This window comes from Citrus sinensis, chromosome 2 (assembly GCF_022201045.2).
Source record: "Citrus sinensis cultivar Valencia sweet orange chromosome 2, DVS_A1.0, whole genome shotgun sequence".
Taxonomy (NCBI): Eukaryota; Viridiplantae; Streptophyta; class Magnoliopsida; order Sapindales; family Rutaceae; genus Citrus; species Citrus sinensis.
The window spans coordinates 3,343,241-3,413,878 of record NC_068557.1 but is presented as its reverse complement, the minus strand read 5'-3'; the positions used below and the strand labels follow the sequence as shown (position 1 = coordinate 3,413,878).

The following is a 70,638-nucleotide window of genomic DNA, read 5'->3' as shown; positions in this document are numbered from 1 at the left end:
ATTTTTGTTTCTACAAAACGAAAAAAAGGTGATATATGAAAAAGTGCAGATTTTTCTTAATTAAAATTGGATGACGGTGGTTTCTTCCTTTTGAAATATAGATACATATATTACAATAAAAGATCTACGAAAATTACTTTAAACCCTCAGATGTATGAGTATGAGTGCCGTCAACGTTGTACAAGCCCATTGGCAAATGTGTGGGATTTCATTTAATACATTTTCTCCAAGAAGAGCAATGCACCCACTTAATAATTACTCACCTTGGCCTTTAGAGATGCATCTACAAACTTCTTCTACTTGCTCTGCCTCGTCTGATCACCCTTCTCAGCTTCCTGGATTGCTTCCTTTCGATCATTCTTACAAACCATTGTGGCCCTCTAGTCACAAATGCCATGTATCCTATGGACAAGCCGATCACCACTCCAGATGCATAACCCAACTTAGCGAGCTTCCAATCAAACCAGCTTGAAGCATCGTCTCCTTCGATAAATCCTGTTGGTGTTGTTGGTTCTGGTGCCTCATCAATGCTGCAGCTTTTTGATAATGGGAATCCACACAGACCCGAGTTACCAGAATAGGAATCATTTCCAAATGTATTAAACTGGGGTCCTCCTGGTATGGGTCCCTCGAGCTGGTTGTTCGAAAGATTCAACACCGAAAGATAATTGAGACTCGCCAGTTGTGTTGGGATACGTCCAGCAAGCTTGTTTGAAGAGAGGTCTAAAGATTCAAGCTCTGTCAGATTTCTCAGCGATGAAGGAATACAACCTGTCAGGTTGTTGTGAGAAATGTTGAGACTTTTGAGTGAATTCAACTTTCCCACTACTTCTGGAATTTTCCGTTGAAATCTATTGCTGGACAAATCAATAGTTGCAAAAGTTGTTAGAATCCTCTCCATTTGTAAGTCAATGCCTTTCATAGTCAGAAATATTGACTCATAGTAATTAGAAGAACCCGGCAACCTCATATAACCGACTTCAACACTATTGTTATTCCCATGCATCATGGCTTTAAAACTTTCCAAATACCATAATGGCAAAACACCGGTGAGTTGATTGTGAGAGCAATCCATTATTCGCAACTTGGGAAAGGGAACTCTTGTTTTGGTATCACCAATAGGACCCCAAAATCTATTAGAACGCAATATAAGAACTTGCAACTCAAGAAGAACGTCTAACCAGTAGGGAAAGGTGTCATCAATCTGATTATTCCCAACATCTAAAACTTCCAAATACTGACAATTAACCAAAGATGGAGGTAATGGTCCTTTCAACCGATTGCCATTAAGGTTAAGACTTACCAAAACACAACTTTTTGCAAATGTTTGTGGGAGGCTGCCACTAAAATTGTTCATTCTCATATCCAAGACTTGAAGTGTTGAGTTTCCAAGACATTCTGGAATTTGACCGCTCAAGTTGTTATTCCCAACATCAAGAAATTGCAATTTGACACAGTTAGTCAAAGATGGTGGTAACGGTCCCTCCAAGTGATTGCCACTCAGCCGAAGATAAGTTAACTTGCAGCCTTTTGCATTTGTCTGTGGGATGCTACCTTGGAAGTTGTTCATTCGGAGATCCAAAGTCTCAAGTGTAGAGTTTCCAAGACACTGTGGAATTTGTCCACTCAAGCTATTGTTGGATAAGTCAAGATATTGAATGGAGCTCAAATTACAAAATGATGAAGGAATCTCTCCAGTCAAACTATTGTTGGAAATTGAAAAGGATACCATGTGAGGTGGTAGATCTGGAAGTGATCCTTGAAGTGAGTTCGAATCAAGGTGGAGATATTCGAGATTTTTCCACGGAAGATGGTCTATACTTGTCAGGAAGTTTCGTGAAAGATCTAGTTCAATCAAAGTATGTACTCCTATATCCCACATCCAACTGGGAATCCTACCACCGATTTGGTTTTCAGAAAGGTCCAACAACTCTAACTGATGTTGAGTTCTCAAGTTGTCTGGAAACTCACTTATATTACAAGCCGATAAATCCAACGCCGAAAGATTAGGGAACGATGAGTTGGCTGTTAATTTGGTGCTCACTGATAAACTAATATTAGAAAGAGAAAGAACTTTAAGATTTTTGAGCTTTGCAAAATCGTAAAGCTCAACGCTGCCACTGAAATTGCTAAAGGAAAGATAGATCTCAGTCAAATTCAAAAGTTCAAAGATTGAACTTGGAATCGAGCCTATCAGTTCATTATATGCCAAGCCTAAAAAAGAAAGTTGGGTTAGGTTGGTAAACATATCCGGAATTTTACCAACAAAATTATTGTACTCAAGATTTAACCAAAGAAGCTGCTGAAGATTTGAAAAAGATGATGGAATGTGACCACTAAAACCGTTAGATGAGAGATCCAAATAAGCAAGTTGTGTAATATTGTTACCAAGTGAAGCAGGAATTTCACCAACAAAGTGATTGTCATCAAGATCTAAATAACAAAGCTGCTGAAGATTTGAAAAAGATGATGGAATGTGACCACTAAAACTGTTAGATGAGAGATCCAAATAAGCAAGTTGTGTAATATTGTTACCTAATGATGCAGGAATTTTACCAACAAAGTTGTTGGACTGAAGATCTAAATGACGAAGCTGGTGGAGATTTGAAAAAGATGATGGAATGTGACCAATAAAACTGTTAATTGATAGATCCAAATAAGCAAGCTGTGTAATATTGTTACCTAGTGAGGGAGGAATTGACCCCGTGAAATTGCAGGAACAGAGGTCAAGGAGTGTCAAACTTGGAAATTGATCAGTAAAACCAGAAGAAATCTTAGAGCCATTGAAATCATTGAAGGCTAGGTTGAGCTTTCGCAGGCGAGGAAGAAAGAAAAGGCTACTGTTGGAAGGGATGTTGCCGTGAAGCCAACTGCAACTGAGGTCGAGGCCAATCACGTGACCCGTCGCCGAATCACATGTTACTCCATCCCAGGAGCAGCAATCAGCGTCCTCTTTCCAAGACATCATCTTTGGACGAGATATTTGTTGAAATATTTCACAAGATAATGAAGAATGTTTTTGAAAGGAAAAGAGCTGCTTAAATTGGAGCAAAGCAGAACTTTGGTCGTGAGAGCAAAGTATTGCTGAACACTGAGAATAGAAGAGCAATAACTGGAGGCAAATCAAAAGTTGATAAGGCTGAGTGATATAACCCATTTTTCTTTTTCTTTTTCTTTTCTGGATGATGAAATCACAAGAAGAGAGAGAGATATAATGAATATTTATAGAAGTTGAATATGGTGTGTAATTAATTAATAATATAATATTTATTGACTTACGGCACCAAATCTTGCTTTGGAATTTAGGTGGTAAGTGGAATCCTTTCAAGAGGGGGATCTTGACGACATGCTCGACGCGGAATGATATTAGTTATGTGTTATATATGCTGATGTGGCAGGCAGCTAAACTCGTAGTTAGTTGGTCAGTCATATACATTATGCACAAAGCACAATTGATTTTCCCTCCTCTGTTTTAATTCTGTTTCAGTTTGTTAAAAAAGTTGTTCGGCCTTCCATTTACTTCTTGATCAATACTACCATGAGAAAAAAAAAGATGAGGAGGAATAATCTACATGGATGCATTGATAAGACTAAATTTAGAATTCAATGTTATACACCGTTAACATCAAATAAAAGAATCCGAATCAATATTACTTAGATATGCAGAACACAGAAATTACTCAGTTTATACTCCCTCGGGGTAGTTAAAGAATCAATGTCAAAGCACATGCTTGTTGAAAATTAAAGATGGTTCAGAATCTACCGATTTTGCCAGAAGACGAATGAGAAAAATGAACAGAAACAAATTAGTTAAAGACCGGCGTGGAATGTAGGACAGGGCGTCCGGCCCTCCATGTTTAATTTTTATGAATAATTATTGTTACCTTAATTAATTGATTTTCTTTTTCTTTTTCTTTTTCCTTCAAGGCATAAATTATGAAGTCTTCTTTTAGGTAACTTGTCATTTTCGATCCAGTTCTATAGATATTCGCGTGACGCCATAACACTTGTGGATCAGAGCCAGAGCACCCCTACATTAATATATGTAACAATATTGTTTATGCGCAGCATTGTTCATCTTGTTACCAGCTTTGAGAAAGTATATACTATACGCCCAATTCTGAAAATGTGGCCTAAATGGCACCAAACGAATGTCGCCCCAAATCATTTCCTACGTCAAAATTATTTTTAAAATAATTTTTTTTCCTGAAAATTTTGATCAAGTTAACCATCAAAATGTAATTGTGTAGTATCACGTTCTGATGCAATGGAAATGAAAGCAAAACATATTTTGGTACCTGGAGAATATTTGACTTCCACTGCTAGCTTCCAAAAGTCTAAAATTCCTGATCAAGAGAACACATCCTATCATTGATTTCTTATATATGACCCTCATTTTCTTTCTCTCTATAGACGATGGATGCTGATCATTGATTAAGCATAATCATTGATAGATTATGTTTGTTTTTTGCTCGTTTCCTTTCATGGTGTCTATAGCAGACTTTGATTATTCGAAAGCAGCATTTTCCAGTTTTTCCAATTTCCACGAACCAGTCCATATTAAAGCTTAAATGATATATAGATAAGACAAATGTCAGTTGTCTTTCGTATATGGTGATGTAGCAGCCGGCTAGACTCTAGTTATTATTATTATTATGGTTTTATAGAAAGTAGATGAATAGACGGCATCCATATGTATGTTATAACACATATCTCCCTTATGATCGAATGGCGAATTAAATAAAGTTATTTGAGAGTTAGTCGACTAAGTCCGTAGAGTCCAATTACATGTAAATGGACACACTGTTCATTTTCCCTCCTCTGTTTTGATTTTGTTTTAGTTTACTAAGCAAGTTGACTTAGAATAGACCTTCCATTTACTTTGTAGTTTACAGTAAATATGTGCAATCTATATGCTGAATTTGTAAGCTTAGATCAATTAATATGCAGAATTGAAAGTGCTACCCATGTGGCCACGCTCCTAAGGTTGCTTAATTGGTCACATACCCCCTTAATCTTATAAATAACTCTTATATCCTTTGATTACAATAACTGAAGTAAATATAAATATAGCAATAAGATAAAAATAATAAATAAATAGCATATGATATAAAAATAGTAAATAAATAGCATATGATATAAAAATAGTAAATAAATAGCATATGATACAAATAAATTATTACAAGAAGTATAATTAATAAAATTACATATATAACGAAAATTATTTTTAGTATTAAGTTATTATTAGTCTATCGCAACGGACTTTATTAATACTAAAATCTATTAATCCAAAACTTTGAGTTTAAGATTTATACTAATATAGACATAATTAAAAACGATATTGCAAATAAAATAATATAAATTTTATAAATTAGTGTGAATGTTAGGTATAATTATTTAAATATTATTAATATGTCAAATAGATTTTATTACTATTAAAAGAATATGACAAATTAATAATATTAAAATAACTTTTCTAATATTCAAAATATTTTATAAATTTTATCTTATTTATATATTATATTATTTTAAGTTTAATTTATATTGATTACATGTAGAAGTTTAATTAAAGTCAATTATTCGGTTGTTGTAATCAAGGGTATAATAGTGAATGACCTTTCCCCTATTGCTTATAATCAAACATTTTCAAGCACAGCAATCTCACGAGAATAAACGCCAACAATTTCATCTTTTGTGTTTGAGAGCAAAAGCACTTTCATTTGAATAAACTTTGTTTTTAAAGTCGATTAATGACAACTCTTTATTTTCTTTTTTTTTTTTCTTTTAACATAGGATGATTTGAATTCTAGATCTCCTTTTTAGACTGAAGAGATTTTACCAATTGAATTCGTTAGTACAACAAAACAATGTGTTAAACTGGCAAATTCGTTGGGCTTATAAATATTTCTAAAGTGAGACGAAAAGGAGAAATAAAGTTTCTGAATAATATGTTTAATTGATAAAAATTATTTAACCGCCTGAGTTTTATAACCTGTTAATTCCTAACCTATGAACATAGCAGATTCTGTCCATGACTAGAAAAATACTGGAAAATTAAAGTAAGAAAAATACAAAACACAGGAGTAAGAAATGAATTTCTTATAAACAAATAAAAATAAAATTCATAGAAGATTCCTAAAGTGCTGGCAATTAAGTAACTTGAAATCCAGAAACATTTGAAATTTGGCAATAATCTCATGGGTAACAAGGACAATGACAATGAATGTTGTTCATCTTGTGCTATTCAAATGAAGCAAAGCTCGCGCCATTTTGGTTTCTCTGTGAGGAGTGAAGGCTCTCAATTCAGCTGTTTTTTCTTATCCAAATTATCGTCAGTGGCAACCTGTTGAGTGATGACGTGGCGAGAATATTGAGGCTGGTGACTTGGATCAGTTTTCACATATTGACCTGGCAAGTACTGGGCCATTTGAACAGGGATCATGTAAGGTTAGAGATTTTGGACCTAAGTTATTTCAATTATTCAATCCATTTTCTTTTTACACCCAATCAATTATCTTATTATGAGTTTCAGAACAGTAATTTTACACATTCAAATTCAACTTACAGAACCGAAGTTGCACACCCAAATTAAGCCCACATCGTCTTCACATCATTATTGCTGCAATTAATTGAGTCAGGATTATTTGATACTTCCCATTGTTGCATATAGAGAAGGACGTGATTTTAAGGACTACGTGCTTAAAATTTCTAGTCCAATCCAGTTTGTTTGTGTGCACACCATGCCACATACCCTACTAAAACATCCTTGCACATACCACCCAACCTGTGGGCCATCTCTATGTCCAATAATAGCTTCGGTGGACAAATTCCCCAGTGTCTTGGAAACACTGGGGTGTTTAGATGTTAGAATGAACAATCTTCATGGTAGAATCCCACAAACGTATGCAAAAGGCTGTAATTTGTATGCTTAGGCTGAATGACAAGGACCATTGTCAACATAGTTAGTTAATTGTATCGGTTTGATGTTTATTAATTTAGGAAATAACAACTTTAGCAGCCCAATTCTATAATGTCTTGGAAACTCAACATTTGTTAAGATCTTGAATATGATAATGAATAAATTCAGTTGGAAGTATCATTGCCTCCGTCTTTAGTTAACTGTCAACGATTGGAAGTTTTTGATATTGGGAATAATAATAATTATGTTAATGATACTTTTCCTTATTGATTAGAAATTCTTTTGGAACTGCAAGTACTTATATTACGATCTAACGATTTTGGGGTACTAAAACGAGAGTCCCTTTCCTCTTGTTTTGCTATCACCAATTAGATCCGAAATCGGTTAGATCGTAATATAAACACTTGCAATTCATGAAGAATTTCTAGCAAATGAGGAAATGTATCATTAACATGATTATTCCCATTATCAAAAACTTTCAAATCTGACTCTCAGTAAAAGATGGAGGGCAATATCCTTCTAATTGGTTGCCTGTTAAGACTTCTCAAATCACAACTCTTTGCAAACATTTGCAAACATTTGAGGGATGCTGCCTCAAATCCACTCATTCTCATATCCAAGACCCTAGTAAGTGTTGAGTTTCTAAGAAGTTGTGGAATTGGGCTGCTCAAGTTGTTATTCCGAGCATCCATAAACATTAAACCGGTACGATTAATCAAAGATGGTTGCAATGGTCCATTCTAGTGATTGTCTTTTAGCCTAAGCAGACAAATTACAGTTTTTTGCATACGCTTCTAGGATCCTACCATGAAGATTGTTCATTCTAAGATCCAAATGCCCAAGTGTAAAGTTTCCAAGACACTGTAGAATTGGTGCACCCAATTAGCTATCGTTGGACAAGTCAGGATGAATTGGTAAAATTACAAAATGATCCTTGAAGTATGCTATGAATAAAATTTATTATCATTATAATTCAACAATTGTTAAGAAACTTTTAAAATAAAATAAAATTAAAAGATTGGTGGATATGTTTATAGATTTAGATATTAAGATAGATTCAGACCTGCTCCAAATCCGTCTTAGATCAACACATCGATATCCAAATCCGATCTAAATTCATTTTAAATCGACCCAAATCCGATCCGATTGGATTTGGATCACGTGGATCTTGGGTCAGATCCAATCTATTGTCATCCCTAACAAAAAGAATACATGCTTCAATCATCACATATATAAAACATAGGAAACTGGACTTGGAAAAGAGATAATCAAACACAACATTTACCTTTCCTCACCTTGGTTTCTATGGCAGCTTCCAATACAGTGCATTTCAGTGCCTGTTGATAAGGCCCTGCTGCCACGAACAAGATCCACATCTGCAGAAGCAAAGTTACAGCATTTCAACTATAGACTAAAACATCATCAAAATATTGTCAATAACGAAATATCTGCTCCTGAAAAAAATTCCTTTACTTTGACCCTAGAAGAAAAAGAATTATTGATGTGGTACATCTAGTATGAGAGGAATGATCTCACCTCTTAAAGCCATTAATAATGAGCCTTCATTGCCAATGTTAACTTCAGCAAATTCAGAGTTCTTCCCCAGTGTAGAGACCATTGCAGCATCTTTTTCCCTGCCGGTACGCAAATTCATTAATATGACAATTTCTTAATGAAAAGTCATAGATATCCTTAAAAAGTATATTTATTCTCCATTTTTTTAGTTTTTACCTTACCATACCCCCCGTTTTTTACCTGACCATTACCCACCCATCGACTATAATTATTAAATACTCGACCTTTGTGTAAAAATTACGCGACCTTTTATCTCACTCTTATGACACTTGCATTTATACTCGATTATACTCTTGATTTGTGCCTAGACCATTTCCATTAGTCGATGATCACCTAACTTGTGCGTGACTATGACAGAATAATTTCTCAAAAACTCGACTATTACTTTATTTGTACATGACTGTGGTAGAGTAAATTTTCAGCTACACAACCCTTACCCCGCCATACTTGAACAATAATTTTTACACGAACTACGAAAATTAAAAAGATAATTTTAAGACCCATGGAATTAATTTTTTAAGAAACCAAAATAAATATTGGGATAGTCTAAATCAATATAATTGCCTTCACTTTATTACACAAGCAAACAATGAGACCTTAACTGAAACGACCCGACCCGCACTCCCAGGGCGAGTCTATCTAAACTCGTATAATCGAATCGATATTATTTATGATATCTAAGAATTCTATTAAAAATTCGGCAGAATCTCCCTTATAAATAAAACATCCCCAAACCGACAATTTACAAAACAATACTCCCAAAATAATTCAATATCCATCCATCCTTTATAACCAACTTCTCAAGTCAACATATCAAATATCACCCAAATCATTCTAATATAAAAATGCAATGGTTATCCTTAATTACAAAATATAACAAATAAATACAATTCGCAATATCCCAAAAAAATCAAAATTATTAAATCTACGACTCCTAGCACCATCACGTGGCCACAATTTCAAAACTAACATTCGTTGCTGGGTCGACTGATGTACCTGCAAATCTCCTGCCGGGGGGGGGGGGAATATAATAAAAACGGGGTGAGTATAAAACTCAGTGAGCTTAGTGAGTGGATAGTAGTTTTTGAAAAATAAATTTATTTAAAATGATTTAATCTTTCTCAAATCAATTTCATCAAAATATCATAAGAACTTACATAAACTTATTTAATTCAAATCAGTCACTGAAATACTATATTACATAAATCTGCATAAAATCGATGGAATCATAATACTTATCATATTAAATACTTAATACCAAAAACTATCATCAAACAAGTACCCAGGGGAATGATCTCATCATATCCGGACCTCGACGGACGGGCAATCAGGGAACCATCATGCCCCGGAGCTACAACATGTTCTGTGATAGCAAAAATTTGATTTACCATCAAAACATATATGTTCTGTGATAGCAAGTTCTCATGAGCTATACAAATAAATCAAAGCAAAAATAAGTTTCGGCACCAAGGGACCAAAATTCCTATAGTTGAGGTAAATTTTCCTCCATCATGAAATGATTTTCCTTACATTTGATTATCATTTTCCTTTTTCTTATAGATGTTGATTATAAGGGACCCAAAAGCAGCATATTAGCCGATGACCGATGTGGTAAGAGTTTCACTAGTCAAACAATACACAATTTAGCCCAATTCAGCCACGAAGCTAAATACTTTTTTTTTTTGGCTGGTCTGAATTTTTTTTTAATTGAATATGAGAGAATTTTTTAAAAAGAAACTAAAAATACAACTAATGAGAGGAGACATAATGAGCCTTGTTCCTCAAAATATTTGTTTAATACATCATTTGAAATTATTTAAATAACACATTTACCATTTAAATGACGAACTCAAATAAGAATTTGATAATAGTTGAAGACGTGATATAACTAATTTACCACTTAAAAATTGTTTTATAGGTTTCAATAAAAGTAGAAGAAAAATGATGTGCAAGTATGAAGTGAATTTAAGGGAGGCACCAAGTCTTTGTAATACTTTTACACTTTGAGCACCAAGTCTTATTGCTTAGCCTTATAATCTATTGGACAGAGGTTTTTTTGAACAATTTATAATATTCGAGGGGTGCCTACTCCACTCACATTTCATAAGGGAAAGACTGTCTCCACTCAATTATGTTGATAATTGAGAGCGTACTGAAATTAACCCCCATAAAATTCTTATGGAGGCTCGAACTCTTGCACTCAATATTGTAAGTACAAAACTTTTCCCATTGGACCAAAGGCCCATTGCTGCTATTGGTATGTTGTTTTCAGACAGTGTAAAATATCAAAGCAGTACTCTTACTTTTTCAACAGCCATGAAACAGATGGGAAAGGTCAAAAAGCGAAAAGTTAGAATTCCAATACTAAATCAAAAACATATTCTAGTTTTTCCACGAACCTGTCCAAAAAGCAGATGCGTTTATACTAAAAGAACCCGAACTCTCAGATATTTTAAGTTATCATATATGTATGTAACTGGTCAACTGTATGAATTTAAGCTGAAAACTTATGCCAAGTTGCCTGCTCTAAATAGAAAGACATCTTTCCTTCAATCCCTTCCCCCTATAAGGCTCTAAAGTGATCTTTTCTCCTGGTCAACTGTATGAATTGCGGAGCAGTAATCTTAATTTTTTTTTTTTTTGCGAATTTTGTAAAACTCCAAACTTCTTTTCCACGGCTATGATAGTGAAACTCATGGGAACATTGGGAAGGATCAGAGAAGTTGAAAGTTACTGATGTAAGATATGTCCAAATTAAGAGGTATGTATAGAACACCTGAACAAGTCTTTCTTTCTCAAAGTCATTAATTAGCATTACAGTCAAGTCCACCTTATAAGTTAAGATAACTTTTTCTAGTCATTAATGAGCATTTCAGTCAAGCCCACTGAAAATATAAGAGCAATAACTGGAGGCAAATCAAAAGTTGAAAAGGCTGAGTTAAATAATCCATATTATCTTTCTTTCTTATTGAAGTCACAAGAACAGATATGCCATGCCGGTGAATAAGGGAGTTACCAAGTCTTTATATTACTTTTAGGCTTTGAGCACCAAGTCTTGTTGCTTAGCCTAATAATCTATTGGACAGAGGTTTTTTGAACAATTTATAAAATTTCAAACTAGTACTTCTACATTTTCCGCAGCCATGAAACTCATAGGATCAGCAAGTGAGGCATTGAATTAGGCTGATCTTTTCTCCTTAACACTTCCTGTCACTTTCACCAAAACTTAAATAAGAGAAAAATGCCAATCACAGTGGGTGATTACTTGAAATCATTTCAGCAAAGCGACTGATCCAGGACTTCACCATATTAAACTTAGTGGACATTCTATTTGGTTACCTTAGTCTCTCTATCTCTCCTTAATTTGCTTTCACTTCTACCAATATGAACAAGCTCTGCTGCCATCACTGCCATGGAAATCAGAATAAGGGATCCAGAAGCAGCATATTAGCAGACATGATAAGAGTTTCACTAGTCAGACAATACATAATTTAGCCCCTTTCAATGGTGACGCTAACAACATTTTTTTTTTTTTTTGGGTGAGCTGAATTTCTCCTTTTCTTTTTTAGTTCAATGCGAGAGAATTTTATGAATAAGAAATTAAAGATATAACTAATAAAAAGGAGCCAAAATGAGTATTGTTCCTCAAAATATTTGTTTAGTACATTATTTGAGATTATTTAGATAACATACTTATTCTTTAAATAATGAACTCAAATAAGAATTTGATGATAGTTGAAGAAGTAATATAATTAATTAGTATAAATATTCTTATATGGGTTTCAATAAGGATAATTTTGTAATTAAATAAAAAAAAAACTGTCCCATTTTCTGGATAGCTGTGAACTCAATTATATATTAAGTATAAAAGAATAATGCCTACCAATGAGTCTTCTATTGTCAATGTTAACTTCAGAAAATTCAGAAAACTTCAACAATATAGACACAATTGCAGCACCTTTTGCCCTGCTAGGATGCAAAATTTTCTCAGGACGCTAGCTCTAGATTAGAAATAACATTCCGGCCATGAGCTAACTTGTCAAGGCACATACTTTATTATTTGATCCAAAAACTTGCAAGTCGAACAACAGTTTAGCAGGAGCTTAATGCTTCTCTGCTTGTGCTCTAAATTTAATTTATTAAATAATCTCTCATTCTTTACCTTTTCTCCCCCCGAACATTAGGAAAAAAATCAAATAAAAAATAAAAATTTGAACGTTATCAATGAAGAACTCAAAATTAAACAAGAATGTGCAATTTATTGCCTCAATTATCGTAATAAGAATAAATAAATATTTAACGACTAATTTAATAATAACTAATCATATTAGTCATTTTTTCTTTTCTATTTTTTTTTTCTGTTATTGCTTCAGACTCAAGCAGATAACCAACAGTGGAGATAACTTGGCAAAAAACTTAACTGGTATATAGATAGGACCTGTGTCTAGCCCCCATACATTTTATTTCTTTTTGTTGATCCACAATTAACCTTTGAATTGGTACAAGCATTCAAGACTTTATTGGATTATGATGAATCATGAAACAATGAAATTTGGATGTACAAGGATTCGGGATTTATTAATAGAATCTGAAGTAGCATTTGAATTTCTTATGAAAAATAAACATTGCAAAAATCGCATATATGGATCATAGCTGTCGGAAGGCGGTGAATGATTCTTGCATCGTTGCAAGCTTCGAATATTTCCAAATCCAACATACTGGGCCAAGACAAACAAATAAAAGTTGCCCACACCATTTCCTACATCAACATTATTATTTCTTCAAATCATTTTTTTCCTCGAGAGTTTTGATCAAGTTTATGGATTGGAAAACAAAGCAAAGAAAATTGTTATACCTGCAGGATCATATGACTTCCACTACTTCGATTCCGTGAGTGTATTAAAATTCCTGAACAAAAAACACATCAAATTAATATACTGTTTAAATACTAGTTCAGATAGTGAAAAATACCATCATGCGGTCTACTTAAAGACAGACTAATATCCTGGAACAGATAGTGAAGACCTACTGATTTCATCTTCTTGCTCTGCCTCGTCTGCTCACCCTTCTCACCTTCGTGGCTTGCTTCTCTTCGATCATTTTTACAAACCACCACGGCCTTCCAGTCGCAAATACCATGTATGCAATGGACAAGCCAATTACCAATCCAGATGCATAACCCATCTTAGCAAACTTCCAATCAAACCAACTTGGAGAATCATCTCCTTCATGGAAACTTGTTGGTGATGATGGATCCGGTGCCTCATCCATGTCGCAGCTTTCTGACAATGGGAATCCACACAAGCCCGGGTTGCCAGCATAGGAATCGTTTTGAAATGTATTGAATTGGGTTCCTCGAGGTACAGGTCCCTCAAGCTGGTTGTGTGAAAGATTTAGCACCGAAAGAGATTTTAGACTCGCCATTTGCATTGGAATCTGCCCAACAAGCTTGTTTGAAGATAGGTCTAAAGATTCAAGCTCTGTCAGATTTGCTAATGATGATGGAATGCCACCTGTCAAGTTGTTGTGAGAAATGTTAAGACCTTTGAGCGAATTAAGCTTTCCCACGATTGCTGGAATTCCTCCTTGAAATCGATTACTCGACAAATCAATCGTCGTGAAAATGGTTAGAACCCTCTCCAGTTGTAGGTCAATTCCTTTCATAGTCAAAATTATTGATTCATAGCAGGCATAGTAGGAGGAATTTAGCAAACTCAAATATTTCACTTCAACAGTAACACTATTATTCTCCCCATGAATCATGGCTCTAAAATTATTAAGATACCGAGTTGGCAATACACCAGTGAGTTGATTGTGAGAGAGATCAAGTATTCGCAACTTAGAGAAGGGAGCTCTTGTTTTCGTATTACCAATGGGACCCCAAAATCGGTTAGATCGCAATATAAGCACTCGCAATTCAGGAAGAATTTCTAACCAATAAGGAAATGTGTCGTTAATATGGTTATTCCCAATATCAAGAACTTCCAAATACCGACAGTTAATCAAAGATGGAGACAATGGGCCTTCCAATTGATTACCATTAAGATTAAGACTTCTCAAATCACAACTCTTTGCAAACATTTGAGGGATGCTACCGTTGAATCTGTTCATTCTCATATCAAAGACCTTAAGTGCTGAGTTTCCAAAACATTGTGGAATTTCTCCACTCAAGTTGTTATTCCCAACATCAATAACATGCAAACTGAAACAATTAATCAAAGATGGTGGCAATGGCCCCTCCAGTTTATTGCCATTCAGCTTAAGAAAAGTCAAATTGCAGTCTTTTGCATATGTTTGTGGGATGATACCTTGGAAGTTGTTCATTCGAAGATCCAAAAACTTCACGGTAGAGTTGACAAGACACTGCGGAATTTGTCCACTGAAGCTATTGTTGGACATTTCAAGATATTGAATAGAACTCAAATTACAAAATGATGAAGGAATCTCTCCAGTTAAATAATTATTGGAAATCGAAAAGATTGTCATGAGAGGTGGTAGATCCAGCAGTCTTCCTCGAAGTAAGTTCGAATCAAGGTAAAGATTTTTTAGATTTTTCCATGGAAGACGTTTTATGCTTCTCAGGAAGTTTTGTGAAAGATCTAGGTAACTTAGAGTATGTATTCCTACGTCCCACATCCAACCAGGAACCCTACCATGGATTTGGTTTTCAGAAAGGTCCAACCACTCTAATTGAAGTTGAGTTTTCAAGATGACTGGAAACTTACTTATCTTACAAGCGGATAAACCCAATCTAGAAAGATTAAGGAAAGAAGAGCTGACAGTTAATTTGGTAGTCAGTGATAAACTATTATTAGAGAGAACAAGCCATTTAAGATTTTTGAGCTTTGCAAAATCGTAAAGTTCAACTGTACCACTTAACTTATTTGAAGAAAGATCAAGACGAGTCAAATTCACAAGTTCGTATACTGAACTTGGAACCGAGCCAGATAGTTGGTTATGCCTGAAATCAACTTGCTTCAGTGATGTCAGAGAAAAGATTCGAGATGGAATTGTCCCCTTAAGAGAGTTAAAATACAAATAGACTGTAGCTAAATTTGCAAGCTCACCCACTGAGGAAGGAATTTGGCCAGTCAGTTGATTCCCCCCAAAGTTTAAATAAGAAAGTTTGGATTGGTTGGTAAACATATTCGGAATTTCACCAATAAAACTGTTATTTGAAAGATCCAAATAAACAAGTTGGGTAAGGTTACCTAGCGATGGAGGAATTGACCCCGTGAAGTTGCTGGAAGAGAGGTTAAGGAGTGTCAAGCTCCGGAGTTGACTAAAGCCAGAAGAAATCTTAGAGTAATTGAAATCATTGGAACCCAGGTTGAGCTTTTGCAGGCGAGGAAGAAAGAAAAGGCTACTGTTGGAAGAGATGCTGCCGTGAAGCCAACTGCAACTGAGGTCCAGGCCAATCACCTGACCCGTCACCATATCACATGTCACTCCATCCCAGCTGGAGCAGCAATCAGCATCCTCTTTCCAGTACTTCATCTTTGGATAAGATTGTTGGTATCCATCACATTGCGAAGAAGATGTTTTTGCAAAGGAAAAGAGTTGCTTAAATTGGAGTAATGCTGAACTTTGTTCTTGAGAGCAAAGCTTTGCAGAACACTGAAAAAACAAGAGCGATAACTGGAGGCAGATGACAAGTTGATAAGGCTGAGTTAAATAACCCATTTTTTTCTTTGTTCTTTTCTTGGCTCTTGATGAAATCACAATAACTGAGATATGCATGATTATATATAGAAGAGAAATGGTGTGCAAGTATGAAATGAAATTAAGGGAGGGAGTCTAACTATCCATTATTATACTTTTAGACTCGGTGCACCAAGTAAAATTGAGTGCATTAGTCGTGGCCAATTTTACAAAATTTCAAACTATTCCAACTCGTTTTCCACAGCTATGAATTAATTAAACTCATTGGAAGGATCAAAAAGTTGAATGTTACAGATGTAAGGATGTTGCTCAAACTCCAAACAGGGATAGAACAATTCTTTCTTCCTGAAAATCATTAATTAATGAGCACTTACATGGTGCAAAAGCTTTTTCTATCAATTCTACTGGCACTGTTGTAATCGAGCGGTCAATATCGTTTATCTTTTTGATCATTCCCTTTCTCGGCGTCTTTTACCCGTAAAGAATGTGAATGACTAAAAAGATAATCAATATAATATTGAGCATTTTCCACAAAACCAGTCCATAAGGCATCAGCAGCATGCAGAAGCTGTGTTCAACAATTCCGTGTTTAATTATTAAGCATGCTATCTAGAAGAAGTTGTGTCCACATTGGAAATTTTAATACTATTACTGTATGTTTTATTACTAAATGTAATTAATCTGCATGTTCTAAAATAATCTGGCCACTAGAATTTAAACTCAGTAAACAATAATGCAGTTCCATAACGAACACTGTCTATCAAATTAACACAAAAAGAAGTCACATAATTAATTACTTGAAACCTTTTCTTGCATTTTCTCGGAAACGTAGAATAAAGAAAAGGGTATTAATGTTTTCACCTATTTCGAGAGGCCAACTATAATTTTGCAGGAGAGGGCAGAGTTCGTAGAGAGAGCTGAGCAGTGGCGGCACTAAAACGCTGGCGTTTTGCTTCTTTGTTTGAAATTGAGCGCTGTTGCATTTCTCTGAAGACTCGAAATTCAATCATTCAGTGGCTTTAATTTCTTATCCGAATATTTTCTGTTTATAATTGAGTGATAGCGTGGCGCGAGTGTTAGTCCGGTGAAATGGACAAGTTTTTATCAACGACGAGTATATTACTGGCGCATTGCTCGTAGCTAAGAGCCGGATTGCTAATGCTATAATTTTAAATAATTGATGGTGGTTGTACTATAAAAATAATTAGTTATAATAAATTAAATATTTAGTAAATTTTATTTTTAAAAATAATGTAAGTTTTAAAAACGGTCATAAGAAAAATCGTTCAGAAAATATAGGTTTAAATTCGAGATACTCATGCTGTCTAGAATTATCATGTGTGCTTAATACGTCTAGGATTGATTACTAAACTCATAATAAATCAAAACCCTAAACAAAGTCTAAACACATTCTAAATCATGCATTATAATCTATAACAATCTAAAATCATGCCAATATAAACCCTAGATAGAGTGATTGAAAATCTTGTGGGGAATAAGGAGAATAAACTTATCAATCGCTTTGATTCTCTCCTAAGCAAAAGCTTGAATTCTAGGGTTTGGGTAAGAGCGTAATGAGCAGCAGAGAAGAAGAAGAAACGTCATGGGTTCAGGGTTATGGAAGGGGAAAAATATGAATTTATAGTGAGTCTTAAGAAACCCTATTGAATTTGAAAAAATAACCCTTTACTAAAAATTATCCCATGGATAACCCTTTTTATAAGGGCAAAAACGCTATTTATAAATTCCATAAAAAATAAAATAATACAAATTTGGGCATTACATAGTCCTTCAGGGACATATAAAATATACACGTCCTTCAGGGACATATAAAATATACACTTATATAGTCAATCCTTCATAAACAAGATAGTGACGAATGACATCATAATTTTGTAATAGTTCTTCAGGAACCTATTTTGAAAGAAAATCTTCATTATATGCAATGCAATCCCCCGAGGATGCATTCTTAATTTTCTTTCATTGTATATTATAGTATTCACACTTTAGGATGAACTTTTTGAATTTCAATAATGGAAAATATATAATAGCAATTGAATATTAGAATAAGAAATGTCAAACAATAACAATATAAGTAATGCTGATATTAAAGCATGAATTCATTGATGCATTATTCTAGATTATCAAAATACATATGCGAATGTAAATATCATCTTAGGAAAAATCAAGATTGTTACTTCATACTTTTATGAGTAAGATTAAAGAAGAGATATTACCATATTTTAAAGAGGATGAAAATTGATCTCTTGTGGCTAGAGACTCGTGCTAATAATGTGTTATAAAATCTATTAATTAAAAGCACAACCATATAGCAAGAGACAGAAAGAAAGCAAATAAGAGACATAATGTGTGTAGAGAGAAATTTTATTCAATCTCTTATGTGTTATTCACACTTCCAAGTGTATACAAACAAGGAGTAAAAATCTCCTTTTATAGTGATACAACCATAAAGTAGTAAGTAATACATCATAATTATGAGAGACAACAATCCTTAAATTAAGGAGATAATGGGAATTATAAGAGATGAAAAGTTGCTTGTGAGGAGATAAAAGAATGCTTCGATGAACATTCACATAAATTATAATTATTTCATAACATAAAGGGATTATTATTAACAACATATTGGGATAACATTACTAATGTAGAAAAAAAAATTGGGATAACATTACTAATGTAGACAAAAAAATTGGGATAACAAAAGCAATACATTTAATAAAATAAAATATTTATTTTAGTTATCAATTATTATATATACACATAAAATATTATTTTATACACATATTTATAAATGCATGTGTAAATAAATTTGATAGATTTATATCTATTTAAGTCATTTACATTCTCATACTATTTTAAAAGTAAGATTTACTAAACATCAAGTTTTTGAGGAGAAAAATGATTTGAAATAATTTTGTATTGCTGAAGGAAATGGTGTGAGGATAACTTTGATTTGGTGTATCTTGGACGTCGTTTGTATTTTAGATTTGGGCGTAGATCAAAATAATATTTCAAAGCTTGTCACGAGAAGAACTACATTCATTGCCTTCCACCCTCATATCCATAAGACTTTATCATCATCATCTGTCTCTACTCGTCACCTTCTATAATAATATGGATTCCAGTACCTTACATGATTTAAGAAGGGAACACAACTACATGAAGTTTTCTATAATGAAGTTTGCAGTTAGATGAAAATTGGAAAGTCATCTCAGTTCAATTTTGTACTTCTTAATTGGTGACTTTCATATAATTAATTTTGAACTGTTAAAATATAGGGAATATTACTGAGGTTTGAAACTAGAAAAATATTTACCAAAATAGATCAAATGGAGAGAGGTAAATATTGAATCCTGAATCAAAAAAAGACCTGCATCATGTTGGTCTCCCACGATCATCATCATCACTGCTTTCAAGAAGCAGATGGTCAATACCTTTCTTCTATAAAGGATCCAATAATAATAATAAACATTTGCTATGATTTTAGTGTCAATCTCAAAATATACCTCTTACTTGAAAGGATGAGAATAATTGCAATAAAGATAAGAACAACTGAAGTTATGAGAGCTGTCCCAAAAAGAGCCCGATTATATACTTAGCAAGCCTGCAAAGGAAAGGATGCATCCCCTTTTGGTTCATGTACAAATTATATAGTATAAACTGTTTTTCCAAGAACAAAATTTTGGCACAGAACAATATTGCAGTTGATTCCTTTGCCTCGCCAATCACATGTTCTACTTTTAACTTGAATGATTTAGTAGCAAGCATTGCACGATAATCATTTGAAAAAAAAAATACAGGACATCAACTTCATCCGAGACCTGTTAAAACCATCTTGAAAACAATTGCATTCATAAATCAAGAACATCAAAGCACTTCGAAACAAATCTAACAAGCACCTAAACAAGTTCGGTTTCAAAAGCTATTGCATCAAAAGACTTCCTCACACATGAAACAAAATAATTCAGAAATTAATAAATAATTTCAATTCAATATACAAGAAACTAATATACGGCTATCATTTCAGCCAATGTGCTTCTGTATTCTTTTCCATTTGTGAGCTGATTTACACTCAAATCTTTTACACACATTCCCTAATTCAAGTTAAGTATCAAACATAATATCTCAAATCTTTTTTCATTTGAAGCAACTATCACATTTAGTTAGCAATCCATATAATCACATAGTGTTATACATTGTTGTTACTTTGGTTAGTTTCCTAGCAAACAAACAGGGTAGGCGAAAATTACCTAATCGGAGAAGTTTCCAAAAACTCGCCGGAAGAGAAAGAAATATTGCGAGATTAGCACTTGAAGAGACAGAATGTTATGTAAAATTATTAACTCCCAAGCACCAGCGAGCACTCGCGTATCTTCGCCGCCACCGGAAAGTAGCAAGAAACGGCCACACGAAGCTGCGGTTTCTCCCGCAAAGCGTGACCATGATCGGCAAGATCCACCGGATTTTCGACCACCACCACCTGAGTTTATCTCCTCACAACAACACCTTCAAAATCCGATCCCCACCACTGCCCAGAAGTCGTTGGAGTTGCCGCGGCCAGCCAACAAATTTGCACGAGGCGTGGATCTTGATTATTGTTCTCTTTTTTTTTTTCAGTGTTGTAATGTTAGTCACACAAAACAAAAGAAGAGTCAAATACAAATAATGTGCCTCTGAAAAAAACAAAATGGGTCATGAAATATAACACAAGATAAATTTTTAAACTAATATTTTTTAGTTATGTCACAATAGGTAATTATTTGCGATAAAAAATTAGGGTTCTAAAATTAGTCAACAACATATTAGTTTTGGAGTTTTTTTTTTTTTTTTGCTACAAATGGTTTGATTAATTTTACATCCCTCATTTAGTTATGAAATAATTATGTCACCTATGATTATATTTCGCTACCATATTTTTTTGTCATTAAAGATGATATTTTGTTGTGCTAAAAAAAGCATGTACTTTTGCGACTCATTTTATGTTTGTCGCAAAATATTTGATTAGGTGACCAATTAATGGGTCCCAAATAAATATTATTTGTTACAAAATATAAGATGAGCTAGGATGAGATCATTGGCTACGATTTTAAAAAATCGTCACAATAAGTATTATTTTTTGACAAAATCTACAAATGTCATAATAAAAATCGTCTTAAAAAGTCAAATTTCTTGTAGTTTTTTGACAATAGGAATCCACACAACTTGGGGTTACCAACATAGGAATCATTTTGAAACGTATCGAATTGGGGTCTTTGAGGTATAGGGTCCCTCAATGTGGTTGTACGAAAGATTTAGCATTGTAAGAGATTTTTTTAGTTTAGCTCGGGGGAAACAAAAAACTTTTCCTAAGGATTCTTTCAAATAGAAATAGAGAACGAAGTAACTAGAAAGATTGGTATTGTTATAATCCCACTCTTCTAGAGGGATCATCTAGAAAGCGGATTGTTTTGAATTCATTCAGACAAAAAAAGCTGACATAGATGTTATGGGTCGACTTTTGTTATTTTGCTCCCGGCTTCTCTCTGGGAATATAGCAAACTTCCATAAAGGAGCGAACCCAGATTCCAAATGAACAAATTGAAACATGAAAATGATATTTTTTATTCTCGAAGAATGAGGGGCAAGGTGATTGATCGAGAAAGATATATTGTTCTTATTTGAAGATAGGTCTAGAGATTTAAGCTGTGTTAGTTTTCCTAATAATGATAGAATACCACCCATGAGGTTGTTGTGAGAAATGTCCAGACATTAGTAAATTAAACTTTCCCGCCACTTATGGAGTTCCTCTTTGAAATATGTTGCTCGACAAATCAATAACAACAAAAGCGGTTAGAATCCTTTTCTCTTTTACGCCATTGCCTTTGATTGTCATTTTTTTTGGGAAATTATTATTGCACCACTTTTTTTTTGTTTTATTTTCATCCAACCATCACAAAATTCTAACATGTTCTTTGCGCCACCTTTCTTTTGAAATTTGTATCAATTAGCCACTTTTGCATTAACACCGTTAAATAATTTAAACGAAATAATAATTTTACCCCTAAATAAATTAAAAGATGATTTTATTTTATATAAAAACACTCCTACATTTAATAAAGAAATAAATCTAAAAATTAGAATTTTTATTTTTAATAAAAATATAAGTATAAAAATAATTACAAAATTTTTGGATTTAATAAAAATCTCCTAAATTATTAAAATTTTGGGATTTATTTTTTATAAATAAATTCAGTTATTTTATTAAAATTTTAAAATGATCCAAAATATTGGCAAAACACCGATGAGTTCATTGTGAGAGAGATCAAACATTCTCAACTTAGGGAAGGGAACTCTTGCTTTGGTATCACCTATGGGATCCTAAAATCTATTTAAACATAATATAAGAACTTGCAATTTAGGAAAAACTTCTAGCCAATAGGGAAAGGTACCTTCAAACTAATTATTCCCAACATCTATGTTGAACTAGAGTGCATCAAATCAAAAGATTGACGAAACGACAAGAAAACAATAAGTTTTGGTAACTGAAGCTTAAGCAAAATGACATTCTGATATGTGTTTGATGGTGTCTTAACACTACTTGTTTAAATGACTTGGAACTTAAAGAAAAATCAGCATTTTATGTGAAATTTTTTAATGACGTGTAAAGGTTGTTAAAGTTGTTAAAAGCACTTGCTTTTCACGCGCGATAGTAGGCAGGTACCTGGGTTTGTTATAAACCTGAAATTGCAGTTGATTTTGGTGTAACAATGCAGCATGTAAAGTCATTGAGATGGGAGACATAAGCCTTAAACTAATGATTGGGACTGCAAGGGAAATTAGGCAAGTCATGCATGTAGTAGACCTAAAGAGAAATCTAATTTCTTTTAGAGGCGCTTGATCAGGTAAGATGTAGTTTCAAGGTTGAATATAGTGAACTGAGGATCTTAAATGGTACAACACTAATTATGATTGAGACTTTAAAAAAATGGTGTTTCTGTCTTAGATCGTGAAATAGTGACTAGTGAATCTAGTGTGTCAACTAAGACTAATATAAATAATATCATATTGTGGCATTTAAGATTGGATAAATGAGCTTGAAAGATCTTAAAAAATTAGAAAAACAGGGTGTTTTGGGAACTGATAAGTTTAGAGAGCTAGATTTCTATGAGGATTGTATTCTAGGGACATTTACAAGGGTTAGTTTAAAGAAATCTATTCACAAAACCAAAAGCATCCTGGACTATGTGCATTCAGATCTGTGGAGACCTTCAAACGTTCCATCTTTGGGTGGAAATAGACTTTTCATGTCTATCATTAATGATTTCTCAAGGAAGGTTTGGTTGTATATTCTCATAACTAAAGACCAAGTGTTTGGGAAGTTTTAAAGAGTAGAAAGCTCTTGTTGAAAACCAAACAGCAAAGAAACTGAAGAAGCTGAAAACAAACAATAGACTTAAGTATTGCAATCAGATAGTTAATTAATTCTGTTCAAGTGAAGGCATTATTAGATATAGAATGCATTAACTAAAAGGATGAATAGAACTCTAATGGACAAAGCCAAATGTATGATGATTCAATTAGAGTTACCTAAAGGGTTATAGGCAGAAACCTTGTTGGTAGCTTATTTACTAGTAAATCTTAGTCTTTATTCAACTATAGATTTCAAAACACCTCATGAAAAGTGGTCTGGTAAACCTGTAGACTACAGCAAAATAAAAGTGTTTGGATGTACTACTTATGCACATATAAATCAAGGCAATTTGGCACCAAGAGCTCTGAAAGAGCTATTTATAGGTTATCCAGAAAGAGCTCTGATATGGTGTACAAATTTGTCTATACCTAAATGTATAATCAATAGAGATGTGGTGTTTAATAAGGAAGTGGTATTGAATAAGAATCAATCTACCGGAGATACTGGACTTAACGATAAAACTGATGATAATGTTCAATTTGAAGTGGAGTAGCCAATATAAAAACCTTCAAATGTAGCTATCGATTCAGATGAAGGTGGTGTTGATGATAGTGACAAAACCAGAGGACGTCATAAGCCTCAGTTAGAAGATTTATCATTTGGCTAAAAACAGAGAAAGAAGAACGATTGGACTCCTAAAGAGATTTGGCTATGCAGATGTCATTGTATATGCACTTGCTACATCACATAAAATTGATAGAGAAGAACCAAGCAGTTGTAAAGAAGCAATGCAAAGCATATTCAAGACTTAATGGCAGCAGGCTATAGATGAAGAAATGTCATCACTTTACAAGAACAACACTTGAGAGCTGGTAAGGAAACCTAACAATAAGAGATTAATTTGCTGTAATAGATCTATAGGGTTAAAGAAGGCCTAACAACTATAGAACCCAGGAGCTTTAAGGCCAGGTCAGTAGCCAAGGGGTATACCCAAAGAGAGGGAGTTGACTTCAAGGAAGTTTTTTCACCTGTAGTCAAACATGCTTCAATAAGAATGTTATTAACTTTAACAGCAGTTCATGACATGGACCTTGATCAATTTGATGTCAAAACTGCTTTCTTGCATTGATGACTACAAGAAGAGATTCTGATGACTCAATCAGAGAGGTATATGAAACCAAAGAGGGCTGATTATGTGTTTTTATTGAAAAAATCACTAGATGGCTTGAAGTAGTCCCCAAGACAGTGGTATAGCAGGTTTATGAGTTCATTACCTCAAATATTTTCAATAGATGCAGCTTTGATTGTTGGGTATATTACAAGCTACTTAAGACACATCTCAACATATACTTGTTGATGTATATAGATGATATGTTAATAGCTTGTAAATAAAGAGATGAGATTGAAACCTTAAAGCTGCTGCTGAGTTTAGAGTTTGAGACGAAGGATTTAGGACATGCCAAGAAGGTCTTAGGTATGGAAATAAAAAAAAAAAACAGAAAAGAAAAAACTATATTTCTCTCACAAGAGAAATACGTAAAAAAGGTGCTTAACACCTTTGGTATGACAAACTGTAAGCCTGTCTTGACGCCATTGACATCTCATTTCAAACTCTTAAATGTGCAGTGTGCTAAAACAGATAAAGAAAAGTCTGAAATGGCAAAAGTTCCATATGCCAATGCTGTGGAGATTGTAATGAATGCTATGGTCTTAACAAGACCTAATATTTCTGACGCTTTAAGCATTGTAAGCAGATATATAGTAGCACATGGGAAAGAGCACTAGCAAGCAATCAAGTCAACATTGAGGTATCTCAATGGTACTCAGAAATATAGATTGTTATATGCCATAAGTAGTGGCTCGTGGCGTTATGTGGACTCAGCTTTTGCTGAGGACTATGATAGAAGAAAGTCTTTAACAGGGTATATGTTTATGCTAGATGGCTGCATTATCAACTAAAAAGCAAGTCTCTAACATGTTGTTGCTTTGTCAACATCAGAGGCTAAATATACAACAGGTATAGAGGCAGTCAAAGAAGCTTTGTGGCTCAAAGGGAGACTGCAGAATTAGGGATAGCTCAAGAAACTGTCGAAATTCACTGTGATAGCTCTAGTGCAATATACTTGAGTGAAAATCCAGCTCATCATGAGAGAACCAAGCATCCTGATGTCAAATTACACTATATCAGAAATGAAGTGTCAAAAGGTGTGATCAAAATGTTGAAGGTTCATACAAACAATAATTCTACAGACATGCTTACAAAAGTGGTTCCAACAGCTAAGTTCAAGGTTTACTTGAACATGGTTAGTTTATGTAGTCTCTAAATTGCAGAGGGATGAGGCGAAACGCTAGTCAGGTTTGATTTGTTTCAAGGTGGAGATTTTGTTGAAGCAAAGTGAATCAAATCAAAAGATCGATGAAACAACAAGAAAGCAATGCATTTTGGTGACTGAAGCTAAGCAAAACAACATTCTGATCTGTGTTTAATGGTGTCTTAATATTACTTGTTTAAACGACTTAGAACTTTGCTGGAACTTAAAGAACCATGAGCAGTGCACGTGAAGTTTTGAATGATGTGTAAAGGTTGTTAAAGATGTTAAAAGCATTTGCTTCTCACGTGCAATATTGGGCAAGTAACTGGGTTCGTTATAAACCTAGAAATGCAACTGGTTCTGGTTTAACAAACACAGAGATCCAGAGGTTTTGAGAGAGAGAGAGAGAGAAAAAAAAAAGCTTAAGTGAAGAAGGTCTTCTTGTTCCTTGAACATAGCTCTGTATCCACTATGTAAAGAAAACTTGATTCAATCAATAAACTGATCGATTTGTTCCTCTCGTGGATGTAAGTCAATGCAAATTGACTGAACCACATTATTTGCTGTGTCTTGTGTTCTTTCTTGTGGTTTTGTGTTTCTATTGATTGTTTATGGTCAATTCATCATTCTGATCATCGGTTCATTCATCATTATTAGCTAATCAGATCATCTTTTTTGCATCTTGGAAATCTGAATCAGTGATCTTGGGAGTGATTGATATGGTTCAATTTGTATAACTTTACAATCTCTTCAATCTAAAACTTCCAAATACTGATAGTTCAACAAAGACAGAGGCAATGATCCTTCGTAAAGACAGAGGCAATGATCCTTCGAACCGATTGCCATTAAGGTTAAGACTTGACAAAACACTAGTTTTTGCAAACGTATGAGAGAGATTGCCACTGAATTTGTTCATTCAGTGGAGCAGCAATCGGCATGCCCTTTCCAAGACATCATCTTTGGACGAGATTATTGATATTCTACAACTTTTTCCCAAAGAAAAGAGTTGCTTAAGTTGGAGCAATGCTGAACTTTGGTCATGAGAGCAGAGTTTAGCAGAACACCGAAAACACAAAACGTAGCTGGAGGCAGATCAAAAGTTGATACTACTGAGTGAAATAGCCCTTTTTTTCTTTTTTGGTTCCCGATGAAATCACAAGAGAGATATATGAGTTTATATAGAAGAGAAATGCATGGCTATTCATCAAGTATTAATTATATAATATAATACTTGTTGACTTAGTGCACCAAGCCTTGTTTTGGAATCTACGTAGATGGGGAGTGGAATCCTTGTTGTGGAGATAATGGCCATGACCAACAATACTTTTCTTAGTGGCAATTTGTGGAGATAATGGTGGTATTAATTGAAATTTCTCAGCTGTGAATCTTTGCATATCGAAAATCAAAAGCCCCCAACTCCTCTAGATTCAGATTATACATTCTCACACTTTACTTGCTGTCTGATCACGACCAAGTCTTAATTTTACGTAAGATAAATTAATACAGCTTAATCAAATATCACAGCGGTACTGAAACAAGTCTATGAGTGTATGCATGATCAGTTGTGTGATGATCGTGATTAATTTGAATGGAAATAACATAATGATTGCATTGACGATGGCTTACAATAAATTATATATGGTTAGACTCACTTTTCTAGATGTGGCTCACATATATGGATCGAGATTTAATTAGAGCTCACATATATGTAGCCAGTTAGTTTTAATTAAAAGATAATTATAAATGCTCGCATGTTTCTAAAGGATTGGATAATGATATAACGAGTATTCACGAATTCCTGAAGGATTAAGATAAAGAAGAATTTTTTTAATTTTCTTAGTAGAAGAAAATGATCAAGTCCATTGCAAATTCTATGGGGCCCCTAGCTAGCCTGGCCCCAACAACTTATTAAGGCTATCAAGAAGGAATAGGCTAGAAGATCCGTAATATGTTTGAGTGTTTTCTATACTCGAACAACACTAAATGAAGGTATGCAAATTTACTTGTAGTTTATTATTTTGATATAACTTTTTATATCATAAAGTTTTTCTTTCATATATTACTTATTAGATTAAAAAAATTATAATTAGTGGAAATGGCGTCATATAAAAAGGAAGAAAAATTAAAGGTAGGAAACAAAAACACCTTATGAAGGCCCCATCCCATTACACGTGTCCTCAGTAGACTCTCCTCTGACTAGATGTGATTTTTTTTTTTTGGCTCTCAATTGAAGGGCTTGTTATTTCTAGCCAGCTTGCCAAGAATATACATATTCTCTTAAATTAATTAATCAACAGCAACAAAACTAAAAAATATAATTAATTAGTAATCATGTCTGGTTCTGGTGCCATTCCTCAAATGAAAGCTAATTGTGGGTTGTGTTCAATGACGCAATGCCATGAGCTTAGGGGTTCTAATAGACTAATACCATGATCATTTTGGTGATAGAGTCATGAAGCATTGCTAAATAAGTGATAAAGAGGACAAAGTGCATGCACTGTTTTTTACAACATTTTATCCAAAAGCATACGTGTGTTTATCGTGCATGCTATCTAAAAGAAGGATTAACAATCTCTTATGATCTGAATTTTTCTTGAGTAAAAATTCATGTGTTGATCGGCAGTTAATAAATTTAAAAAATAGATAAATTTATTCCTATGCATACATTATTATTACATGATATATGACAAAAGATTGTTAAAAACTTAAGAAAATTCAAATAAAGAGAGAATTCTAATCTCTAGAACAAGCTGTTGGCAGTTAGTATTTTGATATTGTTATTGATTTGATGATTCAGATTAGCTGTTATATTGTTCATGACAATATTATGCAAACTAGCGAAATATATAGTATAGGTATAATTGAAATGAGTTAAAACAATCTAATTAATTATATTGATGCCAAAATCTCAATATACAGGGGAAACAAAAGATCTTTGAACAGTGAAAACAAAATCCAAGTATACGATGAATTTCCACAGCCTTTTTTTATAAGATTATAATCTTGAGTGCTGACGTGGACGATCTTTTGATGTTGACGTGGCACGGCCTGGGCCGTTTTTAAAAGGACCATTAGGCCGGAACTGTGATAGTCCGGTCCAATTAATCTACAGAATTCTGAGCTATAGCCTATACAGTAGGGGTGATCATGTTCAACCGCTATTTTATTTTATATTTCATTTAAAAATCAAGTTTCCAGATTAGCCCATTTTAGTACTGTTTGATGAAACTGTGAATACCAGACATCTCTATATTCGTTTGTCGTTGAATATATTTTATAAATTTAAGTGGCTCCTTTGTTCATGCATTTTATGCACAACTAACCATTCAATTAGTACAAGGATTCAAGAGCAATTTTATTGGATTATGAGTCACGAAAACAATGTAATTAATTTGGAGGGATTTGGGAATTTATTGATAAAAAATTGAAGTAGCACATGAATTTCTATTAGAAATAAGAAAATAAAAATATTAGAAGTTGTATAAGTCGTGGAAAAGGGAGTATCCACTCATGAAAGCTCAAACAATGAAATTCGGCAAAAATCGCATGCATCGTAGCTAAAGGCTGTGAATATTTTTCTGCTCGTCGCAAGCTTCAGCTTCTTCAAAACGCCCAAATCACAACATGCCTACCGAAGGCAAGATACACCAAATCAAGCTGCCCCAACCCCATTTCCTACATCAACATTATTTGTTCAAATGATTTTTTCCCTCAGAATTTTGATCAAGCTTACCAACAAAAGAATTAAGTCGTAGTATATTATTAGGAATTGGAAATTAATTTCTGTACCTGGAGGGTGATTATTTGACTTCGACAGCTTAATTCCATTCCATAAGTGTAAAATTCCTGAAGAAAAAACACATCAGATTATTAATATATGGTTAAAATATTAGTTGAGATGATGGAAAATATCAGCATGCAACCTACTTAAACTAATATGAGAAAGTGATGCACTTACTAATTTTTTCTTGCGATACCAAGACAGCTCACTCTTATCCTGACCTTGTTAGATTAATTCTTTTCAATCATCCTTACAAGCCATCGTGGCTTTCCAGTCCCAAATACTATGTATCCGATGGACAAGCCAATCACCAATCCAGATCCATAACCCATCTTAGCAAACTTCCAATCAAACCAACTTGAAGCATTTTCTTCTTCACCGAATCTTGTTGACCCTACTGGTTCTGGCGCCTCATCAATGTTGCAGCTTTCTAACAATGGGAATCCACACAACCCTGAGTTACCAACATAGGAATCGTTTCGAAATGTATTGAATTGGGATCCTTGAGGTATAGGTCCCTCAAACTGGTTGTACGAAAGATTTAGCACTGAAAGATATTTCAGACTCGTCAATTGCGTTGGAATATGCCCAACAAGCATGTTTGAAGACAAGTCTAGAGATTCGACCTCGGTCAAATTTCTCAACAATGATGGAATATCACCTGTAAGGTTGTTGTGAGAAATGTTGTTGAGACCTTTAAGTAAATTGAGCTTTCCCACCACTTCTGGAATTCCTCCTTGAAATTTATTACTCGACAAATCAATTGTCATAAAAATGGTTAGAATTCTCTCTATTTGGATGTCAATGCCTTTGATAGTCAAAATTATTGATTCATAGTAATTAGAAGAATTCAAAGGTGTCATATAATCCACTTCAACACTATTATTATTCCCATGCATCATGGCTTTAAAATTATCAAGATATCCTGTTGGTAAAACTCCGGTGAATTCATTGTGAGACAAATCAATTATTCTGAACCTAGGGAATGGAACTATTGTTGTGTTGTCACCAATGGGACCCCAAAATCTATTGGAACGCAAGATAAGAACTTGTAATTCTGGAAGAATTTCTAACCAATTGGGGAAGTTATCATTAATTTGATTATTCCCAACATCTAAAACTTCCAAGTGATGACAATTCACCAAAGATAGTGGCAGTGGTCCTTCCAGCCGATTTCCATTAAGGTTAAGATTTGTCAAATTACAACTGTTTACAAACTTTTGAGAGATTTTTCCATTGAAGTTGTTCATTCTCATATCCAAGACCTTGTGTGTTAGGTTCGAATCAAAGTTAAGTTGGGTCATATTTGTTGGTGGAAAATATTCAATGTTTGTCAGGAAGTTGTTGGAAAGATCTAGGTAATACAAAGCAGTTATTCCTAAGTCCCACATCCAACTAGAAATCCTACCATGAATTCGGTTTTTAGAAAGGTTAAACCACTGCAATTGATGCAGGGTTCTCAAGATGTCCGGAAATTCACTTATATTGCAAGCAGATAAACCCAACCCAAAAAGATTGGGAAAGGAAGAGTTGACTTTTAATTTGGTGCTCAATGATAATCTATTATTAGAAACAAATAGCCATTTAAGATTTTTGAGCTTTGCAAAATCGTACAGTTCAGTGGTGCCGCTTAATCTGTTTGAAGGAAGTCTGAGAAGAATCAAATTCTCAAGCTCATAGACTGAACTCGGAATTGAGCCAGAAAGTTGGTTACTACTGAAATCTAAGTAAGAAAGTTGGGTTAGATTGGTAAAAATATCAGGAATTTTATGTTGCGAAAGCGCGAGGTTGAGCAATTACTAATACTGCGACTTCTGGAGAAATATGCATGTGGTAATAAATAAATGCAAAGAAAATAGGACACAATAATTTACGTGGTTCGGCGTAATGCCTACGTCCACGGACAAAAACTAGAAGATAATTTTACTAACAAATGAGAATTTATAAAAGTGAGAAAAGCTCACAAAACCCACAACCCCAATACACGCAAATAGAACCTCACTAGAACACTTAAGTTGACTCTCTCTCAAATCTCTCAAAGAGCTCACTTGCAATTGCTCTCTACTTCTCTCAAATTGGGATGCTTACAATTGCAAATTGCTTCTCTATTTATAGAGAGCATTCTGCACCAAGTTTGGTTCAATTGGTCAAAACGTTGAACTGGATCTTGCATTGCATGCATTAAAGTCATGCATATTTGTCAATAATTACATGTGTAATTTGTTGCCATAGTCAATTTTCAACATCACCAAATTGTATGTACAAGATTTTCAAAACTTTTTTCATGCTTTCAAAACCTAACTTTGTCTTTTGAAATTGGCAAGCCGACCAACTTTGCTTTTTTGAAAGTGGCAAGCCATTATTTGACTTTTTAACAATTCTCCACTTCGGCGAAGATTTAGTAAATCTGAGCCGATTATCAACAAATCATCCTCCAATCTCTACCTTCCCCGACTGCTTTCAAACTTGCAGGATATTGATCAAGTTTAGACAATGCTCAAACTTGATCGTCGTCACTACCTTTATCAATATATCTGCGAGATTATCTGCAGTCTTAATTTTCTGAAGAAGAATCTTCCCATCATCAACAATTTCCCGCACAAAGTGAAATCGTACATCAATATGCTTCGTACATGCATGATAAACTTGGTTCTTTGTTAAGTGAATAGCACTTTGACTGTCGCAATATACATTAATGTGCTCCTATACTAATCCCAAATTTTCAAGCAAGCCTTGTAACCAAATAGCTTCTTTAACAGCCTTTGTAATTGCCATGTACTCGGCCTCTGTGGTCGACAGTACAACTGTAGACTGTAGTGTAGACTTCCAATTGATTGGCCCTCCAGCAAAGTTAAATACATATCCGGTGATTGACCGTCGTTTGTCCAAATCACCAATATAATCAGAATCGACGTACCCATTCACACTTTGACCAAGTGTATCATCTTGCTCAAACAACAAACCAACATCCATGGTCTTTTGAATGCACCGTAGAATCCATTTCACAGCTTGCCAACGCCCTTTACCAGGATTATGCATATACATGCTCACTATACCAACTAAATGTGAAATGTCAGGCTTTTTACACACCATTGCATACATCAAGCTACCTAGTGTATTTGAATACGGAACTTGTAACATGTATTCTCGTTATGCATCTGTTGAAGGAGAAAGTTGTGCAGAAAGCTTGAAATAAGAAGCCAACGGGGTACTCACAGATTTTGTCTGCTCTACCATGTCAAACTGTTGTAGTACCTTCTTCAAATATTACTTTTGAGACAAGCTTACTTTGCCACAAGTTCTATTTCTGCATATCTCCATGCCAAGAATCTTCTTAGCTTCACCTAGATCTTTCATCTCAAATTCTTGATTGAGTTGAGTTTTCAACTTCTCAATCTCATCTTTGCTCTTCGATGCTATTTCCATATCATCGACATGCAACAGCAAATAAATGAAAGATTCTTCTTGTAGCTTGCGAAAATACACACAATGATCAAATTTATTTCTTGTGTACCTTTGTCCTTTCATAAATCGATCAAATCGTTTATACCACTGTCTCGAAAATTGTTCAATCCATAAAGCGACTTTGTCAATTTGCAAACCCAATTTTCTTTTTCAGCAACCTTGAATCCATCTAGCTGAGTCATGTAAATTTCCTCTTCCAAATCATCATGTAAAAATGTAGTTTTAACATCAAGTTGAAAGCAGTCGGAAAAGGCAAAGATTGGAAGATAATTTGTTGATAATCGGCTCACATTTATTAAATCTTCGTCGAGGTGGAGAATTGTTGAAAAGTCAAATAATGACTTGCCAATTTTTAAAAAGCAAAGTTGGTCGGCTTGCTAATTTCAAAAGACAAAGTTAGATTTTAAAAGCATGAAAAAGGTTTTGAAAAGCTTGTACATGCAATTCGGTGATATTGAAAATTGATAGAAAAGCATTTTGCACCAAATTGGGTTCAATTGGTCAAAACGTTGAGTTGGATCTTGCATTACATGCATTAAAGTCATCCATATTTGTCAACAATTACATATGTAATTTGTTGCTATATTCAATTTTCAACATCACCCAATTGCATGTACAAACTTTTCAAAACCTAACTTTATCTTTTGAAATTTACAAACCCACCAACTTTACTTTTTTTAAATTAACAAATAAATATTTAACTTTTCAACATTTTACCAACGAAAAAAATTGCTCCTCAGAATTAAATAATGAAGCTGCTCAAGATTTGAAAAGGAAGATGGTATGTGACCATTAAAATTATTATATGAAAGATCCAAATAAGAAAGTTGGGTGATATTACCTATTGATGCAGGAATTGACCCCATGAAATTGCTGGAAGAGAGGTTAAGGAGTGTCAAGCTCCGAAGTTGACTAAAACCAGAAGAAATCTCGGAGTAATTAAAATCATTGAAAGCCAAGTTGAGCTTTCGTATGTGAGGAAGAAAGAAAAGGCTACTATAGGAAGGGATATTGCCATGAAGCCAACTACAGCTAAGGTCGAGGCCAATCACGTGACCAGCCACCGTATCACATGTTACTCCATCCCATGAGCAGCAATCAGCATCCTCTTTCCAAGACATCATCTTTGGACAAGATTGTTGATATACTTCATCACAATCATACGAAGAATGTTGTTCAAAAGAAAAGAGTTGCTTATATTGGAGTAACGCAGAGCTTTGATCATGAGAGCAAAGCTTCGCAGAACAACACTGAAAATACAAGAGCAATAACTGGAGGCAGATCAAAACTGGACAAGGCTGTGTTAAGTAACCCATTTATCCAGTGAATGGAAAGGATTGAATCCAATTAATTATGTAATAATTTTAAAGCACGAAGTGATCTTGTTACGGAGCTTGGAACTCTATATGGAATCTGGCCGGTTTGGTGAGTGTCTTTGTCGCTAATTTGTAAAATTCATAATCTAATTAATTATGTGAATCTCGTGGCCACATGGGCAGGATAAGAAAGTTAAGAGTTCAAAGTAGGATCCTTTCATGCAACTAATGAAGAGGGCAATCTAGGCCACGTGTTCGGCGGGGAATGGTGAGTCCTAGGAAGGCATCGTGGTGAATGTAGAACCACTCCCTTTTCACAGTTTTTCCACAAACCAGTTCAAACGCAGACGTATATAAGAAGCTGTGCTCAAATTAGCATTGTCTGTATTATTTCCGTTACCGAAGTCATTACATTTTCTTTTTTTCCTAAAGACGGTTAGGAACATTTAATTATCTTGGCATTCTGTATGTATTTCTAAGCACAAAGGTGCATTTGTTTATGGGCACTGTATAGGGCTGAATTATTTGAAACAAATCATGTCCTGTTTCATACTAGGCGGGGATGATAATGGGCAAATTGAGGTCAGGGATTATGATCCCCGAACCCACCTTTATACCCAAAAATTCTTATTTGGGGGAGTTCGGAGATATCTCTAAAAATTCTAAATGGGTAGAGTTTAAAAAAATAAAAAGTACAAAAAAAATCTTATTATTAATTTTTTATTCGCATCAAAATATATATTGCTTATTTTCAATACTTAAATTTTTTATTTTAATTTTCATTTATATAATTTATTTAATTTATAATAAATATGAATAAAAAGGTATTAGAAAATGAGGATAATACTGTAAACTTATGTTGCCATAAGAGTTATTGATTATTATGAAAATCATAGAAGGTAAGTAGTATATGTTAATTTCAATAGGGAAAATTCACAACCTCTCATTGATCTACACCCAAACCCAAAATAAACGGCCCAAGCTACACGAGATACATCATGACTTGCAAGAATATAACATTATTTCAAAGAGCGAAGTTATTTGAATTCACCAAACTATTCATTAATCCAATTCTAAAAAGATAATTTATTACACAAATATCCTTAAATTAAATTATTATAATAATCATTATAGCTAAATATTATTGCAACTTAATCGTCTTTAATTTCTCTCTCTAAAGTTTTTATATCTGCATTTATTTTTCAATATATATAAAAGATTATTGTTGCTCTTTAACATTACTAAACTATAGCTTATAAATAAAAGACTTATTTACTTTGACATACATTATATTTCCTTGCAATTTGGTGTGAAAAAAATTGTCTTTTAATTGAGATCAAGGATCTTTATACTTTATCCTTTTTTTAGTGTTTCATGATAGAACTTTGAGAGTTTCAGTCAAGGAGAAAAAAAAATGAAAAAGAGCCACTGCAACAAGACAAGAACAGTGGATGATTTGGTTATAAAACAAAAATAGAATACTAAGAGGAAGTAGAGATATAGAAGTCGCAAAAAAGAAAGAGAAGAGAAAGAGATTTAAATAAGGGTATAATGGTTATAAAGGTGGGTTTATTGAATGAAAGATAAATTTTTAAATTTAGACGATGACTTGATTAGTAAATGGGTTTATTGAGTATTATGGTGAGTGTAAATAGTCTCAACCTATTTCAAATCATTTCTTTTCCTTAAAAATTTTGAAAAATATCAATATGCTATGATGTTATCTAGGGAAAGAATAATAATAAGATTACAAATCCAAAAGAACACTTGATAATTACTCATCTGAGCTAGATGTGAACTTACTAATTTTACTAATTTCTTCTTCTTGTTCTACATTGTCTTATCACCCTTCTCACCATATTAGATTACTTCTTTTGATCATCCACACAAACCATCTTGGCCTTCCATTTATAAATACCATATATCCAATGGACAAGTCATCCCCAACCTAGATGTGTAATCCATCTTAGTAAACTTCCAATCAAACCAGCTCGAATTTGGTACTGTCAGTTATGGTGCCTCATCATCGTTGCAAGCAATTGACAATGGGAATCCACACTACCCCAGGTTCCTAGCACAAGAATCATTTAAAAATGTATGAAAGATTTAGCACCAAAATAGTATTTGAACTCACCAATTACATTGGAATCAGCCTAACAAGCTTGTTTGGGGAGAGGTTTAAAGATCAAGCTTTGTCAAATTTCCAAATGATGATGGAATATCGCCTGTGAGGTTATTGACGAGAAATGTTGAGACATTTGAGTGGATTAAACATTCCCACCACTCCTATAATTCCTCCTTGAAACTGATTGCTAACAAATCAATTGTCATGAAAATGGCTAGAATCCTCTCCATTTGTATGTCAATTCCTTTCATAGCAAAAATTAATGATTCGTGGTTGAAGAAACTTTTTGAATTGATAATTATATTTTCTACTTCATTATCAATAGTATTATTATCTCCATGAATCATGGCTTTAAAGCTTTCCAGAAACCATGTTGGTAAAACATCAGTGAGTTCATTGTTAAAGAGATCAATTATTCAATACTTAGGAAGAGAACTCTTATTTTGGTATCACTAATGGGACCCCAAATTCAGTTAGATCATAATATAAGAACTTGCAATTTAGGAAGAACATCTAACCAGTGGGAAAAGTTATTATTAATTTGATTATTCCCAATATCAAAATCTTCTAAATGCTGGCAGATAATCAAACATGCCTACCGAAGGCAAGATACACCAAATCAAGCTGCCCCAACCCCATTTCTTACAGCAACATTATTTAATCAAATGATTTTTTCCCTCAGAATTTTGATCAAGCTTTCCAACAAAAGATTAAGTCTTAGTATATTATTAGGAATTGGAAATAAAAGCGAGAAAATTAATTTCTGTACCTGGAGGGTGATTATTTGACTTCGACAGCTTAATTCCATTCCATGAGTGTAAAATTCCTGAACAAAAAACACATCAGATTATTAATATATGGTTAAAATATTAGTTGAGATGATGGAAAATATCAGCATGTAACCTACTTAAACTAATATGAGAAAGTGATGCACTTACTAATTTCTTCTTGCGATACCAAGACTGCTCACTCTTATCCTGACCTTGTTAGATTGATACTTTTCAATCATCCTTACAAGCCATCGTGGCTTTCCAGTCCCAAATACCATGTATCCGACGGACAAGCCAATCACCAATCCAGATCCATAACCCATCTTAGCAAACTTCCAATCAAACCAACTTGAGGCATCTTCTTCTTCATCAAATCTTGTTGACCCTACTGGTTCTGGCGCCTCATCAATGTTGCAGCTTTCTAACAATGGGAATCCACACAACCCTGAGTTACCAACATATGAATCATTTGGAAATGTATTGAATTGGGATCCTCGAGGTATAGGTCCCTCAAACTGGTTGTACGAAAGATTTAGCACTGAAAGATATTTCAGGCTCGTCAATTGCGTTGGAATATGCCCAACAAGCATGTTTGAAGACAAGTCTAGAGATTCGACCTCGGTCAAATTTCTCAACGATGATGGAATATCACCTGTCAGGTTGTTGTGAGAAATGTTGAGACCTTTGAGTAAATTGAGCTTTCCCACCACTTCTGGAATTCCTCCTTGAAATTTATTACTCGACAAATCAATTGTCATAAAAATGGTTAGAATTCTCTCCATTTTGATGTCAATGCCTTTGATAGTCAAAATTATTGATTCATAGTAATTAGAAGAATTCAAAGGTGTCATATAATCCACTTCAACACTAATATTATTCCCATGCATCATGGCTTTAAAATTATCAAGATATCCTGTTAGCAAAACTCCGGTGAATTCATTGTGAGACAAATCAATTATTCTTAAGCTAGGGAATGGAACTATTGTTGTGTTCTCACCAATGGGACCCCAAAATCTATTGGAACGCAAGATAAGAACTTGCAATTCTGGAAGAATTTCTAACCAATTGGGGAAGTTATCATTGATTTGATTATTCCCAACATTTAAAACTTCCAAGTGATGACAATTCACCAAAGATGGTGGCAGTGGTCCTTCCAGCCGATTTCCATTAAGGTTAAGACTCGTCAAATTACAACTTTTTACAAACTTTCGAGGGATTTTTCCATTGAAGTTGTTCATTCTCATATCCAAGACCTTGTGGGTTAGGTTCGAATCAAAGTTAAGTTGGGTCATATTTGTCGGTGGAAAATATTCAATGTTTGTCAGGAAGTTGTTGGAAAGATCTAGGTAATACAAAGTAGCTATTCCTAAGTCCCACATCCAACTAGGAATCCTACCATGAATTCGGTTTTTAGAAAGGTTCAACCACTGCAATTGATGCAGGGTTCTTAAGATGTCCGGAAATTCACTTACATTGCAAGCAGATAAACCCAACCCAAAAAGATTGGGAAAGGAAGAGTTGACTTTTAATTTGGTGCTCAATGATAATCTATTATTAGAAACAAATAGCCATTTAAGATTTTTGAGCTTTGCAAAATCGTACAGCTCAGCGGTGCCGCTTAATCTGTTTGAAGAAAGTCTGAGAAGAATCAAATTCTCAAGCTCATAGACTGAGCTCGGAATTGAGCCAGAAAGTTGGTTACTACTGAAATCTAAGTAAGAAAGTTGGGTTAGATTGGTAAAAATATCAGGAATTTTACCAACGAAAAAATTGCTCCTCAGAATTAAATAATGAAGCTGCTCAAGATTTGAAAAGGAAGATGGTATGTGACCATTAAAATTATTATATGAAAGATCCAAATAAGAAAGTTGGGTGATATTACCTATTGATGCAGGAATTGACCCCATGAAATTGCTGGAAGAGAGGTTAAGGAGTGTCAAGCTCCGAAGTTGACTAAAACCAGAAGAAATCTCGGAGTAATTAAAATCATTGAAAGCCAAGTTGAGCTTTCGTATGTGAGGAAGAAAGAAAAGGCTACTATTGGAAGGGATATTGCCGTGAAGCCAACTACAGCTAAGGTCGAGGCCAATCACGTGACCAGCCACCGTATCACATGTTACTCCATCCCATGAGCAGCAATCAGCATCCTCTTTCCAAGACATCATCTTTGGACGAGATTGTTGATATACTTCATCACAGTCAGACGAAGAATGTTGTTCAAAAGAAAAGAGTTGCTTAAATTGGAGTAACGCAGAGCTTTGATCATGAGAGCAAAGCTTCGCAGAACACTGAAAATACAAGAGCAATAACTGGAGGCAGATCAAAACTGGACAAGGCTGTGTTAAGTAACCCATTTATCAAGTGAATGGAAAGGATTGAATCCAATTAATTATGTAATAATTTTAAAGCACGAAGTGATCTTGTTACGGAGCTTGGAACTCTATATGGAATCTGGCCGGTTAGGTGAGTGTCTTTGTCGCTAATTTGTAAAATTCAAAATCTAATTAATTATGTGAATCTCGTGGCCACATGGTCAGGATAAGAAAGTTGACAGTTCAAAGTAGGATCCTTTCATTCAATTAATGAAGAGGGCAATCTAGGCCACGTGTTCGGCGGGGAATGGTGAGTCCTAGGAAGGCATCGTGGTGAATGTAGAACCACTCCCTTTTCACAGTTTTTCCACAAACCAGTTCAAAGCCAGACGTATACAAGAAGCTTAGCATTGTCTGTATTATTACCTTTACCGAAGTCATTACATTTTCTTTTTTTCCTAAAGACGGTTAGGAACATTTAATTATCTTGGCATTCTGTATGTATTTCTAAGCACAAAGGTGCATTTGTTTATGGGCACTGTATAGGGCTGAATTATTTGAAACAAATCATGTCCTGTTTCATACTAGGCAGGGATGATAATGGGCAAATTGAGGTCAGGGATCATGATCCCGGAACCCACCTTTATACCCAAAAATTCTTATTTGGGGGGAGTTCGGAGATATCTCTGAAAATTTTAAATGGGTAGAGTTTAAAAAAATAAAAAGTACAAAAAAAATCTTATTATTAATTTTTTATTCGCATCAAAACATATATTGCTTATTTTCAATACTTAAATTTTTTATTTTTATTTTAATTTATATAATTTATTTAATTTATAATAAATATGAATAAAAAGGTATTAGAAAATGAGGATAATACTGTAAAATTATGTTGCCATAAGAGTTATTGATTATTATAAAAATCATAGAAGGTAAGTAGTATATGTTAATTTCAATAGGGAAAATTCACAACCTTTCATTGATCTACACCCAAACCCAAAATAAACGGCCCATGCTACACCAGATGCATCATGACTTGCAAGAATATAACATTATTTCAAAGAGTGGAGTTATTTGAATTCACCAAACTATTCATTAATCCAATTCTAAAAAGATAATTTATTACACAAATATCCTTAAATTAAATTATTATTATAATCATTATAGCTAAATATTATTGTAACTTAATCGTCTTTAATTTCTCTCTCTAAAGTTTTTATATCTGCATTTATTTTTCAATAGATATAAAAGATTATTGTTGCTCTTTAACATTACTAAACTATAGCGTATAAATAAAAGACTTATTTTTTTTTGAGAAGGAATAAAAGACTTATTTACTTTGACATACATTATATTTCCTTGCAATTTGGTGTGAAAAAAATTGTCTTTTAATTGAGATCAAGGATCTTTATACTTTATCCTTTTTTTAGTGTTTCATGATAGAACTTTGAGAGTTTCAGTCAAGGAGAAAAAAAAAATGAAAAAGAGCCACTGCAACAAGACAAGAACAGTGGATGATTTGGTTATAAAACAAAAATAGAATACTAAGAGGAAGTAGAGATATAGAAGTCGCAAAAAAGAAAGAGAAGAGAAAGAGATTTAAATAAGGGTATAATGGTTATAAAGGTGGGTTTATTGAATGAAAGATAAATTTTTAAATTTAGACGATGACTTGATTAGTAAATGGGTTTATTGAGTATTATGGTGAGTTTAAATAGTCTCACCCTATTTCAAATCATTTCTTTTCCTTAAAAATTTTGAAAAATATCAATATGCTATGATGTTATCTAGGGAAAGAATAATAATAAGATTACAAATCCAAAAGAACACTTGATAATTACTCATCTGAGCTAGATGTGAACTTACTAATTTTACTAATTTCTTCTTCTTGTTCTACATTGTCTGATCACTCTTCTCGCCTTATTAGATTACTTCTTTTTTATCATCCACACAAACCAACTTGGCCTTCCATTTATAAATACCATATATCCAATGGACAAGTCATCCCCAACCTAGATGTGTAATCCATCTTGGTAAACTTCCAATCAAACCAGCTCGAATTTGGTACTGTCAGTTATGGTGCCTCATCATCGTTGCAAGCAATTGACAATGGGAATCCACACTACCCCAGGTTCCTAGCACAAGAATCATTTGAAAATGTATGAAAGATTTAGCACCAAAATAGTATTTGAACTCACCAATTACATTGGAATCAGCCTAACAAGCTTGTTTGGGGAGAGGTTTAAAGATCAAGCTTTGTCAAATTTCCAAATGATGATGGAATATCGCCTGTGAGGTTATTGACGAGAAATGTTGAGACATTTGAGTGGATTAAACTTTCCCACCACTCCTATAATTCCTCCTTGAAACTGATTGCTAACAAATCAATTGTCATGAAAATGGCTAGAATCCTCTCCATTTGTATGTCAATTCCTTTCATAGCAAAAATTAATGATTCGTGGTTGAAGAAACTTTTTGAATTGATAATTATATTTTCTACTTCATTATCAATAGTATTATTATCTCCATGAATCATGGCTTTAAAGTTTTCCAGATACCATGTTGGTAAAACATCAGTGAGTTCATTGTTAAAGAGATCAATTATTCACAACTTAGGAAGAGAACTCTTATTTTGGTATCACTAATGGGACCCCAAATTCAGTTAGATCATAATATAAGAACTTGCAATTTAGGAAGAACATCTAACCAGTGGGAAAAGTTATTATTAATTTGATTATTCCCAATATCAAAATCTTCTAAATGCTGGCAGTTAATCAAATGAGAAGGCAATGGTCCTTCTAACTGACTGCATTAAGGATTATTATTGGAAATTTCAAAGAATGTTATGTGAGATGGTAGATCGAAAAGTGATCCAAGTAAGTTGGATCGAAAGTCAATTTGTTCAAAATCTCTCCACGAAAGATGTTCCATGCTTGTCATGAAGTTTTATGAAAAATCTCGTCAATTCAAAGTATGTACTCCTATATGCCACATCCAACTAAGAATCCTACCATAGATTTGGTTTTTAGAAAGGTCCAACCACTCTAATTAGTGTTGAGTTCTCAAAATGCCTAGAAACTCACTTATATTACAACAGACTAAACTTAAACTAAAAACATTAGAAAAAGAAGAGTTGATTGTTAATTCATGTTCAGTGATAAAGTGGTATTAGAAAGATCAAGATTTTTATGGTTTTAGAGTTTTGCAAAATCATACAACTCAATGGATAGTCAATTATAACTAGAGATGGCCAACAAGCCGACTTGGTAGACTAAGTTCGTGCAGCGTGGCACACACGAGCACCTTTTGATAGAGCATGCACTACGGTATGAGTACAGCACGAGCACGTTTAGGTAGGACATATTGCATGACACGGGCACGACACATAGGCGGGCTAGGCTAAGCTGAGAATTTAAAGCGCATGGGCCTTAAAAGCAAGACTCAATTAGAGATGGGTTAAAAAATGACACATGAAAGATCTTGCAATAAGCTTATTTCATCAGTGGGCTAGCACATGACCCGCCGGCTATTAATAACATATGGGCTAAAGTATATCAAAATAAAACATCTTAACAAAAAGTAAACTTAAAATATTATTATTTTACAAATGACTTGAAATTGAATCTTTTAATGTATTTTATTAGTGTAAGTTTTTTAAATTCATTAAGTCTTAGTTTAAAAAAATACTCTAATTGTTTTGTGTTAACAATTTATTAAATGAAAAAATGATATCATGATTTTAATGAATAAAATTACAAAATCATGATTTTACAAATGATAAATCTAAACTAGTACGACTTTAATATTTCATTTGTGAAATCATAAATTAGTCAAATGAAATATGTTTCATTTGTAAATGAAATATTTTTCACCATTTATACACAAAATATAATTTTGAATGAAATATGTTTTGTTATAAATCAAAAGTTAATTTTTAATTGTAATTTTTTAATTTGAAACTTGTAAGCATTAATGTCATTATGAACTACGATTTATGACTCTATGTAAGTTCAAGTTAACAATTAAATGTTAACCCTTAAGAAAAAATTATTATTATTAAGAATTCTAATACAATAGGCTATAGCTTAGTAGTTAGTATGACATTCTCTTATTACTTCTTATTATCATAGTTTATTATTATTAAATATTGACTTGAGTTTTAACCTTTTGATTATATTGAATTTAATTAAAGATACAAGGGCCTAAAAAGTACACATGTTTAATAAAAGTACCCCAACAATTAGGCATACCTTCTTAAAAAAAAATAAAAAACTTGTCGTATTTTTTTCTTGGGCACGGCCTGGTACACCCCACAACATTACTTGGCACATCACACTTGTCAAGTGTCATGCTAGACCTAAGCCTTAAAAAAAAAAAGGCATGGCACAACACAGCCCGTTCATATGATGGGCCGTGCTGTGTTAGTCGACGGACCCTCATGAACATTCGTGTCAACATAATCCATTGGTCATCTTTAATTATAACTACAATCAACTTCCATTAATGATGTGAGAGAAAATAGTCTAGATGAAATTTTCCCTTTAAAGACAAAATGACTGTAGCTAAATTTGAAAGCTCACCTTGTGAGGACAGTATTTTGGCTAGTCAGTTCATTCCATCCCAATATCAATTTAGTCAGCATGCCCCATTGAGCATTAAAAAATGATGGGGATGATTATCTTCACTTATCATTCACTTTTAATTAATTATATAATTTATTTCCAATTTATCTCATGTGTATGTATGTTACTGTAATTAATTGAAATATACACGTGATAATGTACAAATTAAAAAGAACCAATACACCGTACTCAAAAAATTTCCCTAAAGTAGACTTAAGATTCTCCAAAAGGAGCATTTTCCAGTTTTTTTAAATTTCAACAAACCAGCTTTGGCGTTTACAGTTGAGTGCTGACGTTGCGCGAGGTTTAGTCTGGTGACGTGGACATTTCTGTTGTTGCCGTGCCAAGTTTTGGGCCGTTGCTTATCCTTATGGGCCTGCTTTATTGCTAACTAAAATTCAATTTCTTAGTACACCCGCCATTCAAATTCGATTTTTCATTTTTAGTACAGACCATAGAAAATTTGATTAGCTGATTACCAAATATATGAATATATATATATAAACACACACGCACACACATCATCCCACTCGGTTATGGAAAGTATAAACAATCAGATCAATTTTGAGAACAAATGGTCCAACCCTTTTGAATACACATGCCATAATGTTTTTGAATGTGTAGGGTCTACACTTTCACCATAGAATTGAAAAAGTAACTCGAGTTCATATAAGCTGATGAAGTGACAATATGGTTAAGAAAGATAATAAATGGATTATGTGCAACATACGGGGTGGTTTCAAATAATATTGCTCGTCATCACCTACTTTGTTTTCATGCGTGGTAATTAAGGAGTATAAGTGCACAATTTCATTTTTTTGAGCAAAATTTATGTTTATTCACTCAATGAACATATGCAAGAGAGATTCACGAGATTATAGAAATTACACAATTGTTACAGAGTTACACAAATTGATTATGGCGAATTATTGAATGAGCATTTAAATTCAGTGCTGAGTTGAGCTCTTCATAATCTTTTGTCAGACGTGCGTGAATGAGATATAACTTTGTTTATTTCGGCTGTTAATAAGCTCTCTTTAACTAAAAAAACAAATTCAGAAAATATAACAGTTGAAACTAAAATTAAGTTCACTTTTATATGTAAAGTTTATTATTATGTGTAGAGGGGATGAGCCATATATAATTGAAAATCTAATAAGGCCAAGATGTCACTGTTCTGTGATAAAACCTTACGGGATCGGATAAACCTAAAAGAGGTGTATATATTTGGAACAGGATCTGGATCCTTCTATTAATTTCAAAGTAATTAAGTAAGAGATTTTTACTTTCCGATTATGCATTAAAGGCTTAATTAGCTAGCTACCTAGGTTTAGAATTGATTGCCTATATATTTATAAGTTTTTGTGGACAATAAACTATCATTATAACAAATTTACTTTGCGACTTCTTGTTATTCATTGAAGGAGGAGCCAGCCTCGCAAGATCTTGTAAGCGTTTTTTTATTGTTTATTATAATGAGCTTTTTTCATAAATATTAACTATGTTTTTTCTTTTTTAAATCTTCATACGAGTATCTTGTGATCATTATTTCTTATAATTGTTATGAATTCTGATGACTGGTTATGGGTTGAGGAAATAGGACTAAGAGTATATAAAGGTAATTATTATAATGAGTTTTTTGATAAATATTGAAGAGGACTATTTAGTTTCATATTTTTTCAGTAAATATTACAAACATGTCTGAATACCAATTTAAATTTTGTAATTAAATATCATTCAATCTTATATTATCTGTCATTACTCATACTTATATAGTAATTATTTGTACGTGCATCTTAATTAATCAAATCATTAAAACAAATCACAAAAATAAAAACATGCATCGTGATATTACTCGCAGTCATTGACCAATCACGGGGTCCTTAATGTCGATTTAGAGATAGACAGTAAAAATATGTTTATATATATGATGTCTCTCCATTAGCAGATTGTAATGTATGGAATTCTAAATCTTAGAGAAAATTTATTTAATTTGGCTTTCCCTTATTTTATTTTACTACGGTGCTTAATTTATTATATGCAATAGGCGAAAAAATACTCTCATGGCTGCTACGGTACTTCTGCTCATTGGTTTGCTTTTGCCTTGCCTCAAGTTGACAGGTCAAATTTCCATCTCTCTCTCTCTCGTTGTATAAACTTTTCTGTCTTCTATCCTAGCAACTATCGTCATTCGTTAATTTCATATTAAATGTATATATACCAATATATAGTTCAGGTCATTAGGTAACTTATGCCTTTGAGATGTTGAAGGTACGAGTTCGAGCCTTCACATAAGTTTATTTTATTCTATATTTAAAAAATATTGATCATGGGTAAATTTCTTTTCGAATATTAGTGAGAGTTGATTTTTGAGTTAAGTGCTCAAGAGACTTGTATAAAATTTTTGTAAATTTTAAATTTCTATATATATATATGTGTGTGTGTGTAGATTGTAACAATTTAAAAAAAAAATGTAAAGATTTATATTCGGCCACTAAGTGACAACACACTTATTCCGCAACCCAAAATGTCATATTAGAAATTCACACATCAACACATAACGTGTAACAGAAATAAAATCAGGTCAGTTATAATCGCTCCCACTTTTGTAACCAAGAAAACTTCGGGGCATGCAACAAACAACCGCTTTACTCAAGTACTCGGATAAAAAAATTTTGAATTGTATTTCTTGTATGCGTATATGCTTGTATATATGAAAATTATCCATCGTTGACCCGACCTGAGCTGATTTATATTTAACTAATGGCTAAATTGAATCCAATGCAGCTGCACAAACACGACCTATAGGTGTTTGCTATGGAAGAGTAGCCAACAATCTACCGTCCGATCAAGAAGTAGTGGATCTCTATCATGCAAATGGCATCACAAAAATGAGAATCTATGACCCGAACGAGCCAACTCTCCAAGCCCTGAGAGGCTCAAACATCGAGCTCATGCTAGGTGTCGCCAATGGTGACATCCAAGCTTTATCTGATCCCTCAGCTGCAAGTTCCTGGGTCCAAAACAACATCCTAGCGTTTACGCCGGACGTCGTGTTTCGATACATCGCTGTCGGCAACGAAATAAGCCCTTCCGATCAAGCTGCCTCTTTTGTTCTACCCGCAATGCAGAACATTTATAATGCCATAGTGTCCGCTAATTTACAAGACCAAATAAAAGTTTCGACCGCAATACAAACAAGCCTCTTGGGCAACTCTTATCCTCCCTCAGCAGGCTCGTTTGCGGACGATGCAAACTCTTACATAGGCCCAATTGTGCAATTCCTGAAGCAAACGGGGGCCCCACTTCTTGCAAACGTGTATCCTTATTTTAGCTACATTGGCGACACTAAAGATATAAGGCTAGATTATGCATTATTTACTTCTCAAGGCACTCCCGTTCAGGATGGAAGTTTGGGATACCAAAATCTTTTCGATGCCTCGTTGGATGCTCTTTACTCGGCGTTGGAAAAAGCCGGTGTGCCAGACTTGGAGGTCGTGGTGTCGGAGACCGGGTGGCCCTCGGAGGGTGGCGAAGCGGCAACGGTTGATAATGCAAGTACTTATTATAAGAACGTGATTAATCACGTGAGTGCTGGGACTCCAAAGAGGCCTGGAAAAGTTATTGAAACTTACTTGTTTGCTATGTTTGATGAAAATCAAAAGGGTCCTGCTGAAACAGAGAGACATTTTGGCCTCTTTTCGCCTAACAAGCAGTCCAAGTATGAACTTGATAATTAAGTTGGATTGTAGCATGTTGTACTTTATTAGTTTTCGAATAATATTGAAAGAAAATATATTATTACTAAAATTTATGTTATAGCTTCAGATTATGGATACGCTGCATAAAGTTTATCATAAATGGAACATTTAGATAAAAATAAAAATAATAAAAAACAAGGCAGGAGATTGGAAAATTCATATATTTCATGATAAGATGAAGCATCCTAAAGCATAGAAATTGAGCTAGCAAGGTAATTATAAACTATTATAACACATTTATAAGTTCATTGCATTGTATGAGTTTACTCATCCTTAGATTTTTCAGCCAGCAATGCGTTGTACTCTTCTCTGAGGATATTATATTTCTCACACAGGCTATCGAAAAACTGCTTCCTCTCTTCTGAAATCTCTTTCATCTTCTTATTCTTCTTCTTCTCTTCCAAGCTAAGCTTTGTTGATTCAATTTGCTTCTTCAGCTCTTGTATCTTCAACACCTTCTCTTCATGCTGCTTCTGCAATCCCTCAAGCTCTGTCGTCGTCGTCGTCGTCGTCGCCGCCGTCCCATTTGCTAAATTTCCAATTAAATGAGTAAATAATATTTTAAACTTCACAAATTTTTTTGCCCACAAAACATTATTCAAAAGTTATGAATCAAGGAAATTTTGGTACCTGGAGGGTTGCTCGAGCTGCCACTGCTACCTTCCATGACTATAAAAATCCTGAAGAGCAAAAAACACGTCATATTAATGGTATTCGTGATTTTAAAAAATAATAATAATGGTTCTCAATTATTATAAATATTGGCTTCCAATCTTTAATCAAACTTCTCGTGAGAAGAGAAATTTGGTAAATTAATTAATTCTAGGCTTTGGAAATCCCACAATTTGGTATAAATTTATGTCTTTAAATCTCTGTTGTTTCTTTTCAAAAATCATTAAATTCGGAATACAAATATCAAGAAACTACCATAAAGTTGATAGAGGAAATTTTGTGTTCTGTTTAATTTTACATTGGCTTTGGAAGATTTTCTACTAGGGAAAAAAATTAATTAAAAATAGTTTTAGAAAAAAATAAAATAAAATAATTATTTTAAACAAAGCTTGGAAAAAAGTATAATCAAATTGGGTAGACATGACTTAACATTACAACCTGCAAGCCATCTACATCAATCAAGAGTGGGAACTGGATTTTTGATGTGAAATGATTTAATAATAATAATAATAACAATCTTGACTTTGAATAGACGAAAAATAAATAAATAACAGTGAGAAAAATATGCAAACTAAAAACTAGTCAGCATGATCAACAAGAGTGAAGTGGCAGAACAGAAACTATTACCTTGTTCATCAATAAAATGGGAATTATATTTGTGGTTGAAGAGAAAAATATCAGAAAAATAATGAAATTAGGTATAGATTTTGGTGGATGGAAAGTAAAAATAAAAATAACAAGAAAAAATGGAAAATAAAATTTTCATTTGTCTTTTGAGGCATGTCTCCAATGTGTCAACATGGGGACCCCAGTTAGCCACCTATCAAAAACTACCATACATGCCAGCCACATGGACACAATTTAAGAAAACAAAAACAAAGAAGAAAAACCCTCTATTTGGTATATGAATTATTATCAGCTTAATTGTAACAAGAACAAACACATGAGATCTGTTGAAGTGAAATGTGTAATTGGAAGTGCTTGTGAGTTGTGACAGCTGACCTGCTTATTGCTTATTTGCTTTTGCTTCACTGTATAGTTAGAAAAAAGGCTTCTTCTAATCACTTGGCGGTGGTGGCGGCGGCGGCTCCTTCTTCAGAGGGCGAAAGAAACTTAAATGAAAGTGCTTTCTTTGTGACAAAGAGAACTCCTCCACATATAGTCTGTATACGCCCATTTCACTTTAATAATAAATAAAAGAAGCAGAAGCTGCAGCATGGCACATGAGGCCAAGAAGCAAGAAGCAAAAAGCAGAAACGAATGAGAGGGCAGTGCATCTTCCTATGAATAGAAACAAAATCGAAGCCGTGGATTCTGGGAAAGAGATTTGCTGGGCCATTGATGTGAAAAGTGTTACATTTGTCACTCAGGTCCTCCCCCATTCCAATGGTACAGCTAGCTTGCTTAAAACTTAAAAGAATCAGAATATTATTTGCTACAGACATTAACATGTTTCTTGCCCTGCTGAAATCATGCATCCAGTGAGTGATCAACTTTTTTGAACCCGAGCTATACTACGGTGCAACGCAATGTAACATAACACATTGTGTCGACTAAGAATTTATAACATTAAATGTCATATTCGTAACGTAAAATATTATACCATGTATTTCTTAAGATTCAAACATAAGTGGTCAGTTAAAGAAAACTGTTTGAAAAAACTACTCGGTTAAATTTTTGGGAGTCTAATTAATTACTTACTAGTGTGTGCAGTTTCAATTTATGTATAACAGATATATAGTTATGTTAAGAAAAGTACTTTAATTTATTCACAATTATAATGTTTTATATAATTTTGATATTGGTATTATGTTTGGTTTACATTTGTGTAAGAATAAAGAAAAAATGCATATTAAATACAAGACCAAAAAAGAAAAAATTCTCTATAAGATAAGAATTTTTTTTTTTTTTATCTTTTGTATTGTTTTCGATACATATAAAATTATTCAAAATGCATTATTGCTAAACGTCTAATGTCCATTAACGATGATAATATAATATTTAACATTAGAAAATATAACATCACATGTTAAAGGAAATAGTACTTAAGATCCTACTCTAATTTAAATTTTACCTAATTTTTTTAGAATATTTTTGACACGTGTATGTTCTTAATCATGTTTTTCTGAATGCTCATCCGAAAATAAAAATGTTTACAATGCGACTAACCATACAATAGCAAAACCTTCTCATGGGCTACCATTTTACATTACAGCTACCAACATTGCGTGTTGGATTTATTAGGCCCACTCTGTAAATAAATAATGGACCTAAAGCTAAAGAGTATAGACTAGGCCTTTTTGCTATTACAAGCATGGCTTTAAATTTTTCAATGGGCCGTGCCCTGCAATAATTGAAGCTTCAATTGGCAAAAATTTTTTAAAAAGGGAAACTGGCTAGAATGAGTCCAACAATCCCATTATGGTTTTGAATCTTGGTCCCAAACTTTTTCCAATTTTTCTCGTGAATTTCTTTTTTTTTTTCTCTTTTCTTTTTTCATCAAAAGACCTTTTGATCATTGATTGGAACAACCAATGTTTTATTTTGCTTCAGGTGTGAAGTGTGAACCAACTCTTTTTTTTTTTTTTTTTTTTGGGGGGGTGGTGTAATTAAGAGTTATTTTGAAAAAGAACTCATAATAAGTGACTACCAAAAAAAAAAAAAAAATTCAGAACCAATGATTTTGAGATTATACATATGAAAACTAAGAAATTTAATAAAAGTGTGCGCACGTTGCGGCGAGCAACGAGACGCACATCGAGATTTCATTAGCTGAGCTGTTTCGTGGGTTCCATAGCCCTGTCATGCACTGTAACACGGGGCAGCTGTACTCATAAGATCAAGACTCTAAAAGCTAGTATACTTATTATTAGAAAATATTACAAACACACAACATACATATTGTCAAAGCTCAAAAGTACATGTTCAGTTATCGTCAACTGTTACATTTACTTTAGTCATGCATCACAAAATTTTAACAATAAAATTTACCAAACTAATTGTTTCCTCTTTTTATTTTGGCCCCCTTCTCTTTTCCTTCAATTATAATATAATACCAATAAAGCCATTTTTTGTGTTTAAAGAAGTAACAAAAGGAGCCACTTTTAGCAAATAAAATTGAAACTAATAAATGCGTCAAATTGGTCTTATTTGCCGCATAAACCAGAGATGTTAACCCCACTGTCACCACAACCAGCAGGAGACAAAACACAGAAAACCAGCAAGCATGAGCATGACATTTGATATCAACCAGTCAACAATTGTGGTCCTGAAATTTCTCTATCCTATCCAACTTGATCATGTCCCAGTCAAAAGCCACGCAACTTTCTTGAGAAATTTTGCCAAAAATACACATACAGAACCAGGAAAGGCATTATGAGTGTGAAACAACTCATATATACAATTCAACGGCTCATCTTTCCCGTGATACAACCAGCTCTTTATCATCTATGCCAACCAAGTAGAAAGAGAACTGAGTACAAGCAAAATAATTAAGAAACTAAAGGCTGACAGGGCAGTAACAGAAATAATGGTAACCAGCCGAGGTTATCATGCTAATCCATTACTCTTCAATTAGCAAGAAAAAAGGGGATCGGATGTACTGTTGTTTCTGTCAGCAATCTATCAAATATTTTTCCTAAATATAAATGCTACTGAGTACAATTCTATATCCACACTTCAACTTGAAAATGTTGAGCGCGTGAGAAATCTTATAGCTGTGAAGCATCAAATGCAGCAGATGAAAGTGTACTATAAATTTAGTTGCGTCAGACACAGACCATGAACAATCAAGCACTAATAAAACAAAACATTCAAAAAACACAAATCAATCAGATGAAAGGGTAAGAAGTTTGGTAGTGTGATATCAATTTTGTAATGTCAGTCCCCATGTGACAAGAGCCCTTTTTACCCCACATGTGGTCCTAAGATAATAAAATGAGACAAAAGAGTTCAAATTGATAGCATTAAAAATAAAAAAATAAAAAGCATACTTTTTCATCAACCTTTTTTATACATCTAAAATCATTTTACTAGTCTGTTTTTTCATCATCTAGCAGAAGTAGAACATTACTGTCATATCCATATAAACAAAAGGAGCCAATGCGAAAAACAAAAAAGTGCCAAAAAACCCACATCTTTCTGCTCCTTCAAACATCTTCTATTCTGCTCCTATAAATACAGTTCAATTCTACTCAGTTTCCTACTTCACAAGAAAATTAAAAACAGAAGGTCAAAGGATAAAGAAGATGTATTTATAACTATGTAATAAGAGTCATAGTCTTTTGTTCAGAGGCTAAAGTTGTGATCCAGCAAACACCTACAGAGCTAAAAAGTAGAAAAGTGAAAAGCCCTACTCTCATATTAGTTGATCTTTCCTTTTAAGTATCCAATATGCATTTGTTGTTAGTAGTATTGTATTGACGGAGATGCTGGTAATCTTTCTTCTTGCCAGAGTCTCTACTGATCTTCAGTGCAGGTATAATTTTCGCTATACATCTAGAGGATTGTTCTTTGTATATGCTTCTCTACTTTTCTGCATGAATAAATAAATAAAAACCCAGCATTAAAAACATAATGATTGGCGAAAAATTTGAATAACAGACTTAAAATTTTACAATCATCCCAACAGGCCTTGCTTACCTTTATTACCTACATTACAATAGCTTCATGCCCATCATAAAACCTGATGAAAGAATTAAAAAAAAAAAAAAATGTAATTAAGAACTAACTACCTCGCATTGCGATGAATAGCCTAGGGATAAAAAGCAGTGACACACCTTGGCATTGAGAGGAAATAAATCAATACGAAACAACATCAGTAGCAGTGATGTTCGGCATATCTGCATTACTTTCAGAAACAGATGACGTAGCTGAGATTGCTGTGCTCCCATGGACTTCTGAAGAAGCAGGTAAGTCAGGGGTCTGACCCTCAGCTGACTTTCTCATGGAAGCAAATTTACAAGGGAGAATCTCAGCACTGCTCTCATGACTGCTAAAAGGAACGATTGGATAAATAAAATAAGAATGAAGCTAAACTTAAGAAGAAAAGCAAAACAGTAAACCATTAGACTTAAAGCAGAACATGATAAGACAAGAAACAAAAATTAAAAATATATGGGAAGTAAAATTCACACTGTTAATGGAAAACACACCCTTCAGTTTTTGAGCTCTCCTCCTTGGTGTTATTACTACCATTATTCAGAATACAAGCTGCATCCACTTCTTTCTGAGGCTCCTGATCAGCGGCAGTAGTGACATTGGAAGAATTGTTGGCAGTAGAGTTATCAACTATGACAGCCACAACAAAATGCAAATTAACCAATGCAAAATTGACAATTGAAAAAACTGACAAATTCAAAAACTTTCCAAGACTTTTTGATTAATACCAAAAGATGGAAAAATGACATTCTGGTTGACATCTGCACAAGCAGGTGAGGTAATAGGACTGCCCATCGATAGACTACGCTGGTGATGGTGAACAGAGTGATTCTTCAAATTTGGCAGTTGCAGATTCATAAGCCTTCTCCTTTGGAGTTCGATAGCTTGCTGCAGCTCAGCCTGCTCCTCTAATTTTCTTCTCAACATTAATTCCTGCGTGAACATCTTTGATCCTGCAAGGAAAGCATCAGAGATTCAATACAGATTTCTGTACTAAACAATAATAATAATAGAATAACGAAATGAAAGACGTGCCAATATATAATCAAATAAAATGTCAACCATTCCTTATCAATTATTCTTTCTAAAACCCACCAGGAAAATGCATGGTTTCTACTTCACTTACCTAGGTGAAGATCATAGGGATCTCTAGAATCTACCCCAGATGGGCTTGAACATGGTGACATATTTCCCCTTTCAAACTGCTGTTGCCTCCTGCAACAGTTGAACTAACAATTTGAACACCAGTGTTGACAGAAGAAGAGACAGAATGAACTAGCAAATGAGAAAGAAAAACCATACTTTTCCACAATTTTCCCTTTTTCCTTGTAGGGCTTGACAAGGACACGAGAATCACATATAAAATGAGGGTTCCCTCTAGCCAAAATGAGTTTCACAGTCTCTGGATAGACAAAGGTAACAAACCCAAACATCCGCTTCTGCTGGTATGGGATCCTCACATCTTGCACTGGTCCAAAAATGCTTCAAAAAGGAAAAAACAAAATAAAACATCTCTGTTAAATTCCTCAATTTCAAATTTATGCCAAAGAGATTTCAAACTTTTGTGAATAACAGTGAAAATCAAAAGACTACGCTCTGTTCTCAGAATCAATTTTCAAGAACAAACAAAGAGGGGTAAAGTATCAAAGAGGACTAAGTTCTGATAGCATTGTCTTTCTCCGCCTTATACGGAACTATAAAGAGAACACTCCCTTAAGTGGTAAAAGGACACAGCAAGATATTTAGATTGAAACATCCAAAGTGCAGGTCACAGCATCATGCAGAGACATGAAGTAGTCAAGACAATTTTAAATTTGAAGTCTTTTAGGGAAAAGCACGGAATTGTAGCCATACTCAAGCTTCTGCACAAAATCATGTAAACTAATATATGTGATTGGTCATGAATCAAAATTAGGGCTTTTCAAACTTCAATATAACATTAACTTACTCTTCTTCCACACAGCTTAATTGAGGACACATGTGAAGTTGTTAGCTGGCAGGTGTAGTAAACTAGGAAGTAGATAATGGTAGATCAAGCAAACTAAATATAGTTCTGCATGAACAATGAAGTTATTAATGGATTAATCGGTTAGAATAGTCTTCAATAGATATTACAAAGAAAATGGAACAAATGGCCACCTGAGTCAGAGATGTTTAGCACCGGCATGATGGAACATTACAATAAGGACATATGCAGACCAGATTTAGAAAATATGGACAGCAGTAGAATGTTTAAAAAGATAAAAAGTTGCAAAGACAGAAGCCAAAAGTAATCAACTATACCACTGAAAACTATTAGCATATTAATAAAAAACAGCATGTGTTGGTAGCTATCTGATTAAGTAGCAACTAAGAATTTTAAGTTATGTTTCCACCATAACTGATATGTATGCCACAACAATTTCACAAAATGAAATAACATTTACAAGAGTATATATCTTATAATACCACATCAAAAGCCAGGTAATTACAGGTTACATCCTAGATTTCAAAGGCTTCAGAATAACACAGAAAATAACAGGGCATGGCCCCGGCACAAGGATGACACACACTAATTGAGAAATAGTCCAAGAATACAAAGGATTCCAGCATCATTACTAGTCTGCTTCATTGAGAGATATAAATTGCAGTTACTGAAACTTCTAAGCAGCAAACAAGTAAAGAATGTTATGTATCATTCTGATGCAGTACCACAATACAACACGATGTCATAATCAAAATGTAACACTTAACCCCTCAGGAAAGAACTGATGTCGCCACAATGATACAAAAGTATGGTTAGTTACCTAAAGTAATTTGAAACATCTTCATCCTTAAAAGTGCTATCAGCTGGGAATGTCAAATAAATCTGTCTATTTGCTGAGGTCAACTTCTCTGCCAATCCCATTGCCAAAAAGTCATTCCTCTCAGCTCGGCCCTGGCCAAACTTGTAAAACTCATCATTCAACATCAACGTTGCTGCAGCAGCTCTGAAATAAATTAAATTGACACCAAAAGAGCACTAGTTAGCAATCAAACTATAGCAACCTAAAAAGTCAAACCTTACTATATCATTTAAGCAAAAACATGTTGATGACAATCTCAGACATTGTCCACTGAAACTACGACCCCACCAGAACAATGCCAACAATCAATCCAAACCCAAAATCCTAACACCGAAACAAAATCACAAACTATCTATACATTGCCATGGTTGTTGTGAAAGAAGAAACTCTTGGAGGAAATGCCTTCTTAGCATGCAAACTATCTGTATATATAGATAACCAAATTAAGACAAAAGACCAGGTGGGTTGTCTATAATATACATTTTGAAGGCATTTTATCCAAAAATTCCCAAAACAAGACAAACTCACACTAAGAAAATTTATACACAGCACATGCTAACAAAAGTAAGGCAAAATAGGCAGTCTCCACAATACCTCTGGGGGTCATTTTGTTGGCGTAAAAGGAAATCCATGCACTTATCATAAGGCAATGGTGGCGAAACCCCGCTTGCAAACTGTGAGGCAGCCAACCTTTGCTGATGTGCAGCAGCCTTCATTCTCATGATTTCATCATGCTGCTGCAAGTAAAAGCCATCCATTTTGTTCGGAGAACCAACAATAACACCATTTACATCACCACCATCACCAAAACCACCATGAACAAACTTGCAACTCTCACCATTCTTACAAAAGCCTCTAGCAAAGTAAAGACAAGGCCTATACCCAAGATTAAAACCCGCATCCTCAGTACCGAAACATGCATCACTCGCTGAGAAACTCCTCCTATGCTGCAAATGAACATCCCCTCCATTGTTTAAATCTTGACCCCAATTGCTAAATTGACTCCTAGGATCAGTAAAGTCCTCATTTTTAGAGGACTCGTCGAGAAAAGACAAATAGTCATTGAACGGAAGCTCTTCCATGTAATCATTACCACTACTGTTACCACCACTATCAACAACACCAACATCATTTTTTGCAACTGAAGGCACTAAACAAGACCCCGAACGTATATTTTCAAAAGAAAGAAAAGGACTTGGCTTGGGGTTAGATAAAGGTGAGTTTTTTCCGAAGTCGAGATACCCATTGTTAGTAACAACCCTAGGAGACATTTGAGCAAATGGGTGTCTGCTAACATGGTTGTTGTTTGCGTTATTGCTGCAATTATTCAGTCTGGAGAAAGGGTTGTTGTTGTTTAGTGAGGGTGAAGTAGGAGTACTAGTAGAAAAGGTGTTTGACGAAAGTCCCAATTGGGATTTGGCTCTAAAAATCAAAGCTTGCATAAGGGTTTCTGGGCCAGAGGCTAAACGCAACAAATCTCTTTCTTTAACGTCCTGTATGAGAATGTAACCCATGATTTTTGAAGCGTTTTCTGGGTCTATGCTTTTGATTCTGTTGAACAGGATGCTTGTTGCATCAAACTCATCCATTCTTTTCCACTTTTTTTTTGGGGGGGTTTAGTTTTAGTGGGTGGGTGCTTTGTTTTCTGGTTATTTGAGTTGTAAAGAGTTAAGAGGGAGAGAGAGAGAGAGAAAGAGTCAGAGAGAGTGTGAGAGAGAGAGAGAGTTGGTTTGTTGTTTGTGTTTTGGATTTTTTGGGGGGTTTTGTTGTTTTATTGTTGCCAAAAAAACAAAAAAGAAAATTGCTTTCAAAGTTGTGTGTTTAGTTTTTGGGATTTGGTGGGTAAGTAGGGTTTTGAAAGTGATGAAACAAAGAAGCGGGTAAACAATTTACTACTACTACTACTACTACTAGCTTGTGGAAAACACAGAGAGTTAGTCAACCCTCAAAACACTTCCTCTCTTTTGCTCCTAAAAAATTCTCTCTCTTAATTATAGAAAAAAAAAAAGAAAAATCTTCTACTTTTTATCTCGGTCCACTTTGGGGTTAAATTGACAACTCCCAGAGTAAAATAAAAATGACGGCTACATATTTTCACACCACAATTTTCTTTATTTATAACTGAAAAAATAACACAATTTTAAATCTTTTTTTTTTTGTAAAAATGAAAAAAAAAAGGCCTAATTCGAGTATATGCAATTTCAACTCTTCATTCCCATATATATATAAAAAAAAGAAGAAGGATATTATGCATCTCAGCCTCTTTTAGAGATTTTATAAATACATAGTATCAAAATCAATTTTGTGAGCGCGATTCGAATTTAAATATTTTATACTAATTAAAGGGATTTGACGAATAATCTAATTATAACTTACAATTTTTGTATTAATCTAATTGGTTAGACCTTTTTGAGGTGGTATGAAAATCTAGATTTTTCAAATCATGCATGCGAGGGGTTTAATTGTTATTGAAAAAATTATGCAAATGGTCTAAAAATAGAGTTAATTTATAATAACTCAAAATTTTCTCAGTTTAGCAGGAGTTTTATCACAAGGCAAAACATGCTATCAAACTGTCAAGTACTCTTGTCTCAAATTTTATTTTCATTTTTTTTAAATATTAGATTAGATTAGTTTTACAAAATTATTCAAAATTTTTAACTATTTATTTAAGTGTTATCTCAAGATATCAGAATATAACTTTTTAGAGAACTTTATAACAAATATTCCAATAAGCAAAAGCAATGGATTATATTTAAAGGATATTATCATTTTACTACTTAATTTTTTTTTTGACTTATCGCTTTATTATTAAATTTTTCGGACAATTATTTTTTCTTACTTAATGTTTTGTTTTTATTATTTTATCACCAAATCATTAAAGCTAATAACCAAAACTATAGTGAAAGTATATTTTAACCCTAAATTATGTAACTGTAATTTAACCCTCTAAATTAAAAAAAACAAAATTAAATTATATACAAAGAAATAATATTTTCATAAATTGATTATTTTATATATCTAAAATAATTAGCTGATATAATTGTAAATATTATTTCTTGTGAAATTCCTAAAATATTGAATATATTCAAATCCTTCAAATCCTCCTTTAACATTAATAATTTACGAATGAAATTAATATTTTGGTAGTAAGATGATATAAACTGAAACTTTGGGTAGAAAAAAATTATTAAAAAATTTTGATGATAAAATAATATGTCAAAAAATATGTGGTGATAAATAATAGTATTCCTATATTTATTAAAATAAAAGGCTGATAAAACCTATGTTTTAATTGTTTATTCACAAACAGAAACAGTCATATTTTATTGCATTTTTATTGAATTGTGAGGATTTTTTTATATTTTTTTCCCTTTTGAGAGCACTGAGAACTGTGCATAAAAGATTCTTATAACAATGCAAAAAAAATTAAATTAATAGAAAAAAAATAGAAAATACTAAAGTCAGATTCAGAACCCATCAGCATTCTAAAAAGTACTGTGGGGAAAAAAAAAAAAAAAAGCCTGCAACTGAGCGTGTGTGATCATCATCTCACTCTATGCTTCTGCTTTTTCAATTTTCTTTTTTAATCTCTAATTTTTTTTTTTGCTCTTTTTTTTTTAATTATTATATTTGGTTCAGAGTCCACAGGAATAATCCATCCATCACTTTTCTTTTTTTGGTTAAAAAATAGCGAAAGCTCTCTCGCTGTTCTATGCTGACTAAAATATTTTATACTCAATCTAGTGATGTGTGCGCGACGCAAAAGATTATTAGATTTTATAATGGGGGTTAATAACATTCAGATTCCTTATTTGTTCATATTTTCAAAAAAAGAAAGTAGTTTCTCAATTTCTATCAAATAAGTCCCTGGCCCTTGCCAAGTTTGAAGGCAAACGAGTTAATGATTTTCTATTTGAAGGCAATTGGGGAATTTTTTTTTTTAAATAAATTTTTATGAGATTTCAAAAAATTGGTCGACTATTAAAAAAATTATCAAGAAAGGGTTCGGTTCAATTTGAATCTTTTTTATGATTTATCTTTTAGTTTATTTTCTAGTTTTTATTTTAGTTTATTCATGAACCAAAATCTGAACAATTGAGTGTAAAACTTATGTTTATTTTTACAAGAATGAATTGTGAAGGTTAGGCACCCACTTTTATTTTTCATATCCATTGCATTTTGCATATAGCTTCCTTGGTTTTTTATCTTTCTTTTTTACAATAAGAGATAAAATTTTGGAAACCTAAACAATAAAACTAAGCAATTAGAGTAAAAATGTTTGATGAGTACATTCAAATTTTAAATTTAAGATGGATGAAGATGAAATCAAAGAGCACAATGAATGATGCGTCAAAGTCCCAATCTCAATTACATTTATTGATCTAGTTATCATTACTGTTGGGGCCTCACTGAAATGGTAGTTGTGATTATTCATCTCCCTTAATTAATTAATCAATCAAAATGCAGTAAATTTTCAGAGCTTGCAACCCAAGTAAGTTGGCTTTTGGGCCGTGAGATTCAAAATTGCATTAGAATTTCTGTGCTTTGAAACCTTTTTGATTAATTGCGATATATAATTCATATCCCAATTTTATGAGTATGACATTACTTTAAAAACAAAAATCAACTCATAGCAAAACATTTTTCATCCTTTGTTAGTTTTCATCATAATAAACCCAAACAAAAAAAAAAAGGTGGGGTTTCATCCAAAGTTGGGCTGGAGCCCGAATCAGTGAAAGTGAACCTGCTCTAAAAAATTTCTATTGGGCCCATAAATCTATAGCCACAGAATGGGCCGGTTTCCTATGCCAAAATCTCAAAGAGAATAAATATAAATAAACACAAAATTGCAAAAGGCAAAAATGCCTGTAAACATAAACAAAATTTATTGAATTTTTTTTTTGTCTGATATGATTTTATCATATTTTATGTCAATTTTACATTCAAATATATATTTAAAAAAAAAAGATGCTCCAAAATTTTGTACACCTTCAGATTGGTAGGAATGAATGCACATATGGAAAGAAAAGTCTCTTGATAATTTTATTTTATTTTTTATATTTTTTAACTGAGAAAATTAAAATAAATATAGTACAGGGACAATTATTGCATGGAGATCTTATCCAAAGTTAGCCTATATTTGCTATATCATCACATTTGTTCTTCTGCCGTTTTATGATTACCCAATGTAATTAATTATTGAGTATTATTGTCCTTTGATAATCATCAATTCTCCAATATATAAGATCATAATCATACTTTCCCTAGCATATATGATGATCAAATGGGACCCCGTAGTAAGAATTGGTGAAATCATTGCAACATTAGGATTATTTCTCCTTCATATATTTCTTTTTATGATGTAGCCAATAGCGTATTCTCAAAAAAGAAAAAAGGCAATACCTTTTAGAGTTAACATTCATCATTTTACCTTTGTAATGCAACATTGCTTTTACCCTCCTAATAGGACGCCAAAATTAATACATAGTCGAGTTCATTGAAGAACTTTAGATGTCTGTAAATTGACCCCATCTACTTGATCGTGTGGTTTTCAAATAGTTTTTATTAAACAACTATCCGTTCTTTGAAATACCGAGGAAGGTAAGAACCTAAAAATTAAAAAAAAAAATAGAGTATGTGTATTTTGGGAGTGTAACTGATACAATTATTATACTTATTATAAAGACCCAAGAATTGTTTGAAAGGGAAATGCCCACCGCCCATCAAAATCAATTTCATTGACAAACGCCCAAAAATAAAAATATATTTGTATGAAATTGATGGGAACCATTAGCCCCTAATGACCCACTTTAAAATATTTATAGGATACTTTTCTTGGCCATTCTTTATGATTGAGACACGCTGAACAACAAACAGTATTCTTCTTGCCGTCAAGTCGAAACAAAAATTCTTTCATATCCATGACCTTCACAATTTTTTGCACAAAATTAGAGAAAGTGCTCAATAAATTTACCTAATTGACGTGGCCAGCTATTTTGCTCCAGAGTTGCATGATTTTGACACGTTAATAAATTCACTTTAGTGTAAGTTTCGGCCGAAATATGACATGCAACGTCGCATCGATAACATAAAACATTATATTTGATTACAAATGTTGCGTTACGCGATGTATTTTTCAACAAAATTATGGGGAAGGATCCTAATAATTCGAAATCCTGTAGTTTTCTTAACAAACAACAAAGACTCAACAGGAGCTATTCATTACCAGGAGCTCTCGCTTCTGTTAAATTTTAGCTTCAATTGCACATTTAATCAATCAGTGAGGAGCCAAATTTTTAAAAACTGTTGGAGGGCAAGCAAGCAGACAGAAAGGATCAAAAAAAAAGAAAAAAATGGAGCACATGCAGTCATGTAGACCCAGATGAATAATTCAAAGCTGTTGCCAAAACACAAGGTGGGCAGCATTGGCAACAACACCACCCATAAAAACAAAAACAGGATATATTAAAAATCAGAATGAGGCTAAAAGGCTGAAAGTGAAAGGAGTGGTGGTGGTACCCAGATACCATTTCATTAACAGGAAACCAAAAAAAAAAAAAAAAATTGTTGGAAGTTAGAACCCCCATGTGATGTTGTGGCCCTTACTCACTGCTGTCCACCTAAAAGAAACCACAAAATGAGACAAGAGAGTCCGCTAAAGTCACCTTTAATCACATGAAACAACAAACTTTTCTTTACCACTTCTTTTATTTTTTCCCTTTCTTTGAGCACCTTTGTTTTTTTTTTTTTTCACTTTTATGCCTGTTTCATAATCATAATTTAATGGATGACAGACAGATACAGTAATAACAAGAACACAAAACGCAATTAAAAATAATAATAATAATAACAGAGAGAAAAGTGCCAGAGTTATGCTTTTAACCTCCACTTCAGTCAATTGGAGTCCTTTTATCTCAGTGTTTCTATGTACAGAGAGTAAAGGAGTTAAAACTTATGCTACATCCTTTTTGGTTAATCGGAAGCCTTGATAGGCCAATCAATGAAAGTAAGGGATACCCTTTTATTCTTGTTAAGCTGTGTAAGTACTCATGGGTGTTAATTGGTTCAACTGGTAGAATTATTATAGATAATTCAAGAGATCGAAGGTTCGAACTACTACATTCATGTAGGTGAGAAGCGAGTTTGGTTTTCATTATAACATCTTATCAGTTGAATCAACTAACACTCAAATTTTTACACCCTAAATGACGGGTAAGAAGTATAAACAAAACAAAGCAGTAAATTAAAATATGAGATCCAGTATATAAATTACTGCTAGCCTTTGTATTTATTTACCATATATATGTTTATAAAATATATGTTGTGTGGTCCAGCAAACTCACCTACAAAGAAAGAGCGAGGGTACCCACTCTCATAAATCAGTTCATCTGTCCTTTTAACCCTATGCAATTATTTAGATATTGTATTGATTGTAAGTAGTATGTATTGATGATGGATTGATCTTCTGGAGATTTTGTCTAGACAGCTTTTCTTTTCTCGTAGGTGTGGCGGTTTGGTTATACAACAGCAAGTGGAGGAATTTTCTTTTTCTTCTTTTGTGTATGCTTCCAGTGCTTCTGCAAAAATAGAAGATAGAATTAAAAAAATTATAAATGTTGTAAGAGAATCCCATTTGAATATACACCAATATGTATACATGCATGTGATGGGCTGACAAGATTCAAAATGTGTAAAAAGATCAATCAACTTTTAGTTACCTTAGCAAAATCAATCCCCCCATTGCTGGCCATCCTCATTTTTGGTCACTACATGCCAATTGTTCCTTGTCCAGATGAAAACCTATTTGAAAAATATAATTACCATTAACTTCCTACTTCACTAGCAAATGTCAATAATAATTAAAGGATAAGTTCGGTGTTGTTCTTTCAAAATCTGAAAATGCGTTGGGTCGTATTTTTGAAAAGGAATAAAGTTGTGCTTCCACAAAACACAATCCCAAAATTTGCCGAAAGCAATAAATTGTTATCTTTAACATAACAGTTATTGTTTCAAAAACACGAACCAACAGCTACAGAATTTATGAGCGAAAAGAGCTGTGTGTGTGATTTGGCATCGGAAGGTAGAAGCAATACCTGGACATTTGAAGGAGGCATGAGTTAAGAGAACTCATATTGAGAGAAGTCGAGGGAAGCTTTGTATTATTATTAGTAGATGTAACTGAACTTGTATTCTTCTCGTCAACCTCTGCTGATGCAGAGGAGAAGACAGTGATATGGCCACCAGCTGATTTCTTAGGAGATGCAAAAAGATTATCAGGCAAGATGTGCTCCAAGCTGCTGCAAGAGAAGAGTTTTGGGGGGGGGGGGGGGGGAGGGGGCGGAAGGGACAAATAATAACGATGAGAAATTACGCCCAACTTGGGTTATTACTACTATTGGTAATCATTCTCTAGATCTCAAAACCAAAGCTTTTACCTATCACAGAGGTCATTTTCGTCGGAGTTAGGCTTTTCCTCCTTGTCATTGCCATCGCTATTATTGTTTTTATTGTGATTGCTAGTTCGATTCTCTTCCCGATGAAACAGATGATCAGTAATTTGAGAATCTGTAACTGGGCTGACGCCACTCTCTGTAGTAACAAATGGAAATTAACCACGAAGGAACTTCATCATTTTTAAAATTAGGAAATCAAATTAAAAACTATTGAACAAAAACAGAATATTTAATTAACCTTCTGGGGGAACTTCTTCGTCGGAACCTTCAAATGGAAAGATACGAGTTCGGTTGTTTGGGCTATGAGAAAGAGTTGGTGAGGGAATGGGAGATCCATTTGACAAACCATGGTGGAATTGATGATTAAGATGATTGTTTTTCAGGTGAAGCTGCAGATTCATTAGCCTTCTCCCTTGCATTTCAATGGCTTGCTGCAAATCAGCCTGCTCCTCTAGTTTTCTTCGCAACATCTCTTGGTTATTGTACAACATTCTTCCTCCTACTTAGTTCATACATAAAGAAAGTTTTGAATTAACCCAAAAGTACTATACTTTATGCGAAAAAATGGAAGATGATGCTTCTTGGCTGTTTATATGCTTACCAAAGTGAAAATCGAATGGTCCCGATGGGCTCGAACAAGCTGATGAATACTCTCCCCTCTCCATTTGTTGTTGATGTTGTTGTTGCTTTCTAAAATCATGAAATTTACAACAAAACATCAATGTAGAAAGTGAACAAACACACACAAAGAACACAAATTCACAATGAATTAGAAACTAAGGAGGCTTTACTTTTCTTGGACTTTTCCTTTCTCCTTGTAAGGCTTAACAAGAACACGCGAATCGCAAACAAAATGAGGATTCCCCTTGGCCAAAATGAGCTTCACAGTCTCTGGATACACAAACGTAACAAATCCAAACATTCTTTTCTGCTGATATGGTATCCTCACATCATGAACTGGCCCATATATGCTACATAAATCAAAAACCATAAACAATAGAAATTAAAACTCTTCTTTTAATTAGTTATCGGCATTCTACCCTCAAATTTCTAAAAACAAAGAATTACCTAAAGTAATTTGAAACATCTTCCTCCCTAAATGTGCTGTCAGCTGGAAATGTCAAGTAAATCTGCCTAGCACTTGGGTTCATAGATCCGAAAAAATCATTCCTCTCAGGCCTACTACAAGTACCAAATTTGTTGTGCAACTCATCCCCCATCATCAATGCTGCTGATCTGCAACAACAAATTAAAGCATTGCAAAAAAATTAAAAAAATGCCACAAATCAAATTAAACAAACAAAATATGTTGTTTTGTTTGTTTAAATATATAAATGCATGCATGAATATACCTTTGGGTGTCGTTAAGAAAATTCATGCATTTGTTGTAAGGAAAAGAACCCATGAACTGTGACGCTGCTGCAAGTTTCCTCTGCTGTACCGAAGCCTTTGATCTTAGTAGTAGTTCTTGAGACAGTTCAAACTCACTGAGTTTACTTGGAGACCCAACAATGGCGGCAGCAGTAGCTGCTTCAGGTGAGTGAATGTGATGGAACTTGCAAGCAGTTCCATTTTTGCAAAACCCTTTGGCAAAATACAAGCAATGCTTCCATCCGAGGCCTGAGTTGGGGTCATCATCAGATCCAAAACACACATTAGGATGCACAGGAAGAGACAGACTCCTCTTAAGCAAGTGATGATGATTATGATGATCAGCATCAGTACTGCTAGCTAGTTCTGATGACTCATCAAGAAAAGAGAGATGGTCTTGAAACTGATGAAAGTCGTCAGCAATATCACTACTAGCATAGCTGTTGTTGTTACTAATATTACTATAATATAAAGATTCAGAAGCTGAAGCAGCGGCATTGGTGCTGCTGCAGCTGCTTCCATTGACAACATTGGCATAAGAAAGTGAAGCTGGAGGGAGCCAAGGAGCTGAGGAAGGAGAAAGTGAAGATGGGTTTGTTGCAGAAGCAGAAGCAGAGGCAGAGGCATTTGAGAGGTGGGTTTTGGCTTTGAAGATGAGGTTGTGAAGGAGAGTTTCAGGGCCAAAAGCTAAACGAATCATTTCTTTATCGCCATTGTCTTGAATGAGGAGATACCCCATGATCTTTGAAGCGTTTTCTGGGTCTATAGCTTTGATTCTTGAGAACACAAGCTTTGTTGCTTCATATGAATCCATGGCTAAAGCTCCAAGAATTGATTACACGAGAAAGCAAAGCAAAGAACGAAAAGAAAGATAAAGAGAGCAGGAGTGAGTGAAAATCTGGACTTTGTTGAGAAAGGTCAATAATGGGTGTGGGGTGTGTTTACTGATATTTTATTATTATTTTAGTAGTGATGTTTTTGAATCAACAGAAGAAAAGCAAGAATTGAATAAGTGAGCAGAACAAGTGCTTCGAAGTAGCTGCAGCACTTTGCAGTTGGATACTTTCTTAGAGTAAAACTTCATAGAGTCCCCTAGATTTTAGTAAAATCAATATAAATAACAGAAGTTCTTATTTAAACGTTTAAGTCTAGTTATTTCCGACCTTATTTTGTATTAAAGTTGAATATATTTTAACTTATAAGTTAAACAAATAAAATATTTAATAAACACTTTTATAAATTGATTTATTCCACTACTTGTATGATAAAAAAGATAACCTATAATATATTTGTTAAAATTATTATTCAAAAAATTTATTTACTATAAATTATTAATTTTTACTTTAAAATATTTTTTAATAGTAATTATATTTTAAAAATTACGATATCTCAATACTAAATAAAATCTACATCTCTTAAATTCAGTTCAAATTTTTATATATTCATATGGTTTTTTTTTTAATTTTTGAGATGAATAAACTATTTTCTGTATGTAATTCAGTTGGTCCAAAATATTACTTATACATTGATTGATCATAAGGTTTCACTTTCTCATTTTCATTCAAATATTTTTTTTAACAGCAAATTGAAAGACTTGAGTGTTACAAAATGTAACATTAGCTACATGAATTTGCTTTCAATAAAATTTTATGGCCCTTTGTGAAATTGAACAATACCAAAACTTAGAACCACAACTTCAATTTGGTGGCAGTGCAAAACCTGCAGCAGCAGCCTTGGGAGGGTAAGTTTTCTCTCTCTTGCTTGGTTTTTTGGTCTCTCAAATTTTATTTATTGTGCTTGGGTTTTGTCCTCACACAAATAGACAAAAACGACGCCTAGTGCGACTGTAAAAAAAAAGATTCACGTCTATTTTATTCACTTGAAAGGGGAAATACTAATACCTTTCACTCACCAAATGATTATCTGTTTAATAATTACTGCTCCTATCAAAATAATAATAATAATAATAATAATAATAATAATAATAATAATAATAATAATAATAATAATTGCCACAATTATTTATATACATTTTTCTTTCTTTAATACATTATACAAAATAATGCAAATTTTATTCATAAGTCAAAAGCCTATTCAAGACGAAGTCCAATACCTAATACCAAGCCTATCTCGATCTATCATCAATCAACAGACAAAATGTGATTGAAGTATAATTTATAAAATCTAGTGTTTATCTTGTCTTGATATATTATTATTAAAATAACAAATAAAAAATACATTTCGAAAGATTCAAATTGTCAACATCAATTATAACCAAAGTATTTATGATTAAATTCAATTTTGCCTAGTTATTAGTAACTTGATTTTATAAATTATGAATATAATACTCTATGAACTATGAACCACGATGGCTAGAGTCACTCTCTTATATTTGTGAGAAAAGTAGTTCAAATTCCCACATAAGTATTGTCGGAGTTTAATTTAAATTTTTTTTTCTCATCTCTTAAGTGAAGCTGTGAAAGTTGAAGTTTCTCGAATATTATAGAGGGTTTAAATCAACTAGTCTCAGTTATTATGTGATTGTAAATATCAGTTATAAAATTATATAATATATTATATCTTGAACAATAATTTCATATAATAAAGAAAAAAAAATATAATACACTATGAATAACAAACTTTACAATCTAATATCGTATTTAGACTTATTGTATGAAGTATAACGCATTCACAATAATAATAATAATAATTATTATTATTATTATTATTTTGGTACGCACATATATTACTTGCTATAAAGAAATAAAAATGTTAAAATAGTTTTAAAAGAATAAAAAAAATTTTGAGCGATTGCGTCACACGCACTAAGTCTGAACGTGAGGAGAGTTCCCTCTCGTTTAATTCAAAATAGTGCACGTTCAGTCGTTCACTCACTTGTCATTCTGACAAAACCTGCTTCCCCGTACAAGCGCCATGTCATTTTTAAAACACTAGATTCGGTATCTGCAGACAAAAACTTTATTTACAACAATACCCCCATCGATCCCTCGGCTATAATGTTGCATAGCCGTTGAATGTTCTTCTCCTCCTCAAATCAATCAGGGATAAATAGGTAATTTAGTGGCCTTCCACTTGAACGAACGCTGTGGGTGACACAATTCAGTATGAGTTGTCGGCATCCAGTGGGCCCATGTCTTCAAGGAATGTCCTATTATGAGTCAATTGGGCTTAGATGTTCAACGAATTAGGCCCAACAGAATTAATATTAACAAACAATTAAAAAAAAAAATCTCGTCATTTTGTATCATAATTACAAATTTATTTTAAAAAACGACAGCATATGTCTCTTTTTGAAACGCACGTACTCTCAAAATTTGTTTGTTTAAGTGTTTATGTGACAATTTTAAAAAAATATAAGGCTTTCCCATGACCATTTCATCAATTCAAGAGGATTGCTTTCTCTGCTTTTTTTTAATTAAAAAAATCCGTTAATTTAGATTTTATCTAATACAAAAAATATGAACAAATATTAGTTGATGAAGTGATGATACAGTGTGAGTGTCAATGTAGATGATTTGTCATTGTTCTTTCTCCTTATACTTATATTATTAGCAAAGGTGTTAATCAAAGCATTTTTTTTTTAATACCAAGGACTTCACTTAATGAGAAGATTACGACATGTTTATTTGAGCGCTAATAGACATAAAATTGATTATTCCGATAAAATACCTTTTATTTTACATTTTGACATATTTAAATGTGCCATTAGCATACACCTCCGTGATGGAAACTAGATAACAATTAATAAAAAAAAAGGAGACCATTTATACTATCAAATATATTTTGGTCCATGAACAGTCACAATATAGATATTGATGTTCCATTAATACAAAAACAAGTAATTAGTTGAGAATCATTAACTTTGATCATAAAAAAACTATAATGTTTTTCAATAAGATATGATTGAAGCAATGACCAATGGGATGTTCTTGAGAATAAAACTTTGTATGGAGAATGACTAAATGGCGAAGCCAAGATGTTGGCAGGACAAGGACATTGAAGATCACATACAATAAGTATTATTATAATGATGGCACTATTATTATTATTGATACTAACAAGATTGTAAAAACCATGGCAAGTTAAAAAAAAAAAAAGAAAATGCTGTGAAAGAATTAATTCTTTGCTGAGCCATTAGATTTTTTGGGTATTTGAACAGCCATGCTTTGTTTCTATTCATTCTATATCTTTGAATAACATTGACAAATGTGTTCAGTAAACAATACCCAAAAAGTTCTCTTCCATAAATAAATAATACCCATAATTCATAATTATTAAAAAAAAAAAAAGCGTATCAAATTGCACTGCCATTAAAGTCTAATTAAGCAATAAATCTCCTTGAGTGCTCTCATATTTTTGTTTTCGTTGCCTTGGACAAATTTTGCCATCACTCTCTCTCTCTCACTTTCTATATCTTATGCCAATTATTTTTTCTCTTTCAATATCTTACGTGACTTTATCTTACAATCTTTTCGAAAGTGACCTTCAATATCAGATTGTGGGAAAATAGGAGAGGACCAACTTAAGCATGAAGTGCCCATGGCCATCAAGAACCTTTTAGCCATTGGGAGAGTTCTAAAAGCACTTTCTTACAATAAATACTTGA

The 70,638-nt window shown here is 33.5% G+C and overlaps 7 protein-coding genes and 2 long non-coding RNA genes across 39 annotated transcripts; 1 reads left to right on the top strand and 8 right to left on the bottom strand.

Moving 5' to 3' along the window:
* Positions 1-283: 283 nt before the first annotated feature.
* LOC112497243 (receptor like protein 22-like) lies at positions 284-2,965 on the bottom strand. The gene has a single exon (XM_052434568.1). It carries the CDS (start codon positions 2,963-2,965, stop codon positions 284-286), a length of 2,682 nt encoding a protein of 893 aa, XP_052290528.1.
* Positions 2,966-7,944: 4,979 nt separating this feature from the next.
* On the bottom strand, positions 7,945-8,815 carry LOC127899133 (uncharacterized). The gene is made up of 3 exons (XR_008050959.1): positions 8,456-8,815; positions 8,215-8,295; positions 7,945-8,115 (listed from the first exon to the last, which is right to left on the bottom strand). It is a non-coding gene; the product is annotated as an uncharacterized LOC127899133 (long non-coding RNA).
* Positions 8,816-12,998: 4,183 nt separating this feature from the next.
* Positions 12,999-16,232, bottom strand: LOC112497242 (receptor-like protein Cf-9 homolog). 2 transcript variants are annotated; one of them, XM_052434016.1, is made up of 4 exons: positions 15,706-16,232; positions 13,524-14,007; positions 13,350-13,402; positions 12,999-13,253 (listed from the first exon to the last, which is right to left on the bottom strand). In XM_052434016.1, the coding sequence occupies exons 1-2, from the start codon at positions 16,175-16,177 to the stop codon at positions 13,529-13,531; spliced, it is 951 nt and encodes a 316-aa protein (XP_052289976.1). In that variant the 5' UTR covers positions 16,178-16,232; the 3' UTR covers positions 12,999-13,253; positions 13,350-13,402; positions 13,524-13,528. The 2 variants fall into 2 exon arrangements, with proteins under 2 accessions (XP_052289976.1, XP_024950815.1); XM_025095047.2 differs by having other exon boundaries at positions 13,524-16,232.
* A 2,293-nt stretch (positions 16,233-18,525) lies between these two features.
* LOC107175941 (uncharacterized) lies at positions 18,526-20,942 on the bottom strand. Its single transcript, XR_008050963.1, has 2 exons — positions 20,425-20,942; positions 18,526-19,580 (listed from the first exon to the last, which is right to left on the bottom strand). It is a non-coding gene; the product is annotated as an uncharacterized LOC107175941 (long non-coding RNA).
* An 8,318-nt stretch (positions 20,943-29,260) lies between these two features.
* LOC102618020 (receptor-like protein 47) lies at positions 29,261-42,199 on the bottom strand. Of its 25 annotated transcripts, XR_008052557.1 has the most exons (5): positions 37,502-39,809; positions 37,333-37,389; positions 36,573-36,663; positions 29,666-29,722; positions 29,261-29,551 (listed from the first exon to the last, which is right to left on the bottom strand). XR_008052557.1 is itself a non-coding variant. In XM_052435483.1 (3 exons), coding segments are annotated over exons 1-3 (2,073 nt in total). In that variant the 5' UTR covers positions 39,688-39,811; the 3' UTR covers positions 33,847-37,388. The 25 variants fall into 25 exon arrangements, 3 of the variants coding, with proteins under 3 accessions (XP_052291443.1, XP_052291444.1, XP_052291445.1); XR_008052567.1 differs by lacking the exons at positions 36,573-36,663; positions 37,333-37,389; positions 37,502-39,809 and adding exons at positions 29,835-36,509; positions 41,844-42,199; XR_008052570.1 differs by lacking the exons at positions 36,573-36,663; positions 37,333-37,389 and adding an exon at positions 29,835-30,393 and having other exon boundaries at positions 39,216-39,821.
* A 3,631-nt stretch (positions 42,200-45,830) lies between these two features.
* LOC102619775 (glucan endo-1,3-beta-glucosidase-like) lies at positions 45,831-48,065 on the top strand. The gene is made up of 2 exons (XM_052434566.1): positions 45,831-45,885; positions 47,055-48,065. Exons 1-2 carry the CDS (start codon positions 45,831-45,833, stop codon positions 48,005-48,007), a joined length of 1,008 nt encoding a protein of 335 aa, XP_052290526.1. The 3' UTR covers positions 48,008-48,065.
* A 110-nt stretch (positions 48,066-48,175) lies between these two features.
* On the bottom strand, positions 48,176-50,092 carry LOC112497312 (uncharacterized). 2 transcript variants are annotated; one of them, XM_025095565.2, is made up of 3 exons: positions 49,703-50,092; positions 48,659-48,708; positions 48,176-48,557 (listed from the first exon to the last, which is right to left on the bottom strand). In XM_025095565.2, exons 2-3 carry the CDS (start codon positions 48,693-48,695, stop codon positions 48,292-48,294), a joined length of 303 nt encoding a protein of 100 aa, XP_024951333.1. In that variant the 5' UTR covers positions 48,696-48,708; positions 49,703-50,092; the 3' UTR covers positions 48,176-48,291. The 2 variants fall into 2 exon arrangements, with proteins under 2 accessions (XP_024951333.1, XP_052291238.1); XM_052435278.1 differs by lacking the exon at positions 49,703-50,092 and adding an exon at positions 49,328-49,658.
* A 2,727-nt stretch (positions 50,093-52,819) lies between these two features.
* LOC102616652 (zinc finger CCCH domain-containing protein 55) lies at positions 52,820-58,106 on the bottom strand. Of its 2 annotated transcripts, none has more exons than XM_006470598.4 (9): positions 56,779-58,106; positions 56,146-56,328; positions 54,662-54,841; positions 54,486-54,574; positions 54,088-54,312; positions 53,854-53,989; positions 53,479-53,693; positions 53,342-53,384; positions 52,820-53,234 (listed from the first exon to the last, which is right to left on the bottom strand). In XM_006470598.4, exons 1-7 carry the CDS (start codon positions 57,771-57,773, stop codon positions 53,501-53,503), a joined length of 2,001 nt encoding a protein of 666 aa, XP_006470661.1. In that variant the 5' UTR covers positions 57,774-58,106; the 3' UTR covers positions 52,820-53,234; positions 53,342-53,384; positions 53,479-53,500. The 2 variants fall into 2 exon arrangements, with proteins under 2 accessions (XP_006470661.1, XP_006470662.1); XM_006470599.4 differs by having other exon boundaries at positions 53,479-53,690; positions 56,779-58,102.
* Positions 58,107-63,450: 5,344 nt separating this feature from the next.
* On the bottom strand, positions 63,451-67,012 carry LOC102617155 (zinc finger CCCH domain-containing protein 53). 4 transcript variants are annotated; one of them, XM_006470602.4, is made up of 9 exons: positions 65,993-67,012; positions 65,709-65,876; positions 65,432-65,611; positions 65,242-65,330; positions 64,879-65,142; positions 64,623-64,776; positions 64,281-64,481; positions 63,906-63,987; positions 63,451-63,764 (listed from the first exon to the last, which is right to left on the bottom strand). In XM_006470602.4, the coding sequence occupies exons 1-8, from the start codon at positions 66,823-66,825 to the stop codon at positions 63,954-63,956; spliced, it is 1,923 nt and encodes a 640-aa protein (XP_006470665.1). In that variant the 5' UTR covers positions 66,826-67,012; the 3' UTR covers positions 63,451-63,764; positions 63,906-63,953. The 4 variants fall into 4 exon arrangements, with proteins under 4 accessions (XP_006470665.1, XP_006470663.1, XP_006470666.1 ...); XM_006470600.4 differs by having other exon boundaries at positions 64,281-64,484; positions 65,993-67,011; XM_006470603.4 differs by having other exon boundaries at positions 64,879-65,139; positions 65,993-67,010.
* Positions 67,013-70,638: the final 3,626 nt, after the last annotated feature.

Bases quoted from the DNA above. Each gene is read 5' to 3' on its own strand.
- LOC102619775 (XM_052434566.1), top strand. From the start codon at position 45,831: ATGAATTCTGATGACTGGTTATGGGTTGAGGAAATAGGACTAAGAGTA. The intron at 45,886-47,054 runs GTAATTATTATA...AATCCAATGCAG, and splicing joins AGGACTAAGAGTATATAAAG to CTGCACAAACACGACCTATA.
- LOC112497312 (XM_025095565.2), bottom strand. From the start codon at position 48,695: ATGGAAGGTAGCAGTGGCAGCTCGAGCAACCCTCCAG. The intron at 48,558-48,658 runs GTACCAAAATTT...TTGGAAATTTAG, and splicing joins CAGCTCGAGCAACCCTCCAG to CAAATGGGACGGCGGCGACG.
- LOC102616652 (XM_006470598.4), bottom strand. From the start codon at position 57,773: ATGGATGAGTTTGATGCAACAAGCATCCTGTTCAACAGAATCAAAAGC. The intron at 54,313-54,485 runs GTAAGTGAAGTA...CTTTCCTTGCAG, and splicing joins TCCCTATGATCTTCACCTAG to GATCAAAGATGTTCACGCAG. The intron at 53,990-54,087 runs GTATTAATCAAA...TGGCTGTCATAG, and splicing joins TGTCATTTTTCCATCTTTTG to TTGATAACTCTACTGCCAAC.
- LOC102618020 (XM_052435483.1), bottom strand. From the start codon at position 39,687: ATGGGTTACTTAACACAGCCTTGTCCAGTTTTGATCTGCCTCCAGTTA. The intron at 37,872-37,985 runs GTGATATTCCAT...AATATCTTTCAG, and splicing joins TTCTCACAACAACCTGACAG to TGCTAAATCTTTCGTACAAC.
- LOC102617155 (XM_006470600.4), bottom strand. From the start codon at position 66,825: ATGGATTCATATGAAGCAACAAAGCTTGTGTTCTCAAGAATCAAAGCT. The intron at 65,612-65,708 runs GTAATTCTTTGT...TGATTTATGTAG, and splicing joins GATGTTTCAAATTACTTTAG to CATATATGGGCCAGTTCATG. The intron at 65,331-65,431 runs GTAAAGCCTCCT...TCATGATTTTAG, and splicing joins AAAGGAAAAGTCCAAGAAAA to AAAGCAACAACAACATCAAC.
- LOC112497242 (XM_025095047.2), bottom strand. From the start codon at position 16,177: ATGGGTTATTTAACTCAGCCTTATCAACTTGTCATCTGCCTCCAGTTA.
- LOC112497243 (XM_052434568.1), bottom strand. From the start codon at position 2,965: ATGTCTTGGAAAGAGGACGCTGATTGCTGCTCCTGGGATGGAGTAACA.